This window comes from Helianthus annuus, chromosome 1 (genome assembly GCF_002127325.2).
Source record: "Helianthus annuus cultivar XRQ/B chromosome 1, HanXRQr2.0-SUNRISE, whole genome shotgun sequence".
NCBI lineage: Eukaryota > Viridiplantae > Streptophyta > Magnoliopsida > Asterales > Asteraceae > Helianthus > Helianthus annuus.
The window spans coordinates 59,398,797-59,470,885 of record NC_035433.2 but is presented as its reverse complement, the minus strand read 5'-3'; the positions used below and the strand labels follow the sequence as shown (position 1 = coordinate 59,470,885).

General features: G+C 37.9%; 2 long non-coding RNA genes across 2 annotated transcripts; both read left to right on the top strand.

Annotated features, from left to right (window-relative positions):
* Positions 1–46,624: 46,624 nt before the first annotated feature.
* Positions 46,625–47,963, top strand: LOC110936409. Its single transcript, XR_002590000.2, has 3 exons — positions 46,625–46,763; positions 47,245–47,298; positions 47,820–47,963. It is a non-coding gene; the product is annotated as an uncharacterized LOC110936409 (long non-coding RNA).
* A 4,352-nt stretch (positions 47,964–52,315) lies between these two features.
* On the top strand, positions 52,316–53,654 carry LOC110936413. Its single transcript, XR_002590005.2, has 3 exons — positions 52,316–52,454; positions 52,936–52,989; positions 53,511–53,654. It is a non-coding gene; the product is annotated as an uncharacterized LOC110936413 (long non-coding RNA).
* The last annotated feature ends 18,435 nt before the right edge of the window (positions 53,655–72,089 follow it).

Sequence of the window (72,089 nt, the reverse complement as noted above, 5' to 3'; positions counted from 1 at the left end):
TTTTAATTCAAGTAACTTTGGTATAATCTGCCGAGCAAACCAAGGTGAGTTCAATGCATTTTCTCAAGCATGCGTCCCAGTGGTTTGGGGACAACTGGTAAACATTTGGAAGGGAAACATTGGGTAAATAACTTAATCGGTTTTGGTTATTGCCTGGAGGGCAATGGGGTAATTAGTTGATAGCGCTATTAGGTGGGAAACCTCACACCGGGCCGTAAGGACGGGCGTGAACTAATTATCTGGGTATGGCTATGGTTGTTAGAGGCACACTCCTCGGATACATATGGGCACACTCCCTAGGGTATCTAACGAAGGCAACATAGCAATCGGTCGTTAAGGGGTACCCACTCCCCGGATACACATGGGCACACTCCCTAGGGTATCTAACATGAGCACATCGTAACGCAACATTGAATCGCATTAACATACATCTGGTAACTCAACACGTTAATAAAACCTTGAACTCACCAGCGTAGTCTGACACACTTGTTTGCATGCTTGTAGGTCATTAACGTTTGGGAACATGGACTTGCTATCTGGGAGTGCTGGAGTGGTCATGGATCGAAGCTATTGGATTTCTTATAAATGATACATTGGTTTTGGAGTTTTATTATGAAACAATTGCTAAACGACTTATCATATGCTTCCGCTATAAAACTCTTGTGAATGGATATTATATTTGACATTTAATCTTGGCAATTAATGACATGTTTTATTTAAATATTTATCATTGGTTCAATGTGATTGGTGGCTCAGACTCTGATGTGTAACACGCCTCGCGGGGGTTCCGCAGGTGGTATTTTGGGGGTGTTACAGTTTGGTATCAGAGCCACTGGTTATAGTGAACTAGGTTTTAAAACGTTTTATAAAACCATACTATAACCAAACAACTTCGAAGATCGATCATGACACTCAGCTCCAGATTGCAAGGTTCGTCTCTCTCTCACTTTATACATTACTTGCTTAGCAGTGACACACTCACAACGTATATGAACTGAAACATTTAACACTATAGTGACTTGATAGTGTGACACTACCCTTCGACTCATGTGAACCATAGACCTGTGATACCATCTATTGTGTTGTTTGAACGGGGGAAACTTCGAGCGCAAGCTAAGAGGCACTGAGATAAGCATGCAAATTGCCTTATTATTATGGGTGCACACTTAATAATAATGCGGGGTGCATGCAAGTCCCAGTGTGGCTTATCGAGCATGAGAAGGGTTCTGCCTTACTATGTGTAAACTTGGTAGTACATAGATATCAGTATGATACTTGACTTCCATCTCGTTTCGAATTTCTAAATCGGTTCATCTCCACATATAGAATCATGAGTGGACGAGGACACGGACGTGGCAACATCAACATGACTCAGGCTGAGTTGACTGACTTAATCAATACCCGTGTGGCTGAGGCCTTAGCAGCCTATCAAGCTGGTACGGAATGTACCAAGTACTCTTTACTTCTATACCACGTACACGTCTTTTCACTTCTATAATGTGTTTCCTTCCGTCATTTAGGTCAGCAAGCGCAACCCCACAACAACCAGCCTGCGTGTACGTTCAAAATGTTTATGGACTGTAAGCCACAGACCTTCACCGGGACTGAAGGGGCTGTGGGACTTCTGAGATGGTTCGAGAAAGCAGAGTCTGTGTTTGCTATCTATAACTGCCCCGCTGGGGACAGGGTGAAATATGCTGCGGGTACCTTGGCAGATGGTGCCCTAACATGGTGGAACGCCCAAGTACAGTTGTTGGGCATCGAGGCAGCGAATGCTACAACTTGGGAAGACTTTAAAGAACTGATCAGGGAGGAGTACTGTCCTCGGGATGAAGTCCAGAAGTTGGAAAACGAGTACTACGACCTGAAGATGGTTGGATCTGAGGTCGAAGCGTATGTGAAGCGATCGTATGAATTGGCTGACATGTGCCCGAACTTGTCCAGGCCTATGTCTCGGAGGATTGAGTTATTCATCAAAGGGTTGCCTCCGCGTGTGAAGAGTCTGGTCACTGCAGCCCATCTCAATGATTTAACACAGATTGTTCAGCTGACTCATAAAATTGTGGACCAAGAGGTCGAGAGCAATTCGTTACCTCCGCGCATTTCAGCCACTGCTGCTGCGGCACCCACTGCTACTACATCTGCTAATGATAACAAACGGAAGTGGAGCGACTACGACAAAGCATCCAGTGCTGGTCATACTCAGAAAAGGCCAGACAACAACAACAACCGCAGCATCAGCCAGTCGTCTTCTGTCAATCAAGGCCAGGGAAGTGGCCACAGCCAGGGTTCGTATGCAGGGAAGAAGCCACGATGTAACAAGTGTGGCTATCATCATTTCGGGGCGTGTAGTCGGATGTGTAACAGGTGTGGTAAGGCAGGCCATGAGGCCAGGGATTGTAGGGCCCCACAGCCCAAACACCAGCAGAAGCAAAACCAGCAGAATCAGAGACAACAGGGACAACCACCCCAGCAGAACCAGGGTTTCAGGAAGGGGTGCTATCAGTGTGGTGACGAGGGTCACTTTAAGCGGGATTGCCCTCAGTTAAACCAGAACGCTAACGACGACAACCGCCCAAATAACAACAATGCTGGAAACAACAACAATAACGGCAACTATGGGGGAAATGGTGCTCGAGGCAGAGTGTTCCAGCTTGGAGCAGGGGATGCCAGGAATGACGGCAACGTTGTAACTGGTACGTTTCCTGTTAATAATCGTATTGCTTCTGTATTATTTGATTCGGGTGCCGATTGGAGTTATGTGTCCCTAGAGTTTAGTCAACGACTAGGGATAACCCCAACACCTTTAGAAGTTAAACAAGTAGTAGAACTAGCAGATGGTAAGACGATAGAAGCCTCGAATGTCCTTTTTGGATGTAAACTAGATCTCGTGGGTCAGGTGTTTGACATTGACCTCCTTCCCGTTACGCTCGGTAGTTTTGACATAGTGGTAGGCATGGATTGGTTGTCTAAGCACCAAGCGGAAATTTTGTGTAAGGAGAAAGTTGTGCGTATTCCTCTCCCTGATGGGGAGTCACTGTTAGTTCAAGGGCATCGTAGTGGGACGATGGTTGGGATTATCACGGCCATGCGTGCACAGCAGTATCTACAAAAGGGGTATCCTGCAATGTTAGCGTTAGTTACCAACGCTCAGTCTGAAGAAAGTAAGATCGAGGATCTACCAGTGGTGCGAGAATTCGCTGATGTGTTCCCCGAGGAGCTACCAGGGTTACCTCCTCATCGTCAAGTAGAATTCCAGATTGATCTTGCGCCGGGAGCGGCCCCAATTGCTCGAGCTCCTTACCGGTTAGCACCTGGAGAGTTACAGGAACTGTCCAATCAACTACAGGAGTTGTTGGATAGGGGCTTTATTCGACCCAGTTCTTCGCCTTGGGGAGCCCCAGTACTATTTGTAAAGAAGAAAGATGGGTCATTCCGTATGTGTATTGATTATCGAGAGCTCAACAAGGTGACCATTAAGAACCGCTATCCGTTACCACGCATCGACGACTTGTTTGACCAGCTGCAAGGGTCAAGTTTCTATTCCAAGATCGACTTAAGATCGGGGTATCACCAGGTAAGGGTTAGGGAAGAGGATGTTCCCAAGACGGCTTTTCGAACACGCTACGGACACTATGAGTTTTTGGTCATGCCGTTTGGATTAACCAATGCACCAGCGGTTTTCATGGATCTCATGAACCGCGTATGTAAGCCATATCTTGACGAGTTTGTTATAGTGTTTATTGACGACATCTTAGTCTATTCCAAGAACAAGGAAGAACACGAGCGCCACCTACGTCTCATCTTGGAACTTTTGAGAAGAGAACAGCTGTATGCGAAATTTTCAAAGTGCGACTTTTGGATTCGAGAAGTGCATTTCCTTGGGCACGTTGTTAACGAGAAAGGGATACATGTGGATCCTGCGAAGGTGGATGCAGTTAAGAATTGGGCGGCACCAAAGACTCCGTCTGAGGTGCGACAATTTCTTGGTCTCGCAGGGTATTATCGGAGGTTTATTAGGGATTTCTCGAAAATCGCGCAACCTCTCACCTCGCTAACACAGAAGAACACGGTGTACTCATGGGGAACGAAGCAGGAAGAGGCCTTTCAGTTGTTAAAGCAGAAACTTTGCAGTGCACCGATCTTGTCGTTACCAGAGGGTACCGAAGACTTTGTGGTTTATTGTGATGCTTCGATTCAGGGTCTCGGTTGCGTGTTGATGCAACGCGAGAAGGTGATAGCCTATGCCTCGCGACAGTTGAAGATTCACGAGAAGAACTACACGACACACGACTTGGAGTTAGGAGCGGTGGTATTTGCGTTGAAGATTTGGAGGCACTATCTGTACGGTACCAAATGCACCATCTACACCGACCATAGGAGTCTCCAGCACATCTTCGACCAGAAAGAATTGAATATGCGGCAAAGACGATGGGTTGAATTGTTAAATGACTACGAATGTGCCATCAAGTATCATCCGGGCAAGGCGAACGTTGTAGCTGACGCCCTCAGCAGAAAGGATAGTGCACCTAGGCGTGTACGAGCATTGCAACTCACGATCCAGTCCAATCTTCCTTCCCAGATACGAGACGCTCAGGTAGAAGCGTTGAAACCAGAGAACGTCCAAGCTGAAGCTTTACGCGGCTCGAGACAACGACTAGAACAAAAGGGAGACGGTGCTTACTACGTAACCGGACGCATCTGGGTTCCACTCTATGGAGACTTACGAGAACTTGTAATGGATGAGGCACATAAGTCACGTTACTCTGTACATCCTGGATCAGATAAGATGTACCACGACTTGAAAACTACCTACTGGTGGCCCAGCATGAAGGCGCATATAGCAACCTACGTCAGCAAATGTTTGACTTGTGCTAAAGTCAAAGCGGAACATCAAAAGCCCTCAGGTCTACTGCAGCAACCAGAGATACCCACATGGAAGTGGGAACAGATCGCTATGGATTTTGTGACAGGATTACCCAGAACTCAGGCTGGGAACGATACCATTTGGGTGATTGTTGATCGCCTCAAGAAGTCAGCACATTTCCTAGCAATCAAGGAAACAGACAAATTCTCTCAGCTGGCAGCAGTGTACCTCAAGGAGGTGGTTTCTAGGCATGGGGTGCCAACTTCTATCATTTCAGACCGAGATCCGCGTTTCACTTCAGAGTTATGGCAGTCAATGCACAAATCGTTCGGTTCCCAACTCGACATGAGTACCGCTTATCACCCGCAGACGGATGGTCAAAGCGAGCGCACAATCCAGACACTTGAAGACATGTTGCGGGCGTGTGTGATTGATTTTGGGAAAGGGTGGGAGAAACACTTGCCGTTGATAGAATTCTCCTACAACAACAGTTATCATACAAGCATTAAGGCAGCTCCGTTCGAAGCACTGTACGGACGGAAATGTCGTTCACCTCTCTGTTGGCAGGAGGTGGGTGATAGTCAGATCACCGGACCTGAGTTTGTTCTTGAGGCATCAGAAAGCATTGTGCAGATCCAAAACCGTATGGCCGCAGCTCGCGACCGCCAGAAAAGCTACGCTGACAAGCGTAGTAAACCGTTGGAATTCGAAGTTAATGATCGCGTAATGTTAAAGGTTTCACCCTGGAAGGGTGTGGTGCGTTTTGGGAAATGCGGCAAACTAAACCCTCGTTATGTAGGACCATTCAAAATTTTGGAACGAATTAGAAAGGTGGCCTACAGATTGGAGTTACCCGCTGAGTTGGGTAATGTCCATGATGTCGTATCGCAGCTAAAGAAGTGTTTGGTCGATGAAACACTAATAGTACCATTTCAAGAACTTAAGATAGATGACAAATTGCAGTTTGTCGAAGAACCAATTGAGATTATGGATCGGGAAGTTAAAGTTCGTAAACACAGCCGTATACCGATTGTGAGAGTTCGTTGGAACTCAAGACGTGGTCCAGAGTTCACGTGGGAACGCGAGGACCAGATGAAACTTAAGTATCCACATTTGTTCCCCGAAGACCAGTCAAAACCTAGTGAACCTAACGTCAATGCAACTAGTGAATTTCGGGACGAAATTCCCATTCAAGTGGGGGATGATGTGACACCCCAGGAAAACCAGTGAGTGAACGATATAACTTACCAAGCTTCCTCAGTGAGTGCATACCAAATTTCGGGACGAAATTTCTTTTTAGTTGGGGATACTGTGACAACTCGTAATTCGAACCTACTTTTGTGTAACGTTACGTGCTTACGTGAACTATGTTAATTAAATGAATGTTATGTTTTGCTATATGTAAATGTGTATGTGAATAAATGTGTATGTGAATCCGAATCGCACAACCATCACTCGAACGCATAAGGCCTTTGGGCTGCATTACTTGTATTCGGACTATAGGGCAGCCCAAGTGTGGGTTCGGCCCAACCCTTCTTGATTGATTAGCACCTAGAGTTTTGGTAACCTCCTCATTGTTACAAAACATCCTACACGCACAAAACCCTAGCTCGTCTCTCTCTCCCTTTCACGAACTTGAAGGCAACCGCACATCATCGGAATTCATAGTGTGCCAGATCAATTCCCGTTTCCATTTTATTCAGTTAGTATGTTAACTATTGTTTGATGGTTTTATGATGTGTGCTTCATATGCTTGTTATGATTGATTGAATAATATGTGATTAGACATAGATAAATGTAACTGATTATATATGCGTTTGAGTTTGAAATCCGAAGAGTTGATGATAGTGTTCATATAATCGGCCTTCACATATGTGCGATAGATCTTGTTCATATGAATCGGATTGTTCATGTTGTAATCGGCTTGTATGTGTGTTTTGGAATATACTTATGTTGATCGGATTGTTATGCCATGGATTCGAGTATTAGTGTTGATCAGTTATGAGATTGTTGTGTTTTAAGGTTTAATCCGATTGAATGATTATAGGATGTGTTCTTGAAACATGATTAGGGTTTGTATGAGTTACATGTCACAAAGCTTGTTTGATCGATCCTGGCCTACTTGGAAACTGTTAATTGTGTTAATTGGTTGTTGTAAATTTGGAAACCCGTTTACTTGTGGTAACCGATTGCTTAAATCACGGGAAATAATAATATGCATCGCACAAGTCAGTCTAACCGCACAAGTCCCCTTTCGGCCGCACAAGATCAGATCACCTAGAATCTGATCTGAATCGCACAAAGACTGATCGCACAACGCACCCACAGTCGCACAAGATCACTGGACCGCACAAGTGTTGTGTTCGCTTAACTTTTGGGCCGGATATTCTGATTGGGCTGGGCTAATCCGAACGTACAAGCCCATCCGAACCGCACAAGGCCTATCAGTCGCACAAGGCCGGTGCAATCGCACAAGTCATCTATGTTGTTATTTGGGCCGTACACGTTATTGGATCACTTATGTTTATTTGGGCTGGGTTTTTTGAATCGCACAACATGATTGGACCGCACAACATGCTGTGGATCGCACAAGGCTGTGCCGATCGCACAACATGTTGGGCCGGATATTATTGGGCTGATTTATTTATTCACACAAGTTGAATGGAATGTATGACTGTTATGTGTTTGCCATGATCAATTCGAGCTTGTAACGTGATAACTTGTGTGAAACATACGTGCTTTACTTGAACCAAACCTGACTTGTGTGGTAATCTTGTTAGGACGTGTTTGATCACTTTTAATTCAAGTAACTTTGGTATAATCTGCCGAGCAAACCAAGGTGAGTTCAATGCATTTTCTCAAGCATGCGTCCCAGTGGTTTGGGGACAACTGGTAAACATTTGGAAGGGAAACATTGGGTAAATAACTTAATCGGTTTTGGTTATTGCCTGGAGGGCAATGGGGTAATTAGTTGATAGCGCTATTAGGTGGGAAACCTCACACCGGGCCGTAAGGACGGGCGTGAACTAATTATCTGGGTATGGCTATGGTTGTTAGAGGCACACTCCTCGGATACATATGGGCACACTCCCTAGGGTATCTAACGAAGGCAACATAGCAATCGGTCGTTAAGGGGTACCCACTCCCCGGATACACATGGGCACACTCCCTAGGGTATCTAACATGAGCACATCGTAACGCAACATTGAATCGCATTAACATACATCTGGTAACTCAACACGTTAATAAAACCTTGAACTCACCAGCGTAGTCTGACACACTTGTTTGCATGCTTGTAGGTCATTAACGTTTGGGAACATGGACTTGCTATCTGGGAGTGCTGGAGTGGTCATGGATCGAAGCTATTGGATTTCTTATAAATGATACATTGGTTTTGGAGTTTTATTATGAAACAATTGCTAAACGACTTATCATATGCTTCCGCTATAAAACTCTTGTGAATGGATATTATATTTGACATTTAATCTTGGCAATTAATGACATGTTTTATTTAAATATTTATCATTGGTTCAATGTGATTGGTGGCTCAGACTCTGATGTGTAACACGCCTCGCGGGGGTTCCGCAGGTGGTATTTTGGGGGTGTTACAGTTTGGTATCAGAGCCACTGGTTATAGTGAACTAGGTTTTAAAACGTTTTATAAAACCATACTATAACCAAACAACTTCGAAGATCGATCATGACACTCAGCTCCAGATTGCAAGGTTCGTCTCTCTCTCACTTTATACATTACTTGCTTAGCAGTCACACACTCACAACGTATATGAACTGAAACATTTAACACTATAGTGACTTGATAGTGTGACACTACCCTTCGACTCATGTGAACCATAGACCTGTGATACCATCTATTGTGTTGTTTGAACGGGGGAAACTTCGAGCGCAAGCTAAGAGGCACTGAGATAAGCATGCAAATTGCCTTATTATTATGGGTGCACACTTAATAATAATGCGGGGTGCATGCAAGTCCCAGTGTGGCTTATCGAGCATGAGAAGGGTTCTGCCTTACTATGTGTAAACTTGGTAGTACATAGATATCATATTTGACATTTAATCTTGGCAATTAATGACATGTTTTATTTAAATATTTATCATTGGTTCAATGTGATTGGTGGCTCAGACTCTGATGTGTAACACGCCTCGCGGGGGTTCCGCAGGTGGTATTTTGGGGGTGTTACAAATATATTGTGTTTAAAGTGGATTAATGGTAATATATTGTTAATATATTGTGTTTAGCCTGATGAAAGGTATGTAATTTTCCTTTTGATTTTGTTGTTTTCTTATTCGAATCTTATTCATCAATTAACCGCTAGAGGTTTAATTTCATTATAACCGCTCGGAACCCTAACAAGAAGATTGTGTTCTACTACGATCCGGTATTTGCACAGCCGATGCATCAGCTGTTTTGACGATGTTTGGGAATGAAGTTTCAAAAGGAATACTTGCACAGCCGATGCATCGGCTTTTTTCGAAAAGAATTGTGTGAGTGACATTCAAGCAAATAGGGAAAGGATATCAAAGCTATCACAGGAGGTAACATAACAGGAAAATAAAGTTTTGAAATTTACTGTGAGGGCAGGGTTTTTAAGTGCAACGTAATTCATAATGTTATTATCTTTGTTGATCCTTGCAGTCACTTATGCTTGTGACATTCCTAAATCTTGTAAGCTTCTGTTTGAATTTACAACTCTACGTCTTTTACATATGCTAATTTCTGAATATTAAATGATTAAACTACCATTTGGAATTTAGTGATACAGAAAATTGGCTATGACAATGCTGTAGTGGTTTCCAAAGAGGAGTAAAGACAGTCTGGAGGTTCGAAAATGCAGTCGGAGAAGATGGATGAGTGTGAGCCGATGGTGAAGAAGGAGAAGAGTTCGAGGAGGAGTTGGCAGTGGAGCAGTCGCATAAACTATTTTTGATTATGTTTGGGAATGAAGTTTCGAAAGGAATACTTACATAGTGGAGTAATCAGCGGATTAGGTATGGCAATTGGTTACCTAATGCAATTCAATTATATGTATTGTTTCGTATGCGTGTTATAGTTTTGTAGTCCATGGATTGATGTGTGGCTTTATTGCATATGTATGTAATTCACTTAAAAATTTATATTTTATTTTGGATTTTTTACAGGTAGTCGAAGTTGTTAGCAGAGACTGCATCATTGTTGCTGATGATTCTCTTCCGTTTGGTAGTCCAGCAGTTGAGAGACGTGTTAATCTCTCGAGTATCAGGTGTCCCAAACTGGGAAATCTGAGAAGAGACGAAAAACCTGCTCTGTATGCTCGTGAAGCAAGAGGAAACAATGGTTGAAACCCGCTGTTGGGTTTATTGGGTTAAGACAGTATTTTGTGGAGAAAACAGTGGTTGAAACCCACTGTTGGGTTAAAACCGTGGTTTGAAACCACTGTTCGGCCAAAACAGTGTTTTGTGGAGAAAACAGTGGTTGAAACCATTGTTGGGTTACTGTTTTGGCCGAACAGTGGTTTCAAACCATGGTTTTAACCCAACAGTGGGTTTCAACCACTGTTTTCTCCACAATAAAATATTACCCAACAGTGGTTTCAACCACTGTTTTCTCCGAGCCGAATTTGATTATAAGGTTTAATAAAACTCTCTTATCTGCTTTAGATTATAAGGTTTAATAAAATTCTTTTATCTGCTTTAGATTATAAGGTTTTCAATTTTTTTATTCGAATTGGTGATATTCATGCAGTGTATTGGGACTCGATTTACATGTTTTGAATTTAGGTCGCTATTTTAAAGATCCCGCGACCTAAATGTGGGAAACTGGAACTTAAAGATGTGGGAAACTGGAAGAGAAGGCTTATCTAAGCAGCACGCGAGGCTGAAGAAACCGTTGATATGTTACTATCAAAGCAGCACCCAAGTTGTGAACGCATGTTGACTTTCAACGATAAATTAATCGATTTGTTTGATCAGGACCTTAAGGATGTTATGGACGACATCAGAGAGCAGATCATGACTGGAGGTGGAAATAGGAAGGATGATTCTATAGCGATTACCAGATTTGTTGATTTCAGTGCGAATTCGCTGCTCGCGAGTGTGTTTTAACGGAACAGGTGAGTTTAATCAAGTAATTTCTATTTTTATGTATCTGTTTATAGTATATACGATCGAATTTGTGTGATTTTGCGTTTAACTTGATAGTTTTGTGTGAAATAGTGCGTGTTTGCCTAGGGTTTAGATCGTAGAGTAATATGAGGTGTCAGGTTTAGATCTGGTTGTTTGATACGACGTCAAATTGATTTACTGTTATTTTATGAAAATTTTGTGTTTCTGTCTGGATATTCGTTTAATTGTTGTTCGATTGATGATTAGAATCAGATCTTTTAGTTGCTTATTTAGTGTTTAATTGTTTATCTGTTTTGTAATTGCTTGTAGATTTGGTTGAAACTCATGTCGGATATTGCAAGCATTTGCTTGAGGCTGCAAAAGTTCACTGTGATGCTGCTGAGCTGGAAGATCAACAAAATAGATAGACTAGAGCTTGCTCGCCAAGCGGCAATACGTGAGGAAGAGAGTCAAGGTCGGTTAAATTAGCTATGTTTTTTTTATTGAATTTATGATTCTTTTTTGTGTGTATATATTTATGAGTTATGTTGTGTTGAAAATGAAAACACGGTTAGAAAACGTAAACAAGAGGATGAGTTGAAGAAGGTGATTTAACAGGAACATCATCTGGAGCGTATTAAGGTTAGTCATCTGCAAGTCCTGCATCTACCTTATTATCTAATTATGAATTTTAAATTTTAACTTGTGGCGACAGGAACATTGGAAATGTAGTGGGTCAAAGCGGAAAGATTCAGCAATACCGTCTGATTGTTGTTCGTATTTCGATGCACACGCAATCGATGTACAGTAGGTTTATTGTATCGACATTTCTGCATTCTTTTAGCTATAATAGATAACATGTTTTGATACAATATCTATATATTTATCTTTACTTTCTATCAAAATGCATTATGCATGGTTTTCTAAGAAGCGACCCGTGTTTGCACACGGGTCTTACCGCTAGTCAAGTTAATGACACATAACATTCTCTCATTAAATTTATCTTAATGACATGTAGCATTCTCTCCTTTATTATTCTTAATATTATTATCATTATTATATCATATTAATATATACACAAAAACAAATATATATACATATTATTATTATACCATATTAATAATTTAATTTTAAAGCTATATACCATATTTTTATAGGTTTATTGACGTGGCGGTATAATACTCGTTGAATACAGAGTTATATTCGCAATAAAGTATTTTTTTATCGGACACCACATGTGTTATATAATAATAATAATAAAAATTTGATATTAATCTAATATATTATTAATAAAATAATAATATTGCTAAATTAAGAGATACCTATGTGTAGTTATTCGCAAACAAATAGTTATGTTAGATTAGACAATCTAGGTCTACAAGTATATAACCGAATTGGGTTGATCCGCAATGATTAAAAACTAAAAACTTTATGTCACATATGAAAGTAAAGATAAATAAATAATATAATAATAATATAAGACAAATATTTTTATGTACTACGTATTTATCTATATTTATGTATAAATTAATAAATTAGATATATTAATTTATACATGATGTTTCCGATCATGTTTAGTCCATGATGTTTTGTCTATGTTCATACAGTGGTGTTTTAATTGTATTGTGATTCAAAGCGTGGTGTTTTAAACACATACTAGAAAGCGTGGTGTTTTTTTATCTACTGGAATGTAGGTTTTAAAACACCATGGTGTTTTAACATATGGAATCTGGAACATCTACTAGCATGCAGATGTAAAACACCATTCATGCAGGTTTAAAACACCATGTTGAATAACCATACTATGAACATTAAACTAAGAACACATTCTGGAAATAGAGGTAGTGTCTTTAATAGTGTTATATACTTATTGAATGGTGTTATATACTTATTGAATGGTGTTATATAATCATTAAATGGTGTCCTATACTTATTTAATGGTGTTATATAATTATTGAATGGTGTTATATATTTGCATCACATTTCATACTGTCACACCATTTATCACATACAAACTTTAGTGACATACACGATGCACAAAGCACCATTAGCACAGTTACCAGATAACTCAGAGATATACTGACAGTGCCAGTACATAGACAGACAATATTTTGAGGCCCAGTATGAGCCAGAGACAAGGTACTACACAAGTATGGAGTGTAGGGAAGTAAGGACCATGAAACTGCGTCACTAGGTGATAGTTTAAGTGCCGGAAAGTGCCTAAAACCCACTCTAAGTGCAGAATTCTGCATTAATTACCAAAATTCAGCATTTTAACATGTTAGTAATGTGCAAAAATATGGCAAAATGGTCCTGTATGCTTTCCTAAGTGTCGGGAATTAAAAGTGTCACAAAAAGTTACATAAAAGACACTATACGGTATAACTCAGCACTTTAACGGAACGGTATCTAACCGAATAACCGGACATTACCCGGAACACTAAAATATTGCTAGAAGCATTGTATTTATTTTTCTGAGCTAGTTATGGTTCCCGAACACTCTAAATTACTATACAAGGCATCCTGCACACTGAACATTAGATATTACCTTTAACCTTCCACCAATTAACCTACTTACCATTTCAAATTACAATTAACCCCCCCATGTGATATACAGCCCAAGGGGAGTGACCCCACCAAGATCATATTGATCTTCCCTTGATCTATCTTGGATTCACCAAGATTAAGGTAAGATCTTGTATTGTACTTCACAAACACTAAACCCATTGGTTAATACTCTAACTTGGTTATAAGGAGATCTAGTATTCATCTCTCCCACACACAAACACTTCACCTTCACTCTCTCTCCCTCCCTTCCTTCTACCTCTCGGCCGAGAGCTCACACACACACACACACTCACTTTCATCTTTCAAATTCATTCAATCCATGATCATTACAAGGTGTAAGAAGGTGAATAACGAAGTGTGGAACTCACGGATCTTGAAGGACCTCCTTTACAAGCTTTTATCCACCACATTTTCAACCTTGTTCTTCCCTAGCTTTAAGCGAGTTGTAAGATTCTTGAACACCCTTGTTTACTTCATATTTTAGTGGTTAAAAGTTGTTGCTTGATGATTAACATAAGAACACTAAAGAACATAAACTTAAAGCTTGAACATAAAGTTTACATAATGATGAAATATGATGAAATATTGTTAGAATGATGTTGTTATGAATATGTTGATGATTGCTTGTTGATTTCTTGATAATATGATGTTGATCATCATATTGAACTTGTTAGATTATGATTAAAAACATGATCTAACAAGATAAGAGGTGATTATGTGTTTACATAAGATGATCATCTTCTTATTAAGACATGAACTTGAAAGTAAAATGATTTTCTTGAAAAGTAATAAACAAAGTGAGTTAGTAATCTTGTAAATCCAAGACTTGTGAATGATTTTTCTAAAGGAACCAAGTTAAAAAGGTGATTTTTGAAAGATTATGATTTTTATTAAACCCACACTATTTTTAGTAACAATACAAGCGTAGAAATACTTTTAAGACAAGAAGATGTTATAAATACACATTTTTGCAAAATGAGTTTACAAGTTGTAAACACTTAAATTCTTCAAGAATGGAGTTTACCAAGAAGTAAATACATTTTGGAGGGTAACAAAGGCTACTAAATACTTCACCAAGTTACTACACATTTTTTTTTTTTTGTGAAAAATCAAGTTCATGTTATTATGTAAAATATATAGTTTTTGCGCTTGGTAAGTGCAAGATGATTAGTGTTTTGTTGTTGATTGTTTGGGTGATTTTTGAAAAGAAAATGATATGCTAAATAGCATGGGCACCTCCATTTACAAAGGAAACTGTGGCGAAATTTTCTAAAAATTCCAACACTTAGAAAATATTTTCTAACAAGTGTTTACAAGTGTATTTTTAACTTTGTTTTTCAAAATAAACTTTGCCATAGGTTTTTTTACAAAAATACAAAGTACCGGAGATTGGTTTTTGTAAATAAAATGGGTAGATATATATTTAGAATATATATTTTATATCATGACGCTTGCGTGAATATTTGTTTACTATATGGAATAATTATATTATTTTAGGGTAAAATAAGATAACTGAACAAAATACCATGACAATTACGACTCCAAAATAATATCAAAAATCTCACGGAATGAATATTTAAGTTACACACTTGATATCGTGAAACTGAACGCAAAAACGTAACTTATGGAATATTCCGGGAAATACTTTTACGAATATATATTTTTGGGAAATATTGTATTGGATACAAGAAGAGAAAATATATTATTTTTGGGAGATAAAAATATATTTTCCTAGTATATTTAGAAGATATATAATTTTTAAGAAAAATATATATTTTCTGGGACAATACATTATTGAACAAAATAAGTTTATATATATTTAAGTAAGACTTGAAATATATATGGTTTTGGAAATATATATTGGGAATATATTAACTATTTTTTTTATTATTTGGAACAATACGCCGAAATGCGACGCCATTACTTGGCAAGATATACAAATACAAATACGAAAATACATGTATGAGATACCCCATCCTTGGGAAGGAAATACGAATACAAATACTTGAGAAGTATTGTTACAAAATATTGTTTAACAATTATTCCAAAATCAAATGTAATTCAAAGTTAAAATAATCATTATTTTAACAAGTAATTATAACTGGGAATAGTATCAGAGACGTAACTCAAAAACGTAAATACTAAGAGAAGGCACGACCCGTTCGTCTGATAGACGTTAGACCATTGTAGGTAGTCGTGTTTGCCGAGGAGATTTGGGTTACAAGTACCGAAGACGCAATACTGTGAGTTCATGTCCCCCTTTTCTTTTAACTGTTTTCAGTTTTATACTTCGGGGGTGAAATACATGATACAATTATTACAGACGTTTATTACATGGTATGATTAGCTTAAGGAGGGTTTACTACTAGATCATGTGAATGAGTAGGGCGATTAAGGCCATCAATCCTCATTGTAGGACCGAGGGGCATGAGTGATAGATCTATTTGGGTGTAGCGAGTCCCAGCTCTGAGTCCGCTTAGTGGACCATGTGGTGACTATGTCTTACAGCCGGAAGCCCGGTGCGAAATCTGCTAGGTTTGAGTCTTCCTGCATCACTTCACACTTATCAATGGCCTTGCAAACCATTGGTGATCTCTTTTTCCTTATTGCTACATAACAGGGACTTACATACATACTTACAACATTACAAAGGTTTATACATACACACAAACGAACACATGAACTCGCTCAACTTTTGTTGATGTTTTTCAAACTACATGTATTTCAGGGAAATTGTAAAGTGGATCTGGCGGGCGTGGAAGTTTTTATGCTGCGTTAAGAATAAAGATGTCATCCATGGTCTTTGAGTTTGGTTAGTGTGTCTTATTCCTGGACGAGACACGTCTTCCAAACCTTGGTGTTATTCAATAACTTTTTGACGAGTATTTAATGAACTCATAAACAATTTGTAAGATTTGTAAAACTTGAATCTGAAGTCTACGCTTTAAAACGATGTTATTATGTTTTACACTTATGTAATGGATGACAAACCTATGGTTTTATCATATAGTTGATGTTATAATTGAATGCAATGATATTAAGAAAGTCACACCATAATCGCGCTTCCGCAAAAGTCAGGGTGTGACAGCTTGGTATCAGAGCTTCGATCGTAGCGAACTAGGATTCTTTCTCGAGTCTAGACTACGATCATTAAGGCTCTCACGAAAATGTTTTACAACATGTTTTCATTGCATCCACAAAACATCTAGATCTAGGGAACAAACATTTTTTTACAAACAAAAGGCACAAATCACATTTCAAAGAATTCGTTTATAGTTCAGTCTTAGAGGCTGAGGGAGGTTCAGTCTTAGAGACTGAGGTAGGTTTCAGTCTTAGAGACTGAGGAGGTTTCAGTCTTAGAGACTGAGGGAGGTTTCAGTCTTAGAGTTTGAGGGAGGCTCAGTCTTAGAGACTGAGGGAGGTTCAGTCTTAGAGACTGAGGGAAGTTTGGTCTTAGAGACCAGGGAGTCAGTCTTAGAGACTGGGGAAATTTGGTCTTAGAGACCAGGGATTTAGTCTTAGAGACTGGGAGGTTTGGTCTTAGAGACCAGGGATTCAGTCTTAGAGACTGGGGAGGATCAGTCCTAGAGACTGGGGAGGTTCAGTCTTAGAGACTAGGTGTTTAGTCTTAGAGACTGGGTGTTTAGTCTTAGAGACTGGGTGTTTAGTCTTAGAGACTGGGTGTTAAGTCTTAGAGACTGGGTGTTTAGTCTTAGAGACTGTGTGTTTAATCTTAGAGACTGGATGTTTAGTCTTAGAGACTGGATGTTTAGTCTGAGAGACTGGGTGATTAGTCTGAGAGACTGGGTGATTAGTCCGAGAGACTGGGAAGTTCAGTCTGAGAGACTAGGAAGAATGATGTGAATACATGACTACATGATAAATTACTTTTATTTGCATACGCTAATTGCTAGTAATTACTATGTATATATGTGCTATGACTAATATATACCGGCACACATGTCACTTTGATTAGAAAGCGAATTGTCAGACGTGATGACCCTATGGCCACCATCACAATTAATGAGAATTGCACCTGCGCCGATGATGTTTACGCCAGACACTGAGAGTGACCCTGACATACTGACCAAGGGCGAGGACGACTTGCAACCATCCGCACTACCAGATTTTGGCGACGATTTACCCTAGCTGATGACTTCACCGATAAGAATCCTCCTGTCACTCTTGTTTTAGTCCATGACCACTTCATCACTGGTCACCCCGATGGTGAACACACCATGGCTCCGATCCTCGACAATGCACCTCCTATGGATATTCCCTCCGAAGGTAGGCTACTCAACGAATAATGGATGATGACATTGGCATGTTATTGGTGGTCCTTCTGATAACACCTATGATGATGGAAAGTTAGACGAGAAAGTTGTTACTAATTTCACTTTTTGAGACCCCTGTTAACAAGCCACCCTCTGATTCTAGCATGCACTCGATTTTAGACTCCTTTGAGTCTGTGACATCTGCAGCCTTACAGACGGCTGGATTATAGCTTTCTACTACTGACGCAGACAACGATGACATGACTGCTGCACTATCACATGCTCAAGGCACCACACCTTCACACGACCCAGAGCCTGCTCCTGAGCTAGCTTCTGCACCTTTTGGGTCAGCTTGATGTTGCACCTGCTGAACCTGCACCTTTACTTGATCATGACCCTGTTTCTTTTGGTTTACCAGGCATTGCATCCCTTATATCTGACCCAGTACCTGCACCCGACGATCTCCTTATCGGTTGAGACGTTTGTTTTTGCACTTTCACCTGCTGATGTTGCTCCTATAAAGACCGACGTCCATTGTGCCAACATACCTATCACTTTCTTTCGAGACATACCCGCACCCCGGGAAGGTACTCCAGGTCAGCACCCGCGTAACGATCCCTTTTGCTACAGCAACCTTTTCTACGGCCTCACAGGCCGCGCCGTTTGCCACATTCACCTCTGCATCGCTGGACGAGCCATTTCGATGGTTCCTATAATACACTATACTGATTTTAGACCCTCACCATCCCTCACTTTATGGAGGCTACAGACGGGATGAGTACACCTGTCACATCAACTACAGTCTGAGGTTATAAGCCGCGGAATGTTGGAGCTTGAGCTGACACCACGTCCTCCACCTTGGCTATTGCCAGTATACTTTGGTCCCCCACATTTATCAAAGGTTCCTTCTGAACTCTCGCCTGCTGCTATTACACCTTTCCCCGGGTTTTGATGCTCGAGCGGCAGATCAGTTAATTACTTCGACGTATATACAAGCTCGAGGAGGAATTCACGCATGCTAACAGTTTACTTTTCTTTCTCCTCCACCTCAGTCACCAGCATAGTTGGTTTCTGGATTATGCGGATTGCATTACATTTGGGTAAAGACACTAATGATAAGCTGGGACTATGAAGACACTTGAAGAGCACATCTGACTACGTGATTTTGATACACTAATATACTTGTTGGACAAGGGTAGGGTGACCCTGTGTCCCTTTGATGTGATACGTTTTGAAAGGCAATACAATTGTGGTCGGGGAATAATAAGAACCCAATCATCATTAAACATGCGACAATACTTTGTGGCCAATGACCAACGAAAGCTCAGTCGCTATGTCTTCGTTAAGCGCGTTGTTGATCTATATGTGCTATAATTATAATACTACGTGCTTACTTGCTATGTTCTCATTAAACATAATTACCAAATTACTTGGTTATACTATGATTGTACTATTGCTTGATTGGTTGGTATGATAACCTATTATCTGTATGTGCATATGACCTCTAAACAACTATATGCACTCCCCGGACAATCAAAACCTGACCTAACCAATCTTCTTTTTAGAAGATGTCGATACAAGGAAACTTCGATACCAACAACCCTCCGCCAACAACAGCAGAGTTAGAACTGCAAGAGCGCATCTCACAGGCCATTGCACAACTCGAGGCCCTTCGCCCCGAGCGCAGCGGAGGTACCACAGGAAATAACCCACCAACGGCTGCACCTACGAGCAATTCTTGAACCACAAACCTCGAGAATTCGACGGCACTGGGGGTGCCTTAGCTTTTGTGCGTTGGGTAGAGAAGACGGATTCTGTTTTACGGTTGAGCAAATGTGCCCCTGAACATCAGGTCACGTATGTAGCTGTACTATTTGTAGATGGGGCTCTATCATGGTGGAACTTTCATGTTCAGGCAATGGGCGAGACTGCTGCGAATGCTTTGACGTGGGACGAACTGAAAGAACTGATGCGTAAAAGATATTGCTATAGGGCAGAAGTCCAGAAGTTGGAAACTGAATTGTGGAACTTGAAAATGGAAGGTCCAAAGATAGCCGACTATGTGCAGAGATTTGGCGAATTATCACAAGTTGCTTCGCGTTTGGTGGAACCAGAATCTAGAAGATCGAACGTTTCATCGGGGGAATGGCACCTCAGATCCTAAGCCTGGTAACAACATCTAAGCCTTCAACAATCATCGAAGCAATCGACATGAGCGTGGCACTCACTGAAGAAGCAATTAGACAAGGAAAATTTTCCACTCCGGAAGAGAAAAATGAGACTCCCGTAGAGTCATATGGGGATAACAAGAGAAAGCTCGTAAATTTCAAGAAGGTTACTTAGGTGAGTAATAAGAAGAAGGCCAAAAAGGGAAAAGACTACATGGGTATCCTACCTAAGTGCGACAATTGTCTACGTTATCATGTCGGACGATGTAAATATGGAAAAATGTGATAACTGTGGTAAGAGGGGGCATTCCAAGGAGACTTGTAGGCAAGGTATTGAACGTGGAAATAAAGACCAAGATGATAGCGAGAATCACAGAGGAAACAACGACAACGACAAAGGCAGGACGAGTGACAAACAAAAACGTGCTCAAGGTTGTCTTAACTGTGGGAGCAACAAGCATTTCAGAAAATATTGCCCTAAGAAGAATCAGGCACAAGAATAAAAGCTCAGTAGCAGAGCTAGGGGAGCACACCAGGATTCCAAGCGTGGGTATCGGTACGTCCCATATTACTCAACGTTATGCATCTGTGCTGTTAGATACTGTTGTGAATTTTAGATTCGCATCTCTAGAGTTTGAGAGTATACTTGGTTTAGTAGCAAGTAAGTTAGATATTCTGCACTCGATAGTACTAGCTAATGGGAAGCTAGTAGAAGCCAACGACGTAATTGGAAACGACAAGATAGAACCCAGAGAGCGTGAGTCTACGCTTGATCTACTGCCAGTGAATTGGGAAGCTTCGACGAGGTAATTGGATGGATTGGTTGTCAAGTGATCAAGCGGAGTTTGATATCCGCGTCCCGATGCCGAACGAAGAAACGATCTCGACTCATGAAGCAGGGTACGCCTTTACAAATTACAAATTGCTTAAAGGCATGAAAATTGTTTGCGAATAGGATGTGTTTTTTTCTTGACTCATGTCGTGGAAAAAGGAGTCGAAGGACCAAAACACGAAGATATTCATGTGATAAGGGAATACCCTGAAGTCTCCCCCAAAGACTTGCCAGAATTACCTCCTCAACGACAAGTCATCTTCACATCGATTTGATCCCAGGCGCTGCGCCTGCTAATAATGCACCTTAACGGCTTACACCTCCGGAAATGCAAGGGTTGATAGTGTAGTTTCAGTAGTGGATAGAGAAGGAAGATAACAGACCAAGCTTTCCGTTTTGGGTAACCCCAGTTCTGCTCGTCGAGAGAAAGGACGATAGCTTCCGTGCGAACATCAAACTACCAGGAGCCAAACGAGCTAACCAACAAGAGCCGGTGACCCTTGCCGGGGACTAACGAATTACTTATTTAACTAACTGTGAGGATCCAACTACTATTACATGACTGATCGACGATCGAGTGTCATTAGCGGTGAATTCAGGAAGAAAGTATACCGGGGAAATTGTGGGACAATAACTTGTTTTAATGTACACAAATGGTGTTTCCTACACGATGCGCAAAACAATTTTACACCGAATACGAAACTTTGAGAATCTAGACAACTTGTATTTAGGGTCTTTGGGAACCCAGATCCAAACTCGCAAGGGTTGTTACTTAGGAACCACATCTGTTAACTCAAGCAAACACCATTACCTGACATATATACCAGTTCAGTTGACCAAACAGAAAGTACTTAAATTTCTTTTGTGGAAATCTTCACTTTTGCTTCTAGCAAGTAGATGTTTGCACCTCTACTTCCCTTGATGGTAGTTGCATCGCGTTAATTTTCTTCGCTGAGAGCGAACACACATTTTCTTCGAATACTTGGTCATCTCTTCATTTTAACAGATACTCATTGTTTCATTACTTGGGGACTTATATGTTACGCATGCACCATTTGCTACGCATGCGGTCTCACTTCAAACGCTTCATTTAAGTTCAAATTTTATGACGCTAAATCTAATTACTGATTTGTGATTCGAATGACCTACATTATTGTGACTATTGACTCTTTGCTATCAAGTCAACACACTTTCTTAAAACTTCATTTATTTCAAGTTACATTCATGGTTTATCTTTGTGACCATGACGAGATTCCTTTGTTGATACATACGTTTATTGCCAGGTTACGCTGAAACCAAGTTCAATTGCTTGAACTTATCCATTTCGCATATTCAGTTTAAGACGTCATATGATGTATTGAGAGCATCATATTCAAATATTTTTGCAAAGATTCTTTCGTTTCGAGTTAGACTTGGTTGGTCCACGACTCTACTGAATCGTTTGATTGATTTCGATACCTTGCAGTGATAATTTCACAAAAATTGAAGCTTACGCTAATTTAGTTACGCACCCTATATACGGATTTAATTGTCTATTTAATTGTTCTAAATCCGTTTTGTTGATCACGATTGAAGGTGATCTCAACACAGTTGTGTGCTAAAACAATGGTACATAGATTCATTTCATATCACAATGTACCTCCTAAAGATTCTTTCATTGTCGATCGAATGCCTTGCGGTACTTAATACTTTTCATCCTAGATCAAAAATAGCGGCTCTTTGATGTTCCGTATTCAACTGAAAACTTTATGACATTGTGTAAATCGAATCTTCGGATTATTTCAATATATTTTTATTTGATTTTAAACACGGTGAACTTGTTCAGTCACCACTAAATTTGAATCTTGTCACTACGACACCTTGTGGTGTCATTGCAAATTTGTAGCTTGTGCTAATCATGGTCGACTGCTTCACATAGAACTACATATACTTTTGACTTGTCATTTAAACAGTTCTGATGCGACTACGAATCAAGACAATGATACACCAGGTTCGCTTGTACTTCATTCGGTGTATTTTCGCAATTCAAAAATGTCAACCCGCTAATCCTCACCATTTATTTATTCGAAAGTTGACAAATCATTTTCCTATTCAAGTTGTTAATTTTGAGATCATATAGCGGATGCTATGTGTTGGTGTATACATCTGTCGACTTCGTCTTGTATCGAATCTTAGAATAGATTGTATAGATCAGGGCACGTAGATCGAGAAAATAGGAAGTTTTAGTGTGTTAAAGTCTGATTTCGCTCCAGAGGTTAATTCTGCCCGAAATGTCATGTTGACACTTTTGAGCGGAATCATAAAGATTTGATTTCGCTCCAACTGACATTGTGGCATTACGAGCGAAATCAAGACCCTATATATAGGTGTCTATGAGCGAAATCAGGTATCGAGATCCTTGTATTCCATACCGAAGTGCTGCTGGTGTGAAGACTGATTGTATTTGCTGTCAGATCAATATAATCAGTAGTTATAGTGAAGATTTAGCTGTTTCTAAGTCTATTTCTTGTTTTCCGCACCTGAAATAGATCAGAACCTCTCTGAACGACTCATTCGGGCCAGTCGAACGATCCTAGAATTGGTATTAGAGCTCAGGAGGAGGAGTTCTGCAGAGATTAGCTGGATTTCATCAAAATTTCTTACTTCTACACCTTCTTTCTTCATCAGAACGAGATTTAACGGTCAAAACCAGTTCAAATTTTCACAGACTGTGTAAAAGTGACTATTAACAAATCCCTGAAAGTTTGAGACTAAAATACGGCTTAAAAATTGACAAAATTGACCTCCGAAGTGATTTCGCTCAAACTGGACTTTTTCTGATTTCGCTCGAGATGAGTGTTTGATTCCGCTCCAGAATACTATTTTTGGGATTTCGCTCCAACTTTGGTGTTGATTTCGCTCCAAAGTTCTAATAGATTCCGCTCCAAACTATCAAACCAGAGATTCTGCTCCAGGAACTTATCTGATTTTGCTCCAAAATCAGTGGTGATTTCGCTCCAGAGCTACAAACTTCAGATTTCGCTCCAGTGTACATTGTGATTTCGCTCCAGATTGCAATCAGTGATTTCGCTCAAACTGCTTCTGTGTTAATTTCGCTCGAAAGTTGCTGTTTTTGAAAAACGTGACACATAATCATGAGTGAAGAGTTCTACAACACGTTCGCTTCATCTCCGACTACTCCGGCCTCCATTGCTCAGAATATGAACTTGGAAAATGAGACCGGAACGTTACAAAAGCCCCTGAAACTGATGAGTATTGAAGAGTACTACGGGTGGAAAGACAGATTCGAAAACTGGGTTTAGGCAAACCATCTTAGGTCATGGGAGTGTATTCTGAAGAAATACGTTTTGCCACGAACAAATTTGCAGGTTATCAAAGAGCTATCAGAGTTTAGTGACAAAGAACGGGATATGTACAAAGCCGAAAAAATGATGATTAGTCTATTACAGCAGGCAATCAAAGAAGACATCTTCATTCTGCTTCAGCATGACAAAACTTCGAAATCAATTTGGGATGCTCTTCGTGTTAAGTTTGAGGGTAGTGAGAACATGATTAAGAGCAAGAAGGCATTGCTCAAGAAAGAGTTTGATCTATTCAGTAGTTTACCGGGAGAAGACACGAAGAAGCTGATTGAACGTTACTGCCATTTGGTGCGATCCATGTCAATGCTGAGTATTACAAAAGATCGTGAAGAGTGGGTAGACAAGTTAGCCGATGCGTTACTGCAGAAAGAGTGGGGAACATACTTGATGATTATGAAAAATACCGGAGTGTATGATGGATTAACGATTTCTCAGTTTATTGAGAAGATTGAAAGTCAGGATCTGGAACAGCAAAAGATCGCGAGGATGGACAGTCCAAGTGGTCAACAGGATGTAAAAATGTACTACAAAGGTAGTGTTCCGGAAGCTGAGAGAAGTCCGAAAATACAAACTGCGTTTAGTGCTGGGGATTCAATGGAAAAAGTTGATCAGACTTCAAACAAAAGCAGTGGATTCTCTTCATTTCCGAGTGTCAATCCGAAAGAGTCAACTACAAGTTTCCATTCTCAGAGCACAAAGACAGGAAATGGTTATGTGATCCAGTGCAATATTGCTTTGAATCTTCCAGAGGGTTAAAGTTTTTCTGAAGAGATTGCGAAAGATCACATGGCTCTACTTGGCTCAGTGTTGCTGTCTTATGAAGGTTTAGTGGCTGAAAGTATCGGAAATCCTATGCTCACAAAGGAAGATGACGATCAGATAGACGCCGAAGAGATGGAACTGATGGATATTAAATGGTGTCTAGCCAGTGTTCTTAGACGGGCTGAAAAATTCAAGCTGATTACCGGGAGAAATGACTTTCTTGATGCACATGTTTCTACTTTAGGTTTTGATAAATCTAAAGTTACTTGTTTTCGATGTAGGGAGAAAGGTCATTTCAAGAGAGAGTGCAAGAACAGGGAAGCTAGTGGAGCTCAGAATCCGTTCAGAAAAGACGATTACTACTGGAAAGCCATTTATCAGCAAGTTGGTCAACAACAACAGTAAGAACCACAGGTGGCTCATGGTAGAAGAATCGAGGATTCAAAAAGAGCGTGTTTGGTGGATTTTAACTGGAACAATTACATATCACCTGAAAGCAAAGCATGTTTAGTCGATCAAGATGATGAAAGGCTACCTGAAGGCTTCAGCTGGGATATGTTTGTTGATGAAAAGGGAGATTTTAAAGCGTTCATTGCAAAGATTGTGAAAGAACCTGATACGTTCACTGCTTGGATGAAATCTATTGGTGAAACTGTAAAGTCTGTTGCATCTGATGAAAGTTCACAGAGTGTAGATGAAAGCTCACAAAGTGATGCAAGTTCAGAAAAAGAAGTCGTCTTTGATCAAACACCATCTGTTTTTGGTTCTTCGGATGATAATTCTGAAAAATCAATCGAGTTTGATCAGTCACCAACTGATGACAGTAGTGACGATGAAGAGGAGAAACATATTAATGTTGCAAAATCTCATTTGTCTCCTGAAAGTTTTCATTTCTATTTTGCAGATCGCTTGGAGAAGCTGAAGGAAAAACAAGCTGCAAAAGAACAACAAGAAATGAAGGATGAAAGTGTTGTTCAAAGTGATGATGCTAAAAGTGTTGCTGAGGAGATTGTTGAGACTGAGCAGGTTGGTGAAGCAGAAAAGGTGACAAAAGCTGAGAAAGTGATCGAAGTTGAAAAGATCATAGAAATTGAAAAGATTGTTGAAGTCGTTAACCCATGTTCAAAGTGTCTTGAACCATGCAAAGAATGCAAAGTCAAAGATGAGATGATAGCTGAGTATGAAAAGAAGAAGGAGCAGTTGTTGTTCAATCTTAACTATGTGAAAGAATCTTATGATGTTTTGAACAAAACAGTAACTGGTCTTCAAAAGACAAACTCTAAAAGAGAAAATTCTTTAACAATGATGAATGCTGTGATGATGTCGAAGCAGAAAGCTATCAACTTCTACATCGAAGAAAGTGCTAAATGGAAGCAAGAGTTGGAAACGGAGAAGATTGAGAATGAGAGAATTAGACGTTTATTGCAAAGTTATTCTAGTTCTGATTATCTCATTGATCGAATTTATCTGACTGTTGTAGGTATGGAAGCTTTCCAAGATGACAAGACGAAGAAAAAGGATACTGGTAAGAAACCGACTGTCAGTTATAACAAGTGTCCGCCTCCGATCTGGGAAGGGTATTCTCCTTGAAAACCAAACGAGGAGCAACTTGAAAAAGCAGTCAATATAAAGCTAAAAACCGACACAACTGATGTCTTACCAGAAAACATTGACATTACTTTCACATCGTCTGACACTGATCATGAGTCTGAGTTAATAAAAAAGGTGGTCGATCAGGTGTTAGATACTGATGAGAAGTCTGAGTCAAAGTCAGAGTCAAGAGGTTCATGTCCGTCGGTCAACAGTCCAAAATCGTCGGTTATACGGTCTTACAGTAAAGAGGTTTTGTTATCAAAGAAGAATCTGGATGATGAAACATTTAAAGTAGCATACACTTTAAATGATTCTGACAAATTATACTCTGACAAAGAGTTTCCAATAAGAAGTGTTCCTTTTGACATGATCAAAAAGGTTTTCAAAATGACAGAAATTAATATTTCTGAAATAAAAGATTTAAATCTTATTGGAAAACCTAAAAAATACACTTCAAGAGTTCAACAACGTTTAAACAAGAAAAAAGGTTACAGTTCTGGTTCTGGTTTTCAAAAGAAACCAAACCATAACGGTAAACTCAAAAAGAAAGGTTTAGGTTTTGTTCCACCAGAAAATTATAAAAATGAGAAAAATTCTAAAACAAAATCAGAATTTGTTTCAGGTGGAAGTGCTGAGGAAGAACAGAAGAAACCGTTCTGGAGACAATCAAATCAGGAGTTTCTTGCTGAGAAGAAAAGGAATGGAACTGGAGTGTTTCATCCAAAGGAAACTCGAACCTGTTTTAAGTGCAATGAAGCTGGTCACATTGCATGGAACTGTCCAAAGAATATCAAGACAAAACAGGGAGTTTCTGAAAAACTCAAAGAAAAAGTTGTTGATGTTGAACCACCAACTGAAAACTTCAAAATTTTTGAAAATTCTATTCATGAAGTTGGTGAATGATCGAAGAAGAATCTTTAATAAAAGAAAGCAAAAGACAACCAAGTGTGGGTTGTTAAGAAAGTTGATGAGAAAGTCGGCGATGATTCTGGTTCCACAAAGCCAGAAGAGAGCCACAGGTTGAGGTAAAAAATTCAGTGAATGATGATGAATTTCCATCACTGAAATTTGAAGAAATTAAACGAAAAGTTGGTAAAGTTGAAATCTCAGATCAGTTTTATTATGAGAAAACTGAGTTTGCTGTCGAGAAAGCATTCAATGGGAATGTTAAGAAAATTTTTGGGAAAATGCTTGATGGGAAAGTGAAAGGGGTTAAGGATTTTTATGCAACAAAGAAAGCCACCTATAACCCAACTGAGCAAGAATTGAAAACCCTCAAGTCTGAAAAGACTTGGGTGGAAATTCTCTTTCCTTGAAGTCTTAGGACTATGCCGGAGATCCCAAGTTTGTAATCGTGGATCAGGAATCGGCATCATTCTAGTTTTTGAATAGATTGTTTGAAAGAGTTTAAAATTGTTTAAATTTTACAGGTTGAAGGACTACGCCGGAGCTTCCAGGTTGGTAAGTGCGAAGCAGGAATCGGCATCCAAGTCGGTAAAATGGTTTATGTAGATGTGATATTCCTACAATTGGTATTGTGTGTATTCGTAGAATTGGTACAGAGGTTGCTTAATTGCAAATGATAAATCAGGGACATTAAGTTGTACTTGATTTACTACATATGGGTAAAAGACAAAGATGATGAACCATATCCCCAAATCTATTATTGACAATCCAAGAATTGGTAAAAACAAACTCATTTTCCGGAAAACTCATTTTGATTAAAACAAACTTAAGTGTTTTGAAATCTAAATGAGAAAATGGTTTGTTGAAAGGGGGAGTTCTGATTGTTTATGCCAAGTGAATGGCAATTTGATGCGATTCGATGTCGGTTGTCAAGTTTTTGTATAGTTTGTTTTACATTTTGTGTTTCATTTGGGTCAAGAGTTTAGTTTGTTTTCAATTTTCTTTAATGTGTTTGCATTTTAGGGGGAGTAGAAAATTTTCAGAAAATCCAAAAACATTAGAAAATTTGAAAAAACCAAAAACATGATAAAAATCAAAAATGAGTTTTGTTGTCAAAAAGAGGAAATGATAGTACATCAGTGGACTGTCACAACATGCTAAAGAATTGGAATGTTTAAATGTGATAAACAATCTCACTACGGATGTGTCAGTAGGTTTTTGCACATTTAGTAAATTGTGACGAGATATAAACCTAAATTCAAACTTGCTTAGTTCGTGGGGAACAACTTCTTGGATATATGGGTAACCCCCGAAATCTTGTTTGAAAGGTCCCTCTTTCTGAGATACTAGGTCTTTATACTCAGTGATATCTGGGGTATTATCCCGGGACTTCTGCTGTATGGAAATACTGACCTAGTCCCCGCATAATACTTTCTGCAATGCTTTGAAATATAAGCTCACCCTCAGCAAGTTGATGAAACAATAAAATTGATAGTCACTGCTGTTGTAAACAAAAGATCCTCTAAAGGGGACCCACCTAAAGTCGAGCCGTCATCTCTCTGCTGAACGGAAGTTCTGACCTGAGCTCTCACGGCCCTCGCAATATAACCCCTTTACAGATATCATCTAGGTATACTCACCTGTAAGACTGAATATTGGGATCTGGATACGGGAGTATATTCAAGTAGTGGGACGCACGGATAAGTTCAAGTGCTTAAAACATTAATATCGTATCTCGGATCAGTTGAACTTTGTGTGAAAATTTAAGTGGACAAATATACTGACAATCTAGGTGAATTGTTTAGAACTTAAAATGAAATGAAGCTTAACGGTATTGGTGACATGTCTCAGAAACTGATATGATCCTCTTACACGAACTCACAAAAATATTGTCTGTAAATATTTCTTTACTGCATTTACTTTCTTTCGAAAATCCAAAAAGATTTTGTGTGTGTTTTAGCATAATTTTTGAAAAAGTCAAAAAGATTTTCGACAACTGATGTTGGAGAGCTGATTTTCAAAATTCCGAGTGCTAAACATGATGACTATGTGGTGAGGGGGAGTCTGTGTTTAAAATCAGAATGTATTCACAATCTAATTCTACAAATTGGTTCATCAAAATCTTTGTGTGTGATCTTTGTGTGATCTGTTGGTGCATATCTCTATAGTTAAAATTTACTATGAGGTAGAGTTTATGCAGGTTTCAGTATGAGCTGGGTTTAAAGATCATGAACTGGAAAAGAGACAGATGACGATATTGGAATCAAAGTTGTGTGAAAGAAAGCCAGGTTGATCGATCCTGAGAAGCTTATGTTTAAGAGAGCCAGGTTCCAAAACCTGAGGATTCTGTGAACAGAGCATGAGCTAGGTTTCAATTCTGTGGACAAAGTGTAACATTTGTGCTTGAAATCATTGTGAACAGTTCAATTATCAATAAAACAATGTTATTTGATCGCAATGTTTGTTTGTTTATGTTTTACATTTTCCATGTTTTGACTTTTGTTCGATTTTAAAGCTTACATCGCTTTCTGGAGAATTATACGCAAACTCGTGCGTAAACGTACTCAGTTTAATGCGACAAATACTCCGGAACATCAACATATACTTAACATACCTTAAATAACCTTTACATAACTTAGAAATAAGTCTTGAAGGCTTTGGTATGGCAAAAACAAGTTAATTCGCCTACAGGGACTAAATTCGACAAACTGCGAAAGTATGACTATTCGTACTAAAACAGACATTCCGAAACATGACCATAAGTTAAACACACCTTAAATATCCTTTATATAGCTTAGAAATATGCTTTGAGGGGTTCGGTGTGCTAAAATAAACTTTTGGATCATTCAGGGACTAAAAGTGTCAAAAAGCGCATAAGTTTGCACTTTCGCGCATAACTTACGTTCTGAATACATCCGAACATCCAAAAATTTATGTAAGCATCATAATATTATGTCTTAGTGTTTGGCATGAGAAAAATCCATTCGTCGCGTCATTTGGATCGTTTTTCGCGCTTATGCGCATTCCGTCGTAATTAAGCGAACATCGCAATCGTCGACCAAACGAACCAACATCCGGCATATTTTGAGCATGTTTCATGTCCACAATGTTTAAGCATCATTTTAGGGCCTTAAAGATGGCTTAACAGGCCTTAAACATGTCGGAAATGGCCTTAAACCACAACAGGGACCTAAACTGTCATTTTTGAAAGTTGCTTTCTGATCAGGGCATCCAGGCGGCCCGCGTAAACCCAGGGTGACCCTTTACGCGGCCCGCGACAACCCTTCAGATCAGCAAAGGTCGTTTTTCCAGCTGCTAGCAGCCTTTCAGCACTACAAAGGGCAATGCCTCTTGCAAATCTCTGGGGTTGGGGTCACATTATGATACCACAACATTGCGACACTTGTACGGACGAGATTCGAGCACATAAATCGATAAAACGATCCTAACGGTCTTGCATATCCTATAAATACCCCCCATTCTTGTTTAAAACCCACAAATCTGATCTAAAAGCTCTAAGTTGATGCCATTGCTTCATACCTGAGCTCTTGGATCAAGATTAGCTTTCGGGGACCTTTCGTAAGTGTTCTTTCGCTCTTTTATCGCTTTTCGAGTTCTAAAGTCAAGCTTTGTTTGACTTTCTGCGTTGACCAGTTTATGGTCAACACGAAGTTCGTTTGAACTTCATAACGTGAGCGTGATCACGATGGTTATAGTCCATAGTGACTATACCTACTGATTACCACGTTATCTAGGCTCAGTGACGAGTCGTAGTTTTGACCAAAATGCGCATTCTTGCGTATTTTGTAACCAAACTACTTATAGGTATCAAAACCGTTTGTTTTGATACCAAACCTGTTTTCTAAACTTAGTTAAGCATGTTTTAACATGCTTAGCTCGTCACTTTTAGTTTAGTGCTTATATAGGGTCGTAAGGTAAGCGATCTAAACAATCGCTTATACTTTCGAACCCGACCCATTTGGTCGATCTTTAGGATCCGACTAAACACATTAAGTGACCATAATTGTATAGGGAATAACCTTCCGAGGTTATACCTTATGGTCACATCGTTTGAGTAGTTGTATGATAGGTAGTATATAAGCCTTAGGTAAATTACCAAAATGCCCTTTTTACGCCAAAATTCATATTAAGCATATGTAACATAACTTTTGGTATCTAAAATTGATTTGGCAACAATATTAGACATGTTAAGGCATATTTTACTTATCATAGGGCTAGTAAGGCGTTCCGAACACGTTTTACGCGAACAACGCGTTAAAGTAGCATAAGCTACCTAAACGGGTCGTAATGGGTCGTAAGCACTTAGGTTAGGTTTCATTTTAGTATGTGGGCTTTGTTAAACCATATTACACGAGTCTCCATACTCGTTTGGTTTACGAACCCCCATTCTATCCAATCCTCCGATTTAGGTCCGGTATATTAACATAGTTACCTATATTAAGGTGTCGTTTGATATCCGTGATCTCTAGCATTGTTTGGTTCTTACACAAGGATTACTAAGCAATCTCAAGTGAGTACATATACCCCTCTTTTATTGTTTTCCAAACTGTTTTGGGGTGAAACACATGTGCCTACTTGTTACTTTCGTGCTTTCCTGTTTTCACATCAGATACTTGCTATGCTCATTAGTACATGATTTACATTACATTGTTTCGCTATGTATGTTTACTTAGCATACTTAGTACATTGTTTCGCTATGTATGTTTACTTAGCATACTTAGTACATTGTTTACTTTACATTTCTGCTATGTATGTTGACTGATAGCATGCTAGTACATTGATTTACATGACTTTTCTGCTTTGTATGTTAACTTAGCATACTTAGTACATTGTTTTCATATAACATGTTTCACATTTGCTATGACATTTGGTTTGCACAAACGGGACTAATATACGTTCATTAACATTAGCTACGCCGCTCGGTAGTAAGTAGTGGTACCATAGGACTTGACAAATCCCATTCCTGACATCCCGGGTTTATTTGGATGTAAGGAATGACTGAATCCGAAAACATTTCTTTTGAAAACCTTGACTTAGGGTTATCCGACTATCTCAAGGCTTGAATGTATGCGTTAACTTACCACATAAATGTTTGTATCAATGTAACATGCATCTACTTTGCAAAACATAACTTTTTGATATATTCAAAATACTTTGTTTTGTACATTTCTACATTTGTATTATGTGATAATACCTTACTTACAATACATAACATTTGTTACACATTACTTGACTACATTTGGACTTTTAACATTTGACATGGCCTATACGAGGACTTTTTGACAATTGGTTTAAACACGAACTTTATACATGGGTGGTTTGTTTAAGTGATTTAAGTAACGAGACGTGTGTAATATGATACAAGCATGGTGGATACGCCGCTGGTACTTCCTATATATAAATGTTTGTATGGTATTACATATCGTAGCGTTATTTGAATCATTTCAATTTAGACATATAACATTTTGTACAAATAACATATCTTTCACAAGACATTGCTTTACAAACAACTTCTTTAATACAACTCATTTTACTTGGTTATTTATTTAACCATGTATTATTCTTTTATGTATACATATCGTCTGATCTTTTTGCTTTTCAAATGACTTACAAAACAAAACAATTCACAAGGTTCATGACTGAATTTTATTAAACGGTTCTTAAATCTTAAGTCATGAATCCTAGTTTCACAAAACCTATGTATCTGACAGGCATTTTTATGCTGACGTACCTATTTTCACATGTGTTTTCAGGAGCTTTTGCGTAGGATGATGATCATGACACTAGGGCGGACCTGTGCCTTAGAGACATAAAATGAAGATAGACTTAGTGTAACTATGTTATGTACTCTTGGTTTTCATGTTTAAAACAATGTTACTCTATTGTTGATAGATAAAACGAAACTTTGTATGCCATGGTTGTGAAACAATTAATTCTGTTACAACACTCCCCGACGTTTCCGCCACGCTTGGTTGTCCCACGTGGTCGGGGTGTGACAGAAGAGTTGGTATCAGAGCCAATGGTTATAGGGAATTAGGTTATTAGTAATGCTTTGACCTAGACAATAACTTTCTAGGACCCTAACACAAGTTATCTTGTATTTAGATTTTTAAAACATGCACTTCACCTATCCTTAGGTGATAACCACAACGAGAACATCGATTCCGAATCCGCTTTGAAAAATTAATCATCTGTTCTAGGATGATTGATTACTAGGTTTTGAACCCTCTGTTATAAGGTTTTGAACCCTCTGTTATAAGGTTTTGAACCCCTTTGAATTTTCAAAAATCTCGTCAAAGTTTTGGGTTTTAATAGTGTGAACACGTGCGAATTGGAAGAGTCAATGCCTGTACCCTAGGTTTTCTGTCTAAGGCTAGAGTGTTCGTACAAAATCCACATAATCGGACCAGTCACTCTTACCTGGGAACTCTTGGGGTGAGTGTTCACTTATAGGCGAACATGTCTTCGCGATACATTATTTTTGACCCATTTACTTTGATTAGACATTGTGTGTCGCTTGTTTGCTTAGCGATGCATAACCACCATCTTTGCTTTGGTTGAAATTGTTTCATCTCATTCTCTTCATCCAATCATCTCACTCGTTTCGTTTCATGTTTTCCTCTTTTAGAATGCCTCCTCGACGCGAAAACCAGATAGCGACTGCCGAGCTGGCAGAAATTATTGCGCAGCAAATGGCTGCTCAATTCCCAAACCTCTTTGCTCAATGGAACCAAGCCAACAACAACAACAATGCTCCATGCAATTTCAAGAATTTTAACTCGGCTAAACCACTCAAGTTTAGTGGTTCTGAAGGAGCAACTAGGCTTCTTCAATGGTTCGAGAGCATTGAGAATACTTTCCCTCACGTGCAGTGTCCTGACAATCGCAAGGTCGAGTTTTCTTCGAGTGTGTTTCAGAAGAGGGCTCTTACGTGGTGGAACGGGGTAATGAGAGACCGTGGTGCAGAAGTTTCTCTAGCATAGACATGGGCTGAACTTAGGGCCCTTATGATGAGGGAGTTCTGTCCTCGTCATGAACAGTGAGCTTTGGAGAAAGAGTTTGATGACTTAAAACAATACAGTGGCGAGCACCGGGCATATACTGATAGGTTTGAGGAGTTGAGTCTGCTTTGCCCAACAATGGTTGCCCCACTCGACAAGGCTATCGAAAGGTACACTGACGGCCTACCTGACTCGGTACAAGACATCATTACTGGTAGTAACCCTACCACACTCCGTCAGGCGATCGAGTTAGCAGCGACATTGACTGAGTCGCAGGTTCGAAAGGGAAAGCTGCACAAAAAGGGTGACAAGGGTAAGAAGCAGGCGTCTGACAACGAGGATAGCAAGAAAGGTCAAAACAAGAAGGGAAAGGATTCTGGTTCCTCAAAGGGGTCTAGGAAGCGAAAGGCTTCCCAAAACTATGCCGTTACTACACAGGCTCAAGCTGCACCAAATCAGCCTGCGCAACCACAAGCCAAGAAGCCTTATCTTGGCAATGCACCTTTGTGCAACAGGTGTAACGGCCATCACCCACCTCATCTTCAGTGTCGTCAATGCACCAACTGTGGAAGAAATGGTCATCTTGCTGCCACCTGCTGCATTCCTGCTAACCAGAATCAGGCAGTTCAGAACCCAGCCCAACAAATTGCTCAGCCTCTTGCTCAGCAACAAGGTTAAGCTGCACGACCTCATTTTCCTCCTGGTTTGTGCTACAATTGTGGGGATCTGACCCACTACAGAAACCGATGCCCAAGGCTAGCCAACCAGAATCAGATTCCAAATCAGAATCAGGCTCAGGCTCGAGGTTGAGTCTTCAACATGAACGCACAAGAGGCACAAGCAGATGATAATGTGGTGAACGGTACGTTCTTTATTAATAATCAGCCAGCATCTGTTCTTTTTGATTCGGGTGCCGATAAGAGTTTTGTGTCATTATCTTTTGAACTATTGCTTCGCGTGTTTAGAACGAAACTAGGTAAGCCATTGACAGTAGAAGTGGCTAGTGGTGAACCCATTGTTCTTGATTCTGTTCTCCGCAACTGCCAGGTGAACCTTAACAACCATCTTTTTCCTATTGACCTCACGCCTATGCAACTTGGAAGCTTCGACGTTATTGTGGGCACGTATTGGTTAGCCAAGCATCGCGCAGAGGTAGTTTGTTTTGAGAAGATCATTCATGTGCCGCTTTCGACAGGTGAGATCCTACAGGTTCGTGGTGAGAAACCTGCTGGTGGTCTCAAACTCATGTCTTGTTTTAAAGCTCGGAAGTATCTGCGAAAGAACTATGTGGCCTTTTTGGCACATGTTGTAGCAGATAAGGGCAAAGGTAAGTCTATTCAAGATATTCCTGTTGTTCGGGACTATTCTGAGGTATTCCCTGAAGAGTGGTGTACCCCCAGCACGCCAAGTCGAGTTCCGTATTGATCTCGTACCTGGTGCAAATCCCATTGCCAGAGCTCCATATCGTCTTGCACCGTCTAAGATGCAAGAGTTGTCTAAGCAGCTTCAGGAACTCTCTGACAATGGTTTTATCCGTCCTAGCTTTTCACCTTGGGGTGCTCCCGTTCTTTTTGTTAAGAAGAAGGATGGATCTTTTAGGATGTGTATCGATTATCGTGAACTTAACAAGCTCACCATCAAGAATCGATATCCCCTACCTCGCATCGATGATCTCTTTGATCAATTGCAGGGCGCTTCTTATTTTTCAAAGATTGATCTGCGATCTGGATATCATCAACTTCGTGTGCATGAAGAATATATTCCCAAGACACCGTTCCGCACTCGTTATGGGCATTATGAGTTCACAGTCATGCCATTCGGTTTGACTAATGCTCCTACTGTTTTCATGGACTTGATGAATAGGGTCTGCAAGCCTTATTTGGATAAGTTCATCATCATTTTCATTGATGACATTTTGATATATTCTAAGACGCGAGCTGATCATGAGCAACATCTTCGTCTTACTTTGGAACTCCTAAAGAAAGAGCAACTTTTCGCCAAATTCTCCAAGTGTGAATTCTTGCTTAAAGAAGTTCAATTCTTAAGACATATTGTCAACGAACAAGGTATTCATGTAGATCCCTCCAAGATCAGTGCGATTAGGGATTGGGATACGCCTACTACTCCTACTGAAGTTCGTTCTTTTCTTGGTCTAGCGGGTTATTATCGCCGCTTCATAGAAAATTTCTCAAAGATTGCAGTTCCTCTAACTGCTCTAACTCAGAAGAACAAACCCTTTGATTGGGGATTCAAGCAAGAGGAAGCGTTTCTGACTTTGAAACAAAAACTTTGTGACGCGCCTGTTCTTACTTTGCCTGAGGGCAATGATGATTTCGTCATTTATTGCGATGCATCTAAATTAGGTCTTGGCTGCGTCCTGATGCAAAGAAACAAAGTCATAGCATACGCATCGAGGCAGTTGAAGATACATGAGAAGAACTAAACCACTCATGATCTTGAGTTGGGTGCAGTTGTCTTCGCTCTTAAAATTTGGAGACACTATTTGTACGGTACAAAATGTGTGGTTTTCACGGACCACAAAAGTCTCCAGCATATCTTCAATCAGAAAGAACTCAACATGAGGCAGCGACGTTGGGTGGAGCTTCTAAATGACTATGACTGCGAAATTCGCTACCATCCTGGTAAGGCGAATGTCGTGGCCGATGCTTTGAGTCGCAAGGAACGTGCTAAGCTTCATTGTGTTCGTGTTCAATCCGATATTCAAGCTTAATCCAATATCCAATCCCGCATTTCTCAGGCTCAACAATCTTGTGTTTCACAAGGTATGATGGATAAGGAATTTCCTTATCACATAACACCTGCTCTTGAACTGAAGGACAATAGATCATATTACTTCATGGACCGTTTGTGGGTCCCAAGCCAAGATAATCTTCGTACCTTGCTTATGGATGAAGCCCATAAGTCTCGTTATTCTATTCATCCTGGCTCAGATAAGATGTATAAGGATCTTCGTATTCAGTATTGGTGGCCTGGTATGAAGAAAGACATTGCCTTATATGTATCAAAATGCCTTACCTGTCTTAAGGTTAAGGCTGAACATCAGCGTCCTTCTGGTTTATTGGAGCAACCAGAGATCCCAGTTTGGAAATGGGAAAACGTTACTTTGGATCTCATTACTAAACTCCCGCGCACAAAGAAAGGTCATGATGCCATCTGGGTAGTCGTTGATCGTCTTACCAAGTCAGCGCATTTCTTGATAACCCGTGAGGATTTTTCAGCTGACAAACTTGCTAAAATCTACGTGGATGAAATTGTAGCTCGACATGGTGTTCCTTTGAACATCATTTCTGATAGAGATGCTCATTTCACTTCTCATTTTTGGAGAACCATGCAATCTGCTATGGGGACCCAACTTAATCTGAGCACAGCTTATCATCCGCAAATGGATGGTCAGTCTGAAAGAACAATCCAGACTCTGGAGGATATGCTTTGAGCTTGTGTGATCGATTTTGGTGGTGGTTGGGATTCACATCTTCCGTTGATTGAATTCTCCTACAACAACAGTTATCACTCTAGCATCAACATGGCTCCTTTCGAGGCTCTCTATGGTCGAAAATGTCGTTCACCAGTCTGCTGGAATGAGATCGGTGAGGCTCAGCTTACTGGACCTGCCCTCATTTTAGAAACAACAGATAAGGTTAAGAAAGTTCGTGATAACCTTCAGACAGCTAGAAGCCGTCAAAAGAGTTACGCGGACCTAAAACGCAAGCCCCTGGATTTTCAAGTCGGTGATCGTGTATTACTTAAGGTCTCACCTTGGAAAGGTGTGATCAGGTTTGGAAAGAAAGGAAAACTTGCACCTAGATACGTTGGACCATTCAAGATCGTCGAAAGAATCAGTAAGGTAGCCTACATACTTGAGTTACCTCCTGAACTTGGAAATGTTCATCCAACCTTTCACGTGTCCAATCTCAAGAGGTGTTTAGCTGATGAGAACCTCCACATACCGCTTGACGAAATTCGTGTTGATAAAACACTGAAATTTGTTGAGAAACCGGTGGAAATCATGGAACGTGAAGTCAAGTGGCTTAAACGCAAGCGCATTCCTTTGGTCAAGGTTCGCTGGGAATCTAAACGTGGACCCGAGTTTACTTGGGAACGTGAAGATCAAATGAAGGCGAAGTATCCGCATCTTTTTCCACATGTTTCCTCTAAATAAATTTCGGGACGAAATTTCCGCAAGTAGGGGAGACTGTAACATTTGTGGTTGAAATCATTGTGAACAGTTCAATTATCAATAAAACAATGTTATTTGATCCCAATGTTTGTTTGTTTATGTTTTACATTTTCCATGTTTTGACTTTTGTTCGATTTTAAACTCTACATCGCTTTCTGGAGAATTATACGCAAACTGGTGCGTAAACGTACTCAGTTTAATGCGACAAATACTCCGGAACATCAACATATACTTAACATACCATAAATAACCTTTACATAACTTAGGAATAAGTTTTGAAGGCTTTGGTATGGCAAAACAAGTTAATTCGCCTACAGGGACTAAATTCGACAAACTGCGAAAGTATGACTATTCGTACTAAAACAGACATTCCGGAACATGACCATAAGTTAAACACACCTTAAATATCCTTTATATAGCTTAGAAATAGGATTTGAGGGGTTCGGTGTGCTAAAATAAACTTTTGGATCATTCAGGGACTAAAAGTGTCAAAAAGCGCATAAGTTTGCACTTTCGCGCATAACTTACGTTCTGAATACATCCGGACATCCAATAATTTATGTAAGCATCATAATACTATGCCTTAGTGTTTGGCATGAGAAAAATCCATTCGTCGCGTCATTTGGATCGTTTTTCGCGCTTATGCGCATTCCGTCGTAATTAAGCGAACATCGCGATCGTACGACCAAACGAACCAACATCCGGCATATTTTTGAGCATGTTCCATGTCCACAATGTTTAAGCATCATTTTAGGGCCTTAAAGATGGCTTAACAGGCCTTAAACATGTCGGAAATGGCCTTAAACCACAACAGGGACTTAAACTGTCATTTTTGAAAGTTGCTTTCTGATCAGGGCATCCAGGCGGCCCGCGTAAACCCAGGGTGACCCTTTACATGGCCCGCGACAACCCTTCAGATCAGCAAAGGTCGTTTTTCCAGCTGCTAGCAGCCTTTCAGCACTCCAAAGGGCAATGCCTCTTGCAAATCTCTGGGGTTGGGGTCACATTATGATACCACAACATTGCGACACTTGTACGGACGAGATTCGAGCACGTAAATCGATAAACGATCCTAACGGTCTTGCATATCCTATAAATACCCCCCATTCTTGTTTAAAACCCACAAATCTGATCTAAAAGCTCTAAGTTGATGCCATTGCTTCATACCTGAGCTCCTGGATCAAGATTAGCTTTCGGGGACCTTTCGTAAGTGTTCTTTCGCTCTTTTATCGCTTTTCGAGTCCTAAAGTCAAGCTTTGTTTGACTTTCTGCGTTGACCAGTTTATGGTCAACACGAAGTTCGTTTGAACTTCATAACGTGAGCATGATCACGATGGTTATAGTCCATAGTGACTATACCTACTCATTACCACGTTATCTAGGCTCAGTGAAGAGTCGTAGTTTCGGCCAAAATGCGCATTCTTGCGATTTTGTAACCAAACTACTCATAGGTATCAAAACCGTTTGTTTTGATACCAAACCTGTTTTCTAAACTTAGTTAAGTATGTTTTAACATGCTTAGCTCATCACTTTTAGTTTAGTGCTTATATAGGGTCGTAAGGTAAGCGATCTAAACAATCGCTTATACTTTCGAACCCGACCCATTTGGACGATCTTTAGGATCCGACCAAACACATTAAGTGACCATAATTGTATAGGGAATAACCTTCCGAGGTTATACCTTATGGTCACATCGTTTGAGTAGTTGTATGATAGGTAGTATATATGCCTTAGGTAAATTACCAAAATGCCCTTTTTACGCCAAAATTCATATTAAGCATATGTAACATAACTTTTGGTATCTAAAACTGATTTGGCAACAATATTAGACATGTTAAGGCATATTTTACTTATCATAGGGCTAGTTAGGCGTTCCGAACGCGTTTTATGCGAACGACGCGTTAAAGTAGCATAAGCTACCTAAGCGGGTCGTAATGGGTCGTAAGCACTTAGGTTAGGTTTCATTTTAGTATGTGGGCTTTGTTAAACCATATTACATGAGTCTCCATACTCGTTTGGTTTACGAACCCCCATTCTATCCAATCCTCCGATTTAGGTCCGGTATATTAACATAGTTACCTATATTAAGGTGCCGTTTGATATCCGTGATCTCTAGCATTGTTTGGTTGTTACACAAGGATTACTAAGCAATCTCAAGTGAGTACATATACCCCTATTTTACTGTTTTCCAAACTGTTTTGGGGTGAAACACATGTGCCTACTTGTTACTTTCGTGCTTTCCTGTTTTCACATCATATACTTGCTATGCTCATTAGTACACTATTAGTACATGATTTACATTACATTGTTTCGCTATGTATGTTTACTTAGCATATTTAGTACATTGTTTACTTTACATTTCTGCTATGTATGTTGACTGATAGCATGCTAGTACATTGATTTACATGACTTTTCTGCTTTGTATGTTAACTTAGCATATTTAGTACATTGTTTTCATATAACATGTTCCAAATTTGCTATGACATTTGGTTTGCACAAACGGGACTTATATACGTTCATTAACATTAGCTACGCCGCTCGGTAGTAAGTAGTGGTACCATAGGACTTGACAAATCCCATTCCTGACATCCCAGGTTTGTTTGGATGTAAGGAATGACTGAATCCGGAAACATTTCTTTTGATAACCTTGACTTAGGGTTATCCGACTGTCTCAAGGCTTGAATGTATGCGTTAACTTACCACATAAATGTTTGTATCAATGTAACATGCATCTACTTTGCAAAACATAACTTTTTGATATATTCAAAATACTTTGTTTTGTACATTTCTACATTTGTATTATGTGATAATACCTTACTTACAATACATAACATTTGTTACACATTACTTGACTACATTTGGACTTTTAACATTTGACATGGCTTACACGAGGACTTTTTGACAATTGGTTTAAACACGAACTTTATACATGGGTGGTTTGTTTAAGTGATTTAAGTAACAAGACGTGTGTAATATGATACAAGCATGGTGGATACGCCGCTGGTACTTCCTATATATAAATGTTTGTATGGTATTACATATCGTAGCATTATTTGAATCATTTCAATTTAGACATATAACATTTTGTACAAATAACATATCTTTCACAAGACATTGCTTTACAAACAACTTCTTTTATACAACTCATTTTACTTGGTTATTTATTTAACCATGTATTATCGCTTTTCAAATGATTTACAAAACAAAACAATTCACAAGGTTCATGACTGAATTTTATTAAATGGTTCTTAAATCTTAAGTCATGAATCCTAGTTTCACAAAACCTATGTATCTCATAGGCATTTTTATGCTGACGTACCTATTTTCACATGTGTTTTCAGGAGCTTTTGCGTAGGATGATGATCATGACACTAGGGCGGACCTGTGCCTTAGAGACATAAAATGAAGATAGACTTAGTTTAACTATGTTATGTACTCTTGGTTTTCATGTTTAAAACAATGTTACTCTATTGTTGATAGATAAAATGAAACTTTGTATGCCATGGTTGTGAAACAATTAATTCTGTTACAACACTCCCCGACGTTTCCGCCACGCTTGGTTGTCCCACGTGGTCGGGGTGTGACACAAAGTTTGATCCAGGCTAACGATCATGGACAAAGTGTGAAAGTCAGACAACGATCCTGAAACAGATGATGCTGAAGATTTAAAGGAATGCCAGCACATTGTTAAGGGGAGTCTGTTGATGCTGATAGAGAAAGTGAAGCCCAGAGACTGATCAAGACTAAAGATGTGAAGACATGACACAGTCAGACTCGACACTGAAGACTCGTCAACATCTGAGGGGGAGTCTGTTGGTGCATACATCTGTCGACTTCGTCTTGTATCGAGTCTTAGAATAAATTGTATAGATCAGGGCACGTAGATCGAGAAAATAGGAAGTTTTAGTGTGTTTAAAGTCTGATTTCGCTCCAGAGGTTAATTCCGCCCAAAATGTCATGTTGACACTTTCGAGCGGAATCACAAAGATTTAATTTCGCTCCAACTGACATTGTGGCATTACGAGCGAAATCAAGACCCTATATATAGGTGTCTATGAGCGAAATCAGGTATCGAGATCCTTGTATTCCATACCGAAGTGCTGCCGGTGTGAAGACTGATTGTATTTGCTGTCAGATCAATATAATCAGTAGTTATAGTGAAGATTTAGCTGTTTCTAAGTCCATTTCTTGTTTTCCGCACCTGAAATAGATCAGAACCTCTCTGAACGACTCATTCGGGTCAGTCGAACGATCCTAGACTATGGTTTGTGAAAACTCGTTTTACATATTGTGACCGATTGTTTGAGAATCCTATTGGTCAAAACTCCTTTGTTGCCCCTCTGTTAACTAAGTTACACTAGATTCTACATCTATACATCTCATTTCCTTGGACATCAAATGCTGAAACCACATACCTTTTTAACCATTCGATTCGTGTTGTAATATGCTCTTGGCTTCACTAGATGTGAATAAGGTTTGATTCGGTTTTGTGATTTCCTACCCCAATATTATCCATATACGTACACGCATGATGTAACCATAAGAAGTTAAGGTAGTACAAATTTCGAGGACGAAATTTTCTTAACAGGGGGAGAATGTGACAACTGTCAAATTTGCATGTATCCATACAATTAATTAATATTGATTTATGCTTAATAACTGTGCTTAATTACAACTGATGATATAACTATTTTCTGATTTCTGTATCATACATACATGTGCATCACATTTCATACTGTCACACCATTTATCACATACAAACTTTAGTGACATACACGATGCACAAAGCATCATTAGCACAGTTACCTGATAACTCAGAGATATACTGATAGTGCCAGTACATAGACAGACAATATTTTGAGGCCCAGTATGAGCCAGAGACAAGGTACTACACAAGTGTGGAGTGTAGGGAAGTAAGGACCATGAAACTGCGTCACAGGTGATAGTTTAAGTGCCGGAAAGTGTCTAAAACCCACTCTAAGTGCAGAATTCTGCATTAATTACCAAAATTCAGCATTTTAACATGTTAGTAATGTGCAAAAATATGGCAAAATGGTCCTGTATGCTTTCCTAAGTGTCGAGAATTAAAAGTGTCACAAAAAGTTACATAAAAGACACTATACGGTATAACTCATCACTTTAACGGAACGGTATCTAACCGAACAACCGGACATTACCCGGAACACTAAAATATTGCTAGAAGCATTGTATTTATTTTTCTGAGCTAGTTATGGTTCCCGAACACTCTAAATTACTATACAAGGCATCCTACACACTAAACATTAGATATTACCTTTAACCTTCCACCAATTAACCTACTTACCATTTCAAATTACAATTAACCCTCCCCCCCCCCATGTGATTTACGGCCCAAGGGGAGTGACCCCACCAAGATCATATTGATCTTCCCTTGATCTATCTTGGATTCACCAAGATTATGGTAAGATCTTGTATTGTACTTCACAAACACTAAAACCATTGGTTAATACTCTAACTTGGTTATAAGGAGATCTAGTATTCATCTCTCCCACACACAAACACTTCACCTTCACTCTCTCTCCCTCCCTTCTACCTCTCGGCCGAGAGCTCACACACACTCACTTTCATCTTTCAAATTCATTCAATCCATGATCATTACAAGGTGTAAGAAGGTGAATAACGAAGTGTGGAACTCACGGATCTTGAAGGACCTCCTTTACAAGCTTTTATCCACCACATTTTCAACCTTGTTCTTCCCTAGCTTTAAGCTAGTTGTAAGATTCTTGAACACCCTTGTTTACTTCATATTTTAGTGGTTAAAAGTTGTTGCTTGATGATTAACATAAGAACACTAAAGAACATAAACTTAAAGCTTGAACATAAAGTTTACATAATGATGAAATATGATGAAATATTGTTAGAATGATGTTGTTATGAATATGTTGATGATTGCTTGTTGATTTCTTGATAATATGATGTTGATCATCATATTGAACTTGTTAGATTATGATTAAAAACATGATCTAACAAGATAAGAGGTGATTATGTGTTTACATAAGATGATCATCTTCTTATTAAGACATGAACTTGAAAGTAAAATGATTTTCTTGAAAAGTAATAAACAAAGTGAGTTAGTAATCTTGTAAATCCAAGACTTGTGAATGATTTTTCTAAAAGAACCAAGTTAAAAAGGTGATTTTTGAAAGATCATGATTTTTATTAAACCCACACTATTTTTAGTAACAATACAAGCGTAGAAATACTTTTAAGACAAGAAGATGTTATAAATACACATTTTCTGCAAAATGAGTTTACAAGTTGTAAACACTTAAATTCTTCAAGAATGGAGTTTACCAAGAAGTAAATATATTTTGGAGGGTAACAAAGGCTACTAAATACTTCACCAAGTTACTACACATATTTTTTTTTGTGAAAAATCAAGTTCATGTTATTATGTAAAATATATAGTTTTTGCACTTGGTAAGTGCAAGATGATTAATGTTTTGTTGTTGATTGTTTGGGTGATTTTTGAAAAGAAAATGATATGCTAAATAGCATGGACACCTCCATTTACAAAGGAAACTGTGGCGAAATTTTCTAAAAATTCCAACACTTAGAAAATATTTTCTAACAAGTGTTTACAAGAGTATTTTTAACTTTGTTTTTCAAAATAAACTTTGCCATAGGTTTTGTTACAAAAATACAAAGTATCGGAGGTTGGTTTTTGTAAATAAAATGGGTAGATATATATTTAGAATATATATTTTATATCATGACGCTTGCGTGAATATTTGTTTACTATATGGAATAGTTATATTATTTTAGGGTAAAATAATATAACTTATCAAAATACCATGACAAGTACAATTCCAAAATAATACCAAAAATCTCATGGAATCAATATTTAAGTTACACACTTGATACTGTGAAACCGAACGCAAAAACGTAACTTATGGAATATTCCGGGAAATACTTTTACGAATATATATTTTTGGGAAATATTGTTTTGGATACAAGAAGAGAAAATATATTATTTTTGGGAGATAAAAATATATTTTCCTAGTATATTTAGAAGATATATAATTTTTAAGAAAAATATTTATTTTCTGGGACAATACATTATTGAACAAAATAAGTTTATATATATTTAAGTAAGACTTGAAATATATGGTTTTGGAAATATATATTGGGAATATATTAACATATTTTTTTTATTATTTGGAACAATACGCCGAAATACGACGCCATTACTTGGCAAGATATGCAAATACAAATACGAAAATACATGTATGAGATACCCCATCCTTGGGAAGGAAATACGAATACAAATACTTGAGAAGTATTGTTACATGTATGTCCCCCTTTTCTTTTAACTGTTTTCAGTTTTATACTTTGGGGGTGAAATACATGTTACAATTATTACAGACGTTTATTACATGGTATGAATAGCTTAAGGAGGGTTTACTACTAGATCATGTGAATGAGTAGGGCGATTAAGGCCATCAATCCTCGTTGTAGGACCGAGGGGCATGAGTGATAGATCTATTTGGGTGTAGCGAGCCCCACCTCTGAGTCCGCTGAGTGGACCATGTGGTGACTATGTCTTACAGCCGGAAGCCCGGTGCGAAATCTGCTAGGTTTGAGTCTTCCTGCATCACTTCACACTTATCAATGGCCTTGCAAACCATTGGTGATCTCTTTTTCCTTATTGCTACATAACAGTGTAACACCCCAAAATATGCAAATCATTTATGTTACCTAAAATATCTAGTCTTGTTATATTTGACCTAGTTAAGTGTTTATGTTAGTAACTTGATTAGAAGGAAGGTTATTTGACAAATAAACAATCTAAGTAATTAGAGGGACTAAACTTGTGAAAAAGAATGGAAAAAGTCTAAAAAATAAACCATTACAAATTACAAGGGGGTTGAATGTGGTAAAATGGAAAGATGAGTTATAGTAATAACAAAAACTAAAAAAACACACATCTGGGTGTGTTGGAGTTCGACGACCAGAAGGGAAGAAAGGGGGTAAACCCTAGTTGATCAAAAATCCAGCAATTGATAAGGGATTTCAAGGTTTAGTTGATGCATGAAGCTCAATTCTCGACCATCTAACCTTTCTTAACAAACGGTAAGTCGAATTTTGAGATTTGGTGATTATGAAGAAAGTGGGTTTTACCCAATCTTGAAGTTAAATGAGAAATTGAATGATTTTCAGTTAGATTAGCACTATAGAACAAGGATTATGTTGAGATTACTCATCTTAGTGTTTTAAGTAGGAAAAAACCCCATTTGTGTGAAATAATGATGATGAATGCTTAATCTGTAGGAGTAACAATTGTTAGAATGTTGTGATGGAATTATGATAAGAACTAGTAGGATTATGAATTGAACACTTGTACATGACGCATTGTTAGTAGTAAGCACGCCAAGTGTTCGATAAAATGCCTCAACTAGAAATTCTGCACTTTTGACTTGAATCACATATATGATAATCATGTCTTGAGTATGTACATAACATTTATAATGAGTTATGATGCTTTATCCCAAAAGTAGTAGTGACAAGTAAAAATGGAATGAAAAGATTTTAATGTAAACATGTTAATGTATAGGGATAAAGGAGGAGAGTTCGAGTCGCACAAAGAAAGAAGGAAATCAAGATCGAGGTACGTTAGTGTACACCTTATGTTTTTATTATGATGTCATATGTATAATGTTCTCTAATGTATTAAATTGTTATGTTGGAACCATGAGTATTGAGATATCCGATTGTTGAAAGTAAAGTTAGATCCGTCATAAGCGGATGTTGAGAAATGATTAAAATACGAAAGTTAATGCATCATGTTCGGTATTTTTAGTCGAACCGGGTATAGGAAGTTATGTATGTAATGGACGAAAGTCTACTCGATCCGTTTTTCTCGGATTGAGGTATGATGTAAGAATGTAATGACTATGATTGTTCATTGTGAACAAATCGAATGAAAGCGATGCAATGATGCTAGTATCCGTTCCTAACGGGTATGATAAGCAAAGTATGCTTAGCCTCTATTTAAGGTAAGCAGGTAATGAACTGTTTAACGGTTAGCAAAGTAATGGAATAATGATAATCCAAGAAATGGAACGAATGGGTTTATTATCTAGAATTGTTAGTGGCGAAATACTAACCTATTTATTATATTGAATGTAGGCAAATCCTCAATTTAGGCGACTTGGCAATTTGGAGCGAGCATATGCACACCTTATGGTTATCAAGCGCTTCCGCTATTACGTATTAATGTTTTGGGTCAAACGCTCGTTTTTGTGTAACATCGTTAGTGGTTACACTTTTTAACACTTGATGTATGGTTCTTAGTCGTGTCTAGTTGAACGGGTTGTAAACTTGTTTGTTTTGTTGATGGTTAAAACAGGGATATGCTCGTCTTATGGATGGGTTATGCCCAAATTTTGTTAAAATCATGTATTAATGACATAGCGTTTTTACCTTCTAAATTGCGAAAGATTTGTACATTTTAAAAGTTTATGTTTTTTAGCGTCTTTTGGATGTCATTCCTTCTAGACGCAAATAACGGATGTTTCAAGTTGGTATCAGAGCCAAAGGTTTGAGGGATTCGAGCATTTGAGGTGATGCTTGAACTCAAACCGACGGCTCGTTCAAAAGTGTGCTCGCTCCAAGATCGCCAATGAGGTAACACGTTAAGTTTTTGGTAAAATACTAGTAGGTGTAATATGTTTGGGATGTAATATATAAGTTAAGCACGTGGATGAGTATTTATGGGGGCCATACGGGAATTCCAAGGACCGTATGGCTGAAGACAAACCCGGAAAATGGTTGAATTAGCCAAATAATGTCACAGCAGCGTTTTAGCAAATCAAGAAGCCGTCGCCGACGGGCTTCCATGCCGTCGCCGACGCCCCCATTGATCCGACGCACTAACTCGCTGTCTACGGACGAAATGGGCGACGGCCACTTTTTAGAACCCGTCGCCGACGGAAGTTAAGGCCGTCGCCGACGGCTGTTAGAAATATGATCTGCTAAAAATTGTTGTTTTGCTTGTTTTTCATGATTAGGATTTTCGTATGATCTAAAAGACATTTAGATAATGATATAAGATCCTTATAAACATAAGGATAAGATACTTATGATCACAATCCGTGATCACAACGACAAAGAATTCGTAAAGAATTAAAAGTAACGATGTGAATTACATAAGGTGAATAATGAGACTTAGATGATCAAGATTTCGAATTGCACGATTACAAGTGTAGTAAACAAAGGCCGAAGTATGTGTTATATGGAAAGCTTATGATTTGTATTAAACAAAAACATGATGTTGTGCAAAGCTGGTCCGCCAGATTTTCATGTTTTTCATGTTTTAGCCAATAGTACTTTCCGAAAGCCACTTCAACGTTTATTTAGGGTCCATGTAAGGCCTAACATGATATATGTAACCATAATTAGTGGTTGCAAAGGAAAGAAATTTGTAAAGGTCAAAAGTAAAGTGTCGAATGACACGAATGAATGCTGAAAGTTTAAAAAGTGAGTAAAGTTTAAAATGTAAGAATGCGAATGAAGTGAATACGGACTAATGAACTATGATGTATGGAAAGTTTGTGAATTATAATTTAAGTTCCCATACTTCTCATAAATGCTCGTTTTATGTTCCTGTCAAGTTATTAGAAGATATAAGGAGATATGTAAAGTTATGTAGATCGTTGGCGATAAAGCAAAACTTATAAAGGTCGAATGTAACGTATGGAATGGCATGAAATGAATGACGAATGTATAAAGTGGAGTTAGAAACGTATGATAATGAATAATGAAGGAAGTAAATATAGACTAAAGTACTTGGATATGTGAAGAAGCCGGAATTGTTAATAAATGAATATAAGAATGATAAGATTAGTGGTGAAAATAATTTGAAGAATGTGAGTTACATGGAATTCGTATGAAAATTTTGATGAATGTATGCTTTAATCAGAATTAGGCATTAGAGGCTTGTACCTTGTACTTGAATGGTGTGATGCTTATGTGTATTTAATAATTTGCATTGTTATGATTAGGAGGCGAATATGTGCTAAATGCGAATCATACGAACCTATTAGTAAAGGATGTGTTAGAATTATATTATATAGTTAACTTGAATGATATTTACTATTCGTAGGATCATGAAGCATTAGCATGCGATAGTACGTGAAGGTGAATGTATATATGTGTATTGTTTGGAGGATTACGTAAATTGTATGTATGAAATACGTAGAGTATCAATATTACGGTCTATCATATTTAGATGATTACATGTTCAAAAGTTTGAAGTGTGTAAGCAAAACAGTTCACTATCTAAAAGTCAACAATATAGGGATATCATGGAATGGCCCATAGACACAAATGTTAAAGTAAAGAGTTAATGTGTTATGTATTAAGTGATTTACGTGTTATGCTTGACGACAGTTTTGTTGTATGGATTGGAAATGAGATAACTAATAATAAATGTCTCATTTATATGAAAATTCTACTAACAAAAGTCGATTAACGCATGAATAGAAAGAAGGTGAATTCGCAGTCACTTCGAATTTATTTACATAAAGATGTATGCGTGTTAGAATAATTGAAATTAAGTGGAACGTATAAATAAATGAGAACTTGGTAATGTTAATGAAAGGTATGGAAAGGATATTAGTCCAGATGTTAGCTAAGGACGTTCTGTAAGTGAATTCGAATTGAAGGTATGTACAACACGTACTACAAAACTTATATGCAAAAAGTTATGGGTGGTAGTTGACCTTAAAAGGTTATATTGTAGAAGTCAGTAAATAATAATTACTTACAAATATTGGAAGAATTACGTAAGGAATACAACGTGTAATGTAGGATACTCATTAGTAAGAGACGTGTTAGAGAACGTAGGTGAATTAACACCAAATACGGTGAACGAACAAATGGAAATGGTATATTAAGAAATGGTCATGTATTGACCGAAGCTCAAAAAAAAAAAAAAAAAAAAAAAAAAAAAAAAAAAAAAAAAAAAACACGAGAATCATCTCACTTATGTCAGGTCAAGCTAGCAAAAAGGGGGTCCAATGATTCTTAAAGGAACTGATTCAACTATGTAAGAAATGAAAGAACAGTATGTAAGAAATGGAATGTATGATATGTTTTAGCATACACGTAAGAAAATTGTGAAAGAAACAATAGGCAAACAAACACCCTGTAGGACACAATTATGAAAGGTTATGTACTAACTATTTATTTATAGATAAATATGATGGAATTCCTAGTGAGGTGATAGTAATAAAGCTAGTGGAAGGATGCCCGTGAGTGGGAGCATATTTCATGAATGAATGAGACTAATTCTGGTACGGAAGGTACGTACAAAGAAGCGGATTGATCCGGCACACGGATAACCGACTTATACGTTGAAAGTGAGGTTAGTAAACTGTTTAATTCTTAGTTAATGATTAAGAATCCGTAGATTTATTTGTAAGTATGAACAAAATGAATGGTAGAATAATTATGGTATGCTATACAGTGATCGACCTGTAATGGTCAGCGTGAGAAGGTATGAATGTCATTAAGAGGGAGAGTTAAAGGCCTTAAATGAAAGTTTGAGTTGAATTGGTTAAACGTTAGTATGGTGCTCGTACACAAGATACCTAGTTGTTATCATAAGTAGTTCATGTAAGGAGCTAATATTAAAGTGTGCGAAGGATTAAATTCAAGGCTAAACTCAAACTTGTAACTAGTTCAAGTGACGGTGGTAATCGTAGAATGACTCCTTGTACTCGTATTAAGTATGGAAAAGTAATTAGGAAGTGGGAAGCTTTGTATTAGTACCACTAAATCATTAAATGTCTACAGTATACGTATAATGTTAAGCTAAGCCCTCATATGAGCAAGAAAGTAATTGGAAGAACGTTAGTAATGGGATGATAGGGTTGCTTATAATTACAATAATGAATTATGTCGTGCATAATTCGTGTGCGGAATAAAATAAATCGATTTATTTATATTGGTAAATGTATGAATATGTTACGCTTATTTAGAAAGATAGAAACAAGCCGTAAGCATAAGCTTGTACGACCAATAGTATACACTGGGAATAAATTTCAATGAACGAACCGCTAGTGATGATGTATGCTGGGAACTAGCATTATAAAGTGAAAACGACATTAATAAGAGCTCTGGATCAGATTCTGACTTATATGAGATTATGAAAGTAATTTACTTGATTAAGAACGGAGGGACAATGCGTACAAATACGTTTATGCATGAATGAAACTCTTGCCAAGATCCCGAATGCGTCTATGTTTTATTAAGCATCGTGAATGAATAGATGAAAAAGTAAGAGTAGAAGTGGTCTACTTGAGATGAGAAAGGTTTCGGGGACGAAACCTCCTTTAAGGGGGGTAGACTTGTAACACCCCAAAATATGCAAATCATTTATGTTACCTAAAATATCTAGTCTTGTTATATTTGACCTAGTTAAGTGTTTATGTTAGTAACTTGATTAGAAGGAAGGTTATTTGACAAATAAACAATCTAAGTAATTAGAGGGACTAAACTTGTGAAAAAGAATGGAAAAAGTCTAAAAAATAAACCATTACAAATTACAAGGGGGTTGAATGTGGTAAAATGGAAAGATGAGTTATAGTAATAACAAAAACTAAAAAAACACACATCTGGGTGTGTTGGAGTTCGACGACCAGAAGGGAAGAAAGGGGGTAAACCCTAGTTGATCAAAAATCCAGCAATTGATAAGGGATTTCAAGGTTTAGTTGATGCATGAAGCTCAATTCTCGACCATCTAACCTTTCTTAACAAACGGTAAGTCGAATTTTGAGATTTGGTGATTATGAAGAAAGTGGGTTTTACCCAATCTTGAAGTTAAATGAGAAATTGAATGATTTTCAGTTAGATTAGCACTATAGAACAAGGATTATGTTGAGATTACTCATCTTAGTGTTTTAAGTAGGAAAAAACCCCATTTGTGTGAAATAATGATGATGAATGCTTAATGTGTAGGAGTAACAATTGTTAGAATGTTGTGATGGAATTATGATAAGAACTAGTAGGATTATGAATTGAACACTTGTACATGACGCATTGTTAGTAGTAAGCACGCCAAGTGTTCGATAAAATGCCTCAACTAGAAATTCTGCACTTTTGACTTGAATCACATATATGATAATCATGTCTTGAGTATGTACATAACATTTATAATGAGTTATGATGCTTTATCCCAAAAGTAGTAGTGACAAGTAAAAATGGAATGAAAAGATTTTAATGTAAACATGTTAATGTATAGGGATAAAGGAGGAGAGTTCGAGTCGCACAAAGAAAGAAGGAAATCAAGATCGAGGTACGTTAGTGTACACCTTATGTTTTTATTATGATGTCATATGTATAATGTTCTCTAATGTATTAAATTGTTATGTTGGAACCATGAGTATTGAGATATCCGATTGTTGAAAGTAAAGTTAGATCCGTCATAAGCGGATGTTGAGAAATGATTAAAATACGAAAGTTAATGCATCATGTCCGGTATTTTTAGTCGAACCGGGTATAGGAAGTTATGTATGTAATGGACGAAAGTCTACTCGATCCGTTTTTCTCGGATTGAGGTATGATGTAAGAATGTAATGACTATGATTGTTCATTGTGAACAAATCGAATGAAAGCGATGCAATGATGCTAGTATCCGTTCCTAACGGGTATGATAAGCAAAGTATGCTTAGCCTCTATTTAAGGTAAGCAGGTAATGAACTGTTTAATGGTTAGCAAAGTAATGGAATAATGATAATCCAAGAAATGGAACGAATGGGTTTATTATCTAGAATTGTTAGTGGCGAAATACTAACCTATTTATTATATTGAATGTAGGCAAATCCTCAATTTAGGCGACTTGGCAATTTGGAGCGAGCATATGCACACCTTATGGTTATCAAGCGCTTCCGCTATTACGTATTAATGTTTTGGGTCAAACGCTCGTTTTTGTGTAACATCGTTAGTGGTTACACTTTTTAACACTTGATGTATGGTTCTTAGTCGTGTCTAGTTGAACGGGTTGTAAACTTGTTTGTTTTGTTGATGGTTAAAACAGGGATATGCTCGTCTTATGGATGGGTTATGCCCAAATTTTGTTAAAATCATGTATTAATGACATAGCGTTTTTACCTTCTAAATTGCGAAAGATTTGTACATTTTAAAAGTTTATGTTTTTTAGCGTCTTTTGGATGTCATTCCTTCTAGACGCAAATAACGGATGTTTCAAACAGGGACTTACATATATACTTACAACGTTACAAAGGTTTATACATACACACAAACGAACACATGAACTCGCTCAACTTTTGTTGATGTTTTTCAAACTACATGTATTTCAGGGAAATTGTAAAGTGGATCTGGCGGGCGTGGAAGTTTTTATGCTGCGTTAAGAATAAAGATGTCATCCATGGTCTTTGAGTTTGGTTAGTGTGTCTTATTCCTGGACGAGACACGTCTTCCAAACCTTGGTGTTATTCAATAACTTTTTGACGAGTCTTTAATGAACTCATAAACAATTTGTAAGATTTGTAAAACTTGAATCTGAAGTCTACGCTTTAAAACGATGTTGTTATGTTTTACACTTATGTCATGGATGACAAACCTATGGTTTTATCATATAGTTGATGTTATGATTGAATGCAATGATATTAAGAAAGTCACACCAAAATCACGCTTCCGCAAAAGTCAGGGTGTGAATATATATATATATATATACATATACATATATATATATATGTGTATATATATATATATATATATATATATATATATATATAATGTAAGTATCTATAGAAAACCCACTTTAATTTAGAAAACCCGGGAAACTCAAAGCTCCCGATGTTTTTTTTTCAGAAAAAATTTACACATGTTATATACATGTTTTTAAGTGTTTTGGGCAAAAAAAATCAAAAAAGCGCCGAGTAGATATTTTAAAAAAAAATAAACAAGTTTTGGTGTAACACATGTTACAAATATGTCAGATGAATGTAACATGTGTTACACCAAAACTTGTTTATTTTTTTTAAAAATATCTACTCGGCGCTTTTTTGATTTTTTTTGCCCAAAATCCTTAAAAACATGTATATAACATGTGTAAATTTTTTCAAGAAAAAAAAACATCGGGAGCTTTGAGTTTCCCGGGTTTTCTAAATTAAAGTGGGTTTTCTATACATCCTTCCCCTATATATATATATATATATATATATCCCCTCCGCCCTTCTCTATGCCGCGTGACATGTGTTGGGCCAGGATGCGTTCTCACCGTTCTCACACTTTTGAGCGTTTTCTCCTGATCCCATTTCTATATATATATATATATATACATATATATATATATACATATATATGTATATATATATTTATAGAGTATGGTTAACATACAAAAAGCCTTATCATACATCACGTAGGAGACAATGGTAACCGTTGGATCAGGGGTATAATCACGCATGGGACTATAATCACGCACGTTCTATGATAATAATGCACGTTATATTTTTTGTCATGTATGTTAATGTAGGTTAAACCTTGAAGTACATTATACTTTCTCTATATTTATATATATATATATATATATATATATATATATATATATATATATATGTGTATATATATATAGGGGAAGGTTCAAATGAAAACCACTTTTTATTGTGAAAACTCGAAAACTAATTAAAAAAAGCCAAAAAAACGTACAAAATTTTTTTTTTATTTTTTTTTGCAAACCAAAATTCCCAGGTTTTTTATATAAAAAAAAATTTTTCAAAAAAAAAAGAAAAATTTTTTTTTTGTGTAGTGCACATGTGTAATACACATGTGTATGTGTACTATACATGTGTATTATTACACATGTGTATGTGTACTACACATGTGTATTATTACACATTTGCACTACACAAATTTTTTTTTTTTTTGAAAAAAAGTTTTTTTTTATATATAAAAAGCAGCGATTTTTATAAAAAAAATTGAAAAAAAAAATAAATTTTTTATGTGTTTTTTAGGCTTTTTTTAATTAGTTTTCGAGTTTTCACAATAAAAGTGGTTTTCATTTGAACCATCCCCTATATATATATGTATATATATATAGAAATGGGATCAGGAGTAAACGCTCAAAAGTGTGAGAACGGTGAGAACGCATCCTGGCCCAACACATGTCACGCGGCATAGAGAGTGGCAGAGGGGATTTTTTTGTCCTTTCATATTTCTTTTTTTAAACGCATGTCACATCCCGTCTCCATTTTTTGGCGTTTAATAAATACGCGGCGTTTTATTGTTTGTAGATCAGGATCAGTAAACATTTTGGCGTTTTAAGTATGTTTTGGCGTTTTTATTGTTTTTAAATCAGGATGCATGTCTATGATGTAAAAAAACATCAGTAATTTTCTTGATGTTTATTATATCAAGTAGGATACAGGTCTATAATGTGACAGATAATTATGGCGTTTTGAAATGATAAATAAATCCAGTTTTCCATCTAGTGGCTTTTAATATAATAAATGTTTGGCAATAATGTTACCGTCTTTTCATTTTACTGTTTAGCAATTACTGTTTCATTCAATTTCATCTGTGAATTTGTGTTGATTTTTCAGTAATACCTTGTTTGGCGTTTTTGGCATTTTATAGCAACATCGTGCTTTGCTAGCATCCGTTCTCTCAGTTTTCACACTATCAGGCGTTTTGGTGTTTTTGGCGTTTTATATTAATTTTTTTGTTAATAGAGAATTAGATAATAAAATCAGAGAATTAGATAACAAATAATAGAAACTGAAAAAAATAAAATAAAAATTATAATCTAATTTCTCTTCCAAATCTTCACTATCATCAGCCTCTTCTACTTTAACCTTTTTGGCGTTTTAAACCTGTTTTGAATACCTTATGTAGATCCTTATTTTCCTACATAACGCCCGCCTTCATTAAGGGGTAAAAGTGTTTTTTACTTCGTTTTTTCATGAATATTTGTCCATCTCATTCAGCAAAAACTTATAGATATACCCACCTCAGAGTAGAATACATTCAGTGAAACTTCATTCAGAACAATACTCAATATAGAAGAAATGAGGTTCCGCATCTGTGGCTTTTTTAAGTATCTTTTTGGCGTTTTAAAGTGAATGGCTTCTTGGAAATATGGCGTTTATTTTTGGTGGTGTGATCAGTTGATTGTGCAGAGACGTCTCTCTTATAGGATGTTTTTGGCGTGTAGTTTAGGCGGGATTTTTATTTATAATAAATGATATTAATAAAGTAGCCGTCTTTTCAGTTACTGTGTGTATTTTTTACTGTTTTTATTCAGCTTTTTATGAGCTTTTATGGTCATAGACATTCCATATTCCAACTTTGGCATTTTTTTAATGACTTTAAGTAGTTTTTGGCATTTTTTTTCCATTTTTAGCTTTTAATAATACTTCTCCAAATTACTTTTATTATAGGTTGGGAGTTTTTGGCGTTTTACTGCATTATGGCGTTTCCCAATCTTTATGACTTTTTGGATCTTTATTAAACTTTTTTATTCTTAGTAGAAAAATACATAACAAACAACAGAAAAGGAAAATTAAAAAACTGAAAATAGAAACAATTCATCTTCCAAATCTTCACTGTCATTAGTCTCTTTCTTCTTTGAAACATGTTCACTGGTGGTTTGGCTTTGTCATACTTGTGTTTTTGTGGCCGTTTGGAAAGACAATATGACATGAGTTTTTTGTTTGAATATGTATCTTCAAATCACTCATCAGTGTCATTCGTCTATTCATGCCATTATATTATTCATCAATAACAAAACACAAAAACTGACATAAGTCTGACACCAGTATCTTTTTCTTGAAATTTTGTTCATCTCATTCAGCAAAATGTTATTTGAGTCACAGCACCTCAGTAAAGAATGCATTCTCCGAAACTTCGCGTAGAACAATATTGAATATACAAGAAACGATTTTTGGCATTTTTGGCGTTTTACTGAGGAAATAGTGTATCTGAAAGAAACGTCCATTTTTTGGAAATTTTTGATATTTGAGAGATTTGGCGTTTTCTAAGATGATTATATAGTAAAATATGGCATTTTTTGAGTAGGTGTGTTTGATGTTTTGGCGTTGTAAGATGAATGTTATATAGTAGAAAATATAGCGTTTTCAGGTTGGGGGAGTTGTGTTCTTATGTATGAGAATGTTTTGTTTTTATAGGGATGCGTTTTGGCCAGTAATGGCATTTTATTCATTACTTTGGCGTTTTGGTATAGAAGTGTAAAGACCTTTTTACCCTTAATGAAGCGCGTCCACTCAATAGAATTCATGTTATTTATGAAAAAGCCATCGCGCCAATCTAGTCCATAGATTATTTTGATCGGACGATTCATAAGCGTTCTCATCGTTCTCACACTTTTCACCGTTTTCTCTAAATCCTGACCCTATATATATATATATATATATATATATATATATATATATATATATATATATATATATATATATATATAAAGGGTCAGGATTTAGGGAAAACGATGAAAAGTGTGAGAACGGTTATGGATCGTCAGATCAAAACAATCTATGGACTAGATTGACGTGGTGGCGTTATCGTAAATACATCAGTTTTATTGATAGAACGTGCTTCATTAAGGGTAAAATGGTAAAAACATCCTTTCATACGTAAAACGCCATTGAAAAATAAAACGCCATGTAAATGCAAAACGCCAATTTTAATACTGACTCGTTTTTACTGTGTTTTTGTTAAGGTTTTGTCCTACAAAAATGCCATAAAATATAAAACACCATAAAATATAAACGCCAAGCCTGAAAGATGGGACAAGCTGAGCAAAATCGGATATTGTTAATTGCTAATTGCATCTGTTGTTATAATAATATCCCGTCTAAACTATGTGCCAAAAACATCCTAGGGTAAATTACATTTTTCGTCCTTTATGTTTGTATCAGATTGCAATGGATGCCCTTTAACTTTAATAATTACAGTTACAATCCTTTATTTGTAAAAACCATTACACTGTACGTCCTTTTACATTAACCAGGTTAAATTTATCAGTTTAGTCTGATCAAGTGCACTGCACATGAGGGCAATTTAGACATTTTACCTATCTAGTTAAAAAGACATTGATTTAAAAGGATTAAAAAACCAGAAAACTAAATTACCTTATATCTCTCTACCATCTCTCTCTTTCCCTCCTTGAAACACACAAGAGCACCAGTCAAGTGTCAATACCAGTTCCCCACCACCCACCCCAACACAGCTAGACCACCACCCCCGGCACCACCTCACCTCACCACGCCACCCCACCCCACCCCACCCTGGACCATCGGACCGCACCACATCTCCTTACTTTCTCTCTCTAAAGCTGTTTTCGCTCTCTAAGAAACCCCTAAAATATAAGAGATTTTTGATGAAATTTTCGAATTAGAAGGTGTTTTTCAGTTTGATATCGATCTGTTTATTTTCTTCTTCTTTCAATTTCTGGTTCGTTTGAATCACTTTACAACCCTTTCTCTCTCTAGGAAAACATAAAATATGAGAGGTACACAGAGAGATTGATGAAATACTGTTAGTAGAAAGGGTTTTGTTGTACAATTCGAGAGATATAGAGAGAGAGATTGGTGAAATCTTATTAGTAGAAACCCCTAAATTACGAGATATACAACGAGAGAGATTGGTGAAGCTTTTCAGTAGAAAGGTTTTGTTGTACAATTCGATATATTTGTTTTGTTTTAGATTTTTGTTGTTCGAATGGAAAGGTAACAAAATTTGTATAATTATCTTTGTTGTTTTATGTATAATTTTTCAGTAGAAAGAGTTTTGGTAACAATGTATGGGGAATGTGGTTTATGGTGGTGGGGTTGACGGTGGATGGTGGTTGACAGTGTATGGTGGTGACAAAAGGATAAGGTTATCTGGTACATGGTTTTAGTCCGGTGGGAGAGAGCCACCGTTGGATGCCATCATTTGACGGGAAAGCACAAACAAATCTACGAATTTGGAAGGATCAGGAGGGGAAATCGCAAGCGGATCTTCAGAGTACGGTTTTTGTCACACCCCGACCACGTAGAACAACAAAATGTGGCGGAATCGTCGGGGAGTGTTGTAACAGAATCATTGTTTCATAACACATGGAAAAATTGAAATTTTGTTTTATTGATTAAATGAGTTACAATGTCTTAACAAACAAAGATGTATAACATAATTAACTAGTCTTGCATCTGTTATTGTCACTAAGGCCCAAGTCCGCCTAGGTGTATCTTGATCAATCCTATGCATCATCTCCTGAAACACATGTGAAAATAGGTACGTCAGCATAAAAATGGCGGCGAGTACATAGGTTTTATTGGCTTAGGATTCATGACTTATAAGTTTAGAAAAAGGCTGTTTAACAAAAGTCAGTCATGATCCTTGTAAAATGTTTTGTTTTGTAAATCGTTTGATAAAATCAGATGATATGTATAAGTAAAAGAATAATGTATGGTTAAATGAATAACCAAGTATAATGAGTTTGTATAAAACAAGCTGTTTTGTAAAACAATGTCTTATGAAAAATATGTTATTTGTGTAAAATGTATAAGTGCAAATTGAATGATTTAAATAACTCTACGACATGTAATATAATACAAGCACTTATATATAGGAAGTACCAGCGGCGTATCCACCATGCTTGTACCACGTTACACACGCCTCGTTACTTAAATCACTTACCCAAACAACCCACCAATGTAAATTGCCCATGCCTAAACCACTTGTCAAATGTCTTTATGAAAACCATGTCAAAATGTTTATGTCAAAACATGAAGTGTGTATATCAATATCAAAATGTCTATGTCAAATGTCAATCATGTAATGTGTAAACAAAATGTCATGTATGGCAAGTGAAATATGTATCAACTAAACCATAGGTAAAAATGCACAAAACAATGTATTGAAGTAAAACGTGGTTTAAATCAATGTTATGTTTTGTGGAAATGCATGCTATACTGAATACAGACATTTATGTGGTATTGTGAAAATGCATACATCCAAGCCTTGTGACTGTCGTGATAAACTCTTAAACAAATTAAGGGTCTATCTGTGTTATGTTTTAATCGAATTCGGTCATTCCTTCCATCCAAACATACCTAGGATGTCAGGAACGGAAGTTGTCAATTCCTTTGGTACCATTACCTACTAACGAGTGGCGTGATCAAAGTTAATGAATGTATATGGTCCCACTTAAACAAACCAAATGTCATACCAAAATTTAAGCATGTGATGTGATGTAAAACAATGTACTAGTATGATGAACATACATAGCATGAAAAGGTAATGTAAATCAAATGTATTAAGTATGCAACAAAGGACATACATAGCAAAAATATAATGAAATCATGTACTAATAGTATACTAGTGAACATAGCAAGTATATGATATGAAAACATGAAAAGCATGAAAGTAACAAGTAGGCACATGTGTTTCACCCCAAAACGTTTGAGAAACAGTAAAAGAGGGGACTATGTACTCACTTGAGGGTGCTTAGAAGTCTTGAACAACAACCAAGCAAAGCTAGAGGGATCACGGAATCAAACGGCACCCTATATAGATAACTACATAAATAACCGGACCTAAATCGGGAGACTGGATAGTATGAGGTTTCGTAAACCAAATGAGTATTGGAACTCATATGATATGGTTTGACAAAGCCCTCATACTAAAATGAAACCTAACCTAAGTGCTTACGACCCATTATGACCCGTTTAGGTAGCTTATGCTACTTTAACGCGTCATTCGCGTAAAACGCGTTCGGACCGCTTAACTAGTCCTATGACAAGTAAAATATGCCTCAACATGTCTAATATAGTTGCCAAATCAGTTTAGATGTCAAAAGTTATGTTACTTATGCTTGAAATGAATTTTGGCGCAAAAAGGGTATTTTGGTAATTTTCCTAAGGCATATAAACTACCTATCATACAACTACTTAAACGAAGTGACCATAAGGTATAACCTCGGAAGGTTATTCCCTATAAAACCATGGTCACCTAAAGTGTTTGGTCGGATCCGAATGATCGACCAAATGGGTCGGGTTCGAAAGCATAAGCGATTGTTTAGATCGCTTACCTTTACGACCCTAGACAAGCACAATTCTAAAAGTGACGAGTTAAACATGTTAAAACATGTTTAACAAAGTTTAAAAACAGGTTTGGTATCAAGACAAAGGGTCTTGATACCCAAAAGTAGTTTGGTTACAAAATACGCAAGAATACACATTTTGGCCGAAACTACGACTCGTCACTGAGCCTAGATAACGTGGTAATCAGTAGGTATAGTCACTAGGGACTATAACCATCGTGATTACGCTCATGTTTTGAAGTTCAAACGAACTTCGTATTGACCATAAACTGGTCAATGCAGAAAGTCAAACACAGTTTGACTTTAACGCTAAAACGAAAGAAAAGCACGAAAGAATACTTACAGAAGGTCCCCGCAAGATTTGATCCGATTCTCTCTCAGGTAGGAAGCATACACTTCCACTTAGAGAGCTTGAATCAGATTCAAATGTGAGGAAATGAGCAAGGCAAGGTGGGTATTTATAGATAAACAAGAACCGTTAGGATCGTTCCTCGATTCCCGAGCTTAAATCTCATCCCTACACTTGCACCCACTGATTTGCAATACAATGGGAACTCAAAACCAGCCCCTAGTAAGTTAGAAAACCATTTGCAAGTGAATAAAACAGGTGGAACAACTGTATCTTTGCTGGAAACATTTTCTGCTGAACTGGGAGGGGCTTACGAACCGTAAGCAACTTCATACGGTCCGTAAGGACCTTATGTGCTGGCAGTAAGTTTCAGCAATTGGTAGAACAGGCCCCTGAGTTCCCAAACTTGGTTTTTGATGCATTTTGGCATGTTTAAGCCCCGTTAACCCCATTTTAAGGCTCTAAAATGAAGTTAAAGTATAGGGAACATGAAATATGCTCAAAAATATGCCGGATGTCGGTTCGTTTGGCCGTACGATTGCGTTGTTCGGTTAATTACGACGGGAGTCAAACACTACAAAATAATATTTTAGTGCTTACATAAATTTTTGGATGTCCGGATATATTTAGAACGTAAGATATGCGCGAAAATGCAAACTTATGCACTTTTTGACGCTTTTAGTCCCTGAATGACCAAGAAGTTTATTTTAGCACACCGAACACCTCAAAGCCTATTTCTAAGCTATGCAAAGGATATTTAGGGTGTGTTTAACTTATGATCATATTCCGGAATGTTCGTTACAGTTGAAATTGGCATACTTTCGCAGTTTGTCAATTTTAGTCCCTGTAAGTGAATTAACTTGATTTCGGCATACAAAACCATCCAAAACTTATTTCTAAGTTATGTGGAGGTTATTTAAGGTATGTTAAGCCTATGTCACTATTCCGGAGTGTTTTTTGCATTAAACTGGTTATATTTACGCATTAGTGCGCGTATAACCTTCCAGAAAGCGATTTAAAGCCCGAAATCGAACAAGAGTTGATATGTGCAAATGATACACATGTTTTTACAAATCCCAAGTATGAAATACAATATTTCATTGGTTTGGTATTTGTTTGATTGTTGAAGTGACACAGGTGTCACAGTTTTGATGTAGGGACTTCAACGGTGACGGTTGTGGTAGTTGTAGGTGGTTGGCTTGGTGGACAGTGTCGGTGGGACTTAGTGGACAGATTTGATGGTTGTGGTTGCTAGGATACGGTGGTGATGGTGGTGGGCTTGGATACCAGGTTTGAAGTTTGGAACCCTAGTTTGGGAAGAGGGTGAAAGAGGGGGGTTTATAAGGTGGGAGCAATTAGGGGTAAAGGACATAAATGCCCTCACGTGCTAAGCACATGATCAGAGTTAACTTAAATTGCTAACCTGGTTTGGGGTAAAGGACGAAACATGCAACGGGCTTTTCAAATAAAGGATTGTGACTGTAATTATTGAAGTTAAAGGTCATCCATTGCAACCCGCTACAAACATAAAGGACGAAAAGTGTAATTTACCCAACATCCTACAAAGACGTTTCTTCTATTGATCACACCAAAAACACACAAACAACAAAATGGTTCCAAAATACCACTCACTCTAAAACGCCAAAAAGTTAGAAAAACCAACGATGGCAAACATCATTTCTTGGATACTCAGTAATGGTCTGCATGAAGTTTCACTAATTCGTTTGTTAGGTAAGGGGAGTAAGATTTTGTTGAATGAGATGGGCAAATGTCACACCCCGATATTTCCACGTATTGCCGGTGGGCCCGGTGGTGAGTATCGTGACGTAGTTGATATCATCACAGTTAATAATCACAGTTCAATGCACAACGGAAGTCTAAAAGTAAAATATATTACAAACCGAATGAAAGTATCATAAGTATTACAAACGGAATGTAAAAGGATCCACAGGCGGATCAAAACAAGGAAATATTGTTCAACAGATTTTTAAGTGATAAAGCTTGCATAACTCTTTATTTAATTCACTTAGGAGTAGCTAGCCTATTCCGCCTAGTACCTGCACTTAACCTTTTGGAAAATACGTCAGTTTACACTGGTAAATACAATTAACCGACTCATTTTGAAAAGACTTTAAGAAAATTGGTTTTTAATGTACAAGGCACAAATAATCTTTTATAACTTGGGATATTTATTTAAAAATAAACTTGTAAAAGAATTAGATGTTTGTTATACGTTCAGGTGTATGCCTACACCCCGGGTTAAAGATTAATAGACACACCACATAATATATCCCATGGCGAGTTATTCTCGAACATGCGAGAACATAATTTTACATACGCACCGGCAGGTGTATGCCTACACCCCGTGCTTAAGTCGTGGCCATTTCAATGAATGAGCCGAGGATATCCAGGACATGGTCATTAACCTCCCCAAAGGCTTAGAACAAACAAAATAGATTAAATGGGTTATTTCAATGATTTAACCTTCATATGATTAAAAATTCAATACCCGACCAAGCCGTATTTATATACCGTACCCCAAGCCCGTATAAGGGAAAATAAGTTAAAAGTATTTACCTGAGCAAATATATATATAAATCGGCAAGTGAAAATACCTTTTACTGGGCTCCTAAATCTAGAACGAAGGTTTTAATAACCTATTAGATTCCTAACGGGTCTTACTTAAGTTTAAACTTAGACCGGTTAGTTTTAAAGAAAGGTATACGGTTCAAAACGCAAGATTAAGCGAAGACCGGATTAGAATGTGATTTAGACCCGACAAGTTTGAAGACTTGTATAATATGGCTAAACTAAACACATTCTGGATTTTGAGATAAAAATGAAAAGGTTTGACCCGTTTTGGTTAATTTATGCAAACTAGTTACATAAACCGCACCGAACGCGAAAAATGCATAACGGGTAAACAAATGAGTCATGAACAGATTTCATAAGTTAATATGCCTTAAATATGTTGTGATATTAGTAGGACACCTTCCATTATGCCCAAAACGGATTTAAACTCAAATTAAGCCCCGTAGGGGTATTTTGGTCATTTTAAAGGTTATAAAAGAGATTAAATATTAATCTGAGGTTCTGGTCTGAAATGATCAGTAAAAATATTTATTCTTGCAAGTCATATCAGTAGGGTATTGCATATATGTGAAATTTATCATTATATAATCAAACTATGCACCATAGGGGCATTTTGGTAATTTCACATAGGCTTTAAAGGTCAATTTGGAAATCTGAGTTCAAAACTTTTGCTTACTATTAAAGTATAAAATTTTACTTAAAACATCAGTAGGTATTAAGTCTTATATGTCAAAAATAGTTTTAATCCATACTATGCGTTTAAAACGCGTAAAAAAGTCGGTTTTAAGCGATTTTCAGGTTATATAAGGAAAGCTGAGATTTTTATCACTCCAAAAGGCTTAAAATATTTTATTTAACATATAAAATCAGTAGCAAAATGTATGGTATCAAAAAGCTATGTAAAACTCATTTTATTAGCAAAAAGGGTATAGCCGACAATTGCCGAATCAACGCAAGAACCCCATGTTATGATCAGTTTAAAAATAAATAAAAATCTTCAAAAATTCCAAAATGCTATTGTTATGGGTGAAATTCCGAGCCCATATCCTGATACTATATCTTGATTTTATGATAGCTGATTACGATCAGGATACCGGACCAGGATATTGGTAACATCCTGAGGCAGTATCCTGACTGTTACTAACAATTTGCTTGTAAACATTGGTTACAAGGGACTATAGTTCATGAGGACCAAGTCATCCTGAAGACCCGCTCAAATTGGTCAGGATAAGGACGTTTATGGCGGAAGAATAGCTCTTGTAACGGTCATCATTGAAGAAAGGCGTATTTTATGGGAGTTATGGATGATTGGTCAATGCTATTAATGTTGTAACGGTCATAGGAGCTTAAATCCCAGAGTTATAGTTGGTATGCGCATGGAAAACGAGTTGAAACAGCCTTGCAACCTTCAGAAAGGAAATAATCTCAGTATCCCGGATTTTTAGCATAATATCCCGGATTTTTAGCATAGTTAGTTATTTCTTTTACTATATAAAGGAATGATTGGATCAAATAGGACACACACAATTTCTTAAACACTCTTGCTCTCTACTAGCTGCAAACACTCACAAACACTTACACTTGTATTCGAATCACATTGTAACACTTAGTTGATCCGCATCAAATCCTGCACCGTATCTTGGTTATTCAAGCAATAAGAAGAACTAGGCAACTGACGATTGTCAGCTCCCGAGGTTTTATGCTGGAGATCTAGATTGATCAAGGGCTTTCCTCATACATCCCGTGTCACCCTTTACTTTTTTTGCTCATTGTTTGATCATAGATACGGCTCGATATCCTGAGCCGTATCCTGAAATTGTTTTTGCAAACAACTTAATTAACATATTTTTGAACACATTCTCTCAGCACACTACCTCACTTAACTAATTTGATCACTTAATTGCTTAGGTAATTTTTAACCAAAACAATTTGGCGCCCACTGTGGGGCAAGTGGTGCTATTTTTCCTAAAAGCTTTTGCAAAATCATTACTTGGTCATCTGTTTTCAAAACTTTTTGCTACATTATTTTCAATGGCCTCGAGATCAAACATGAGCTCTTCCACCGTGTCTGCTACAACCTCTGCAACAATTGGTTTGGTGCTTCCTCCACCTCCTCCAAGGATGCAAGCCTCATCACAGCCTCAGGATATTATACCTACTCGGAGTATTCAGGGATCTGCTCCTGTTTTAGCCTCTAATGAAGAAATTCTAATCTTGTTTGGTAGTGTACAGGAACAAATGAGGCAACAACAGGAGACCAACCAAATGCTGATGAGAGAGATACAACTCTTGAAATCTAGTTCAAGCAGGCGCACTGAGGATACTGTCACTCCCTTGCAGCCTAGAGCTTTGAACTTCAATGAGACAGTATATACTAAGGATAACAGGGGGAATATTGTGCCTAGCCATTCCCAGGGTCATATTCCTGAGATACCCTCTTCGGTCAGGGTGTCAACTGTGAGAAATCCAGGATATGCTCCAGGATGCGCTCCAGGATATGGCAAGAATCACCAAGCTAGTAACTTGTCTGTTAACACCAGTATCCCTGTTACTAATGTTCTTGGATCATTGCAGGATGCAGGTGTGACATCAGCTATAACTAGAGAGCTTCAAAAGTTGAAGGATATGATATCAAGTATGCCTGGGATAGTGCAGCCTATACCGGAAGTATCCCGGGATAGTCACAACATATCCCGCTTTGCTCACCCCATTTGTGATGCAGAAATCCCAAAGAGATTCCAGACTCCTAACATGAAGCTGTATGATGGGACGACGGATCCCGAGGAGCATATTGCCCAGTATAGGGAGAGGATGGAAATTAACCCTATCCCACCAGATCTTAAGGAAGCATGCTTGTGCAAGGGCTTCGGCTCTACTTTAACAAGATCAGCCTTGAAATGGCATCTAAATGTTCCACCTCATTCAATTACATCATTTGCTCATTTAGTTAATTTGTTTAATAGTCAGTTTTCTTGTAGTAGAAGCTTTGAAAAACTAACAACTGACCTCTACAGGATAACACAGGGAACTCAAGAATCCCTAAGGGATTATGTGAACAAATTCAGCAGGGAATCCTTGGATATCCCACACCTTGATATTGCTACAGCAGTCTAAGCATTCAAGATGGGACTACAAAAGGATTCCCAGTTTTATCGTGATCTTGTGATGAATCCTTGCAGGAACTTAGACGAAGCTCGAAACAGGGCTTTGAGATATATTAGGCTTGAAGATGACAAGAAAATACAAGAGAGGATGAATTCATCCTCAATACGCGAATCAACTAACAGGAAGTCAGAATCCTCATATAAGCTATATCGCTCTAAGCCATATGGCAGGAATGACAGCAAGAAAGTGAATGCTGTCGAAAAGGAGGATCCTGAGGAGTATCCTGAGTTGTCAGAATATTGTTTTTCTGTTAATATACCAGAACTGATGTATGCTATGCAGGGTTTAGGAGACAAAGCAAGGTGGCCTAGGAAGAACCAACAAAAAGCTGATTGGAAGGATAAGTCCATATGGTGTGCCTTCCATGAAGATTTTGGACATGTTACAGAGGATTGCATTTCTCTGAGGAAGAAAATAAGCTATCTCCTGAGCAAAGGTTGCTTGAAGGATCTTCTGGGAAGAAAAAAGAATAAGGGTCAGGATACTGAGAAGGATCCTGAACGAGCAGCATCACCTCCCGCCGACGCCAAGATAATTAACTTTATCTTAGGAGGTTCCGATATCTGCGGAACTTCTTATTCTGCAGCCAAAAGACATGCAAAGGAGGCTAAGGCCGAAAGGGGGAATAAGCCAACCAGGATATCGACCCTCACGACTGATAAAATGATCACCTTCGATAGTGATGACAGGGATACTATCCAGGATCCTCATCATGATGCTCTGGTAATAACTTTATATGTTGCTAATCACTTTGTATGCAGGATACTGGTGGATAATGGCAGCTCAGTCAACATCATCCAATTGGAAACCTTGAAGAGAATGAACATCCCCGAGATGGAGATTACCTCAAAGTCCACTATGCTTGTAAGGTTTAGTGGAGAAGCAAAGAATACTGTTGGGGAGATAAAACTGCTCGTATATGTCGAAGGAGTAAACTCGATGCAACGGTTTTGTGTCATGGATTCATTATCCTGCTATAATATTATATTGGGCAGGCCATGGATTCACGATATGAAAGTCGTACCTTCCGCCTATCATCAGTGTGTCAAGATCCCTACTCCTTGGGGGGTAGTCAAAGTTGAAAGTGACCAACAAGAGGTGAAGGAGTGCTACTCCTCTTCAATGAAGGCCTCAAGAAAATCCAAAGCAGGATAGCAATTAAAGATGCGAGCCCAGAATATCGTGGAGGCTTCGGAGTAGGATGTTAAGAACATTATCCTGGACCAGAATAATCCAGATATATCGGTGCTCGTAGGAGCCAATATCCCTCAGGATATTGAAAATCAGTTAACGAACTTTTTGAAATGTAGGATGTTAACATTCGCATGGAAGCATGAGGATATGACAGGTATTTCTAAGGATATTATAACTCACAAGCTTGGAATTGATAGGTCTTTCAAGCCTGTCCAGCAAAAGAGAAGGAAGTTTGCTCCAGAACGAAACATAATTATTCAAGAAGAGTTTGAAAGACTATTGAAGTCCAAGATGACCAGGGAAGTTAAATTTCCCAAGTGGCTAGCAAATGTGGTCGTGGTTCAAAAGAAGAATGGTAAATGGAGAGTTTGTGTAGATTACACAGACTTGAACAAAGCATGTCCTAAAGACCCATTCCCTCTGCCTCATATAGACTCGATGGTGGATGCCACTGCCGGTCATGAAATGTTAACCTTCATGGATGCATCCTTAGGATTCCAGCTGATCCAAATGGAACCTTCAGACCAGGAGGATACTGCTTTCATGACACGAATAGGTATTTACTGTTATACTGCTATGCCTTTTGGTTTGAAAAATGCAGGTGCAACGTACCAGAGATTGGTGAACATGATGTTTAAAGACAAACTGGGGGACACCATGGAGGTGTACATTGACGATATGGTAGTCAAATCCAAGAAGGCGGAGGATCATCTCCAGGATATTAAAGGAGCATTTGATATCCTGGACCAGTACAATATGAAACTAAATCCTGCCAAGTGCCATTTTGGAGTGGGGGCAGGAAAGTTTTTAGGATACATGGTGACTAAAAGGGGTATAGAAGCAAGCCCGGAACAGATCAAAGCTATCCTGGATATCAAGTCACCATCCAACATGAAAGATGTGCAAAGATTAACTGGACGAGTAGCGGCATTGAACAGATTTATATCAAGATCCTCAGAAAAATGTAAAGAATTCTACGATATCCTGAAGAAGAAGAATAAGAGGTTCGAGTGGGGAGAAAAGCATGAAGCAGCCTTAAAGGAATTAAAGAAATATCTTTCAACTGTACCTTTATTGATGTAGCCCGAGGATGGTGAACCATTATCCCTGTATCTTGCAGTATCAGGGAATACAGTAAGTGCTGTCTTGGTAAAGGATCATGAAGGTCAGCAGTATCCTGTCTATTATGTTAGTAAAAGTTTGTTAGATGCTGAAACTAGATATTCACACTTAGAGAAATTGATATTGGCCCTAGTTATGGCATCAACTAAGCTTAGACATTATTTTGAGACACATAGGATTCATGTTAAAATTAATTATCCTGTTAAAAATGTGCTTAGGAAACCTGAGATGTCGGGTAGAATGGCTAAATGGTCAGTAAACTTAAGTGCATATGATCTAATATATGAACCTAGAAATGCTATAAAGTATCAGGCTCTAGCAGACTTTGTGGCTGATTTCAGTAGTGATATTCAAAATGAAGTAGACCTAAAAGTACAACAACTAGGAGAAACCTTAGAATCCCTGACATTATATACTGATGGTGCATCTAACGTGAGAGATGTAGGATTGGGTATACTACTAAAATCGCCACAGGGGGACATACTACCCCAGGCTATTAAATGTGAATTTTCTGCTACCAATAATGAAGCTGAGTTTGAAGCTCTGATAGCAGGATTAGAATTGGCCAGAAATATGAATATTAGATGTTTACAAGTATATGTTGATTCCCTGTTGATTACTAACCATTTCAATGGATCTTATGCAGTAAAAGGTGAAAAGCTAGCTGAATATCTTGAAATTGTTAAAAAATTAGCAGGATATTTCGAAATTTTTACACTTGAACATGTACCAAGAGAAAAGAATGCTGAAGCTGATGCTCTAGCAAACTTAGGATCTACTGTCAGGATACCAGAGGGAACTCAGATACCAATAGTGCACATCTTGTATCCTGCAATGGAACATTTCAAATCTCAGGATAAAGAAGTAGCATGTATCCAGGATCCTGGTGATGGATATCCTAAGAAGGATCCTGAATCCTGGATGACTCCAATTGTGAAGTATCTTCAAGAAGGAGATATCCAAAAGAATGCAAATCCTAAGGCTTTTAGGATGAAGGTATCTCGTTTTACTATTATAAATAATGTTTTGTATAAGAAATCCCTTGCAGGTCCGTACCTAAGGTGCTTGGAAGATCCTGAAACCAAGGAGGTACTTCAGGATATACACGAAGGAGACTGTGGCAACCATACTAGGGGCAGATCTCTGTTCCCGAAGGTGTTGAGAACAGGATATTACTGGCCGACCATGAGAAAGGATGCTGCGGAGTATGCTCGGAAATGCGATGCATGTCAAAGACACGACAATATCCTGCATCAGCATGCAGAAGCATTATATCCTATCGTATCCCCTTGGCCGTTTATGAAATGGGGTATGGATATAGTGCGAAAGCTTCCAAAGGCTCCAGGAGAAAAGGTTTTCATGTTGGCAATGACAGATTATTTCTCCAAGTGGGTTGAAGCAGAAGCCTTTGTCCAAGTTAGAGATCAAGAAGTGGTATCCTTCATAAAGAGGACTATCCTGACAAGATTCGGGATACCGGCCAAGATAATTTGTGATAATGGATCCCAATTTATCAGCAAAAGAACTACTGATTTTTGCAAAAGTTGGGGGATTAAGATGATCACGTCAACACCAGTGCATCCTCAAGCAAATGGACAAGCAGGATCCTCGAACAAGATAATCGTCAACAACTTAAAGAAGAGGTTAGGTGCCAAAAAAGGAAAATGGGCAGAGGAACTACCATTTATCCTGTGGGCTGATAGAACAACTGTGAAGAATGCTACTGGGCAAACCCCATTTTCTTTGGTATTTGAGGCAGAAGCAGTGATCCCGACAAAAATGGTGATACCTACAGCTAGATCAAGCCTACGGGATCCTAAATCAAATCCTGAAATCTTATGTCAAGAACTGGATACTATTGATGAGACAAGAGATGTAGCAAAACTAAGTGTTTTGGTCAAAAATCACACAA